Source organism: Tasmannia lanceolata, unplaced genomic scaffold (assembly GCF_043159265.1).
Source record: "Tasmannia lanceolata isolate RefF3 unplaced genomic scaffold, GAP_Taslan_0.1 ptg000006l, whole genome shotgun sequence".
Lineage (NCBI taxonomy): Eukaryota > Viridiplantae > Streptophyta > Magnoliopsida > Canellales > Winteraceae > Tasmannia > Tasmannia lanceolata.
The window spans coordinates 33990124-34051844 of record NW_027518683.1 but is presented as its reverse complement, the minus strand read 5'-3'; the positions used below and the strand labels follow the sequence as shown (position 1 = coordinate 34051844).

The following is a 61721-nucleotide window of genomic DNA, read 5'->3' as shown; positions in this document are numbered from 1 at the left end:
ATGCATGGTATTAGAGAAGGGATTATGGGCACTCAAATGGGGTAGAAGAAGTACCCTTGGAGGGTCCATCAAATCCATAAGATAGTCCTGAAGTTGAAAGTCATGGGTTTTCAGCTACAAAAAAGGGGTTATTAGTACGTAAGGGGGGCTTCTCAAGGGCAATAGAGGGGAGCTATGCATGGTATTAGAGAAGGGATTATGGGCCCTCAAATGGGGTAGAAGAAGTACCCTCGGAGGGTCCATCAAATCCAGAAGAAGGTCCTGAAGTTCAAAGGCATGGGTTTTCAGCTACAAAGAAGGGGTTATTAGTACCTAAGGGGAGCTTCTCAAGGGCAATAGAGGGGACCTATGGATGGTATTAGAGAAGGGATTATGCGCCCTCAAATGGGGTAGAAGAAGTACCCTTGGAGGGTCCATCAAATCCAGAAGATGGTCCTGAAGTTCAAAGTCATGGGTTTTCAGCTACAAAGAAGGGGTTATTAGTACCTAAGGGGAGCTTCTCAAGGACAACCGAGGGGAGCTATGCATGGTATTAGAGAAGGGATTATGGGCCCTCAAATGGGGTAGAAGAAGTACCCTTGGAGGGTCCATTAAAGTCATGGGTTTTCAGCTACAAAAAAGGGGTTATTAGTACGTAAGATGGGCTTCTCAGGGGCAATAGAGGGGACTTTTGGATGGTATTAGAGAAGGGATTATGGGCACTCAAATGGGGTAGGAGAAGTACCCTCAGAGGGTCCATCAAATCCAGAAGAAGGTCCTCAAGGTGAAAGGCATGGGTTTTCAGCTACAAAGAATGGGTTATTAGTACCTAAGGGGGGCTTCTCAAGGGCAACCGAGGGGAGCTATGCATGGTATTAGAGAAGGGATTATGGGCACTCAAATGGGGTAGAAGAAGTACCCTTGGAGGGTCCATCAAATCCATAAGATAGTCCTGAAGTTGAAAGTCATGGGTTTTCAGCTACAAAAAGGGGTTATTAGTACGTAAGGGGGGCTTCTCAAGGGCAATAGAGGGGAGCTATGCATGGTATTAGAGAAGGGATTATGGGCCCTCAAATGGGGTAGAAGAAGTACCCTCGGAGGGTCCATCAAATCCAGAAGAAGGTCCTGAAGTTCAAAGGCATGGGTTTTCAGCTACAAAGAAGGGGTTATTAGTACCTAAGGGGGGCTTCTCAAGGGCAATAGAGGGGACCTATGGATGGTATTAGAGAAGGGATTATGCGCCCTCAAATGGGGTAGAAGAAGTACCCTTGGAGGGTCCATCAAATCCAGAAGATGGTCCTGAAGTTCAAAGTCATGGGTTTTCAGCTACAAAGAAGGGGTTATTAGTACCTAAGGGGAGCTTCTCAAGGGCAATCGAGGGGAGCTATGCATGGTATTAGAGAAGGGATTATGGGCCCTCAAATGGGGTAGAAGAAGTACCCTTGGAGGGTCCATTAAAGTCATGGGTTTTCAGCTACAAAAAAGAGGTTATTAGTACGTAAGGGGGGCTTCTCAAGGGCAATAGAGGGGACTTTTGGATGGTATTAGAGAAGGGATTATGGGCACTCAAATGGGGTAGGAGAAGTACCCTCAGAGGGTCCATCAAATCCAGAAGAAGGTCCTCAAGGTGAAAGGCATGGGTTTTCAGCTACAAAGAATGGGTTATTAGTACCTAAGGGGGGCTTCTCAAGGGCAACCGAGGGGAGCTATGCATGGTATTAGAGAAGGGATTATGGGCACTCAAATGGGGTAGAAGAAGTACCCTTGGAGGGTCCATCAAATCCATAAGATAGTCCTGAAGTTGAAAGTCATGGGTTTTCAGCTACAAAAAAGGGGTTATTAGTACGTAAGGGGGGCTTCTCAAGGGCAATAGAGGGGAGCTATGCATGGTATTAGAGAAGGGATTATGGGCCCTCAAATGGGGTAGAAGAAGTACCCTCGGAGGGTCCATCAAATCCAGAAGAAGGTCCTGAAGTTCAAAGGCATGGGTTTTCAGCTACAAAGAAGGGGTTATTAGTACCTAAGGGGAGCTTCTCAAGGGCAATAGAGGGGACCTATGGATGGTATTAGAGAAGGGATTATGCGCCCTCAAATGGGGTAGAAGAAGTACCCTTGGAGGGTCCATCAAATCCAGAAGATGGTCCTGAAGTTCAAAGTCATGGGTTTTCAGCTACAAAGAAGGGGTTATTAGTACCTAAGGGGAGCTTCTCAAAGGCAACCGAGGGGAGCTATGCATGGTATTAGAGAAGGGATTATGGGCCCTCAAATGGGGTAGAAGAAGTACCCTTGGAGGGTCCATTAAAGTCATGGGTTTTCAGCTACAAAAAAGGGGTTATTAGTACGTAAGGGGGGCTTCTCAAGGGCAATAGAGGGGACTTTTGGATGGTATTAGAGAAGGGATTATGGGCACTCAAATGGGGTAGGAGAAGTACCCTCAGAGGGTCCATCAAATCCAGAAGAAGGTCCTCAAGGTGAAAGGCATGGGTTTTCAGCTACAAAGAATGGGTTATTAGTACCTAAGGGGGGCTTCTCAAGGGCAACCGAGGGGAGCTATGCATGGTATTAGAGAAGGGATTATGGGCACTCAAATGGGGTAGAAGAAGTACCCTTGGAGGGTCCATCAAATCCATAAGATAGTCCTGAAGTTGAAAGTCATGGGTTTTCAGCTACAAAAAAGGGGTTATTAGTACGTAAGGGGGGCTTCTCAAGGGCAATAGAAGGGAGCTATACATGGTATTAGAGAAGGGATTATGGGCCCTCAAATGGGGTAGAAGAAGTACCCTCGGAGGGTCCATCAAATCCAGAAGAAGGTCCTAAAGTTCAAAGGCATGGGTTTTCAGCTACAAAGAAGGGGTTATTAGTACCTAAGGGGGGCTTCTCAAGGGCAATAGAGGGGACCTATGGATGGTATTAGAGAATGGATTATGCGCCCTCAAATGGGGTAGAAGAAGTACCCTTGGAGGGTCCATCAAATCCAGAAGATGGTCCTGAAGTTCAAAGTCATGGGTTTTCAGCTACAAAGAAGGGGTTATTAGTACCTAAGGGGAGCTTCTCAAGGGCAACCGAGGGGAGCTATGCATGGTATTAGAGAAGGGATTATGGGCCCTCAAATGGGGTAGAAGAAGTACCCTTGGAGGGTCCATTAAAGTCATGGGTTTTCAGCTACAAAAAAGGGGCTATTAGTACGTAAGATGGGCTTCTCAGGGGCAATAGAGGGGACTTTTGGATGGTATTAGAGAAGGGATTATGGGCACTCAAATGGGGTAGGAGAAGTACCCTCAGAGGGTCCATCAAATCCAGAAGAAGGTCCTCAAGGTGAAAGGCATGGGTTTTCAGCTACAAAGAATGGGTTATTAGTACCTAAGGGGGGCTTCTCAAGGGCAACCGAGGGGAGCTATGCATGGTATTAGAGAAGGGATTATGGGCACTCAAATGGGGTAGAAGAAGTACCCTTGGAGGGTCCATCAAATCCATAAGATAGTCCTGAAGTTGAAAGTCATGGGTTTTCAGCTACAAAAAGGGGTTATTAGTACGTAAGGGGGGCTTCTCAAGGGCAATAGAGGGGAGCTATGCATGGTATTAGAGAAGGGATTATGGGCCCTCAAATGGGGTAGAAGAAGTACCCTCGGAGGGTCCATCAAATCCAGAAGAAGGTCCTGAAGTTCAAAGGCATGGGTTTTCAGCTACAAAGAAGGGGTTATTAGTACCTAAGGGGGGCTTCTCAAGGGCAATAGAGGGGACCTATGGATGGTATTAGAGAAGGGATTATGCGCCCTCAAATGGGGTAGAAGAAGTACCCTTGGAGGGTCCATCAAATCCAGAAGATGGTCCTGAAGTTCAAAGTCATGGGTTTTCAGCTACAAAGAAGGGGTTATTAGTACCTAAGGGGAGCTTCTCAAGGGCAACCGAGGGGAGCTATGCATGGTATTAGAGAAGGGATTATGGGCCCTCAAATGGGGTAGAAGAAGTACCCTTGGAGGGTCCATTAAAGTCATGGGTTTTCAGCTACAAAAAAGGGGTTATTAGTACGTAAGGGGGGCTTCTCAAGGGCAATAGAGGGGACTTTTGGATGGTATTAGAGAAGGGATTATGGGCACTCAAATGGGGTAGGAGAAGTACCCTCAGAGGGTCCATCAAATCCAGAAGAAGGTCCTCAAGGTGAAAGGCATGGGTTTTCAGCTACAAAGAATGGGTTATTAGTACCTAAGGGGGGCTTCTCAAGGGCAACCGAGGGGAGCTATGCATGGTATTAGAGAAGGGATTATGGGCACTCAAATGGGGTAGAAGAAGTACCCTTAGAGGGTCCATCAAATCCAGAAGAAAGTCCTGAAGTTGAAAGTCATGGGTTTTCAGCTACAAAAAAGGGGTTATTAGTACCTAGAAGAAGTCGCCATAGAGGGGCCATCAACTGCCTAACATGGTCCCCAAGTACACAGAAAAGGGTTTCCAGCTACTAGTACCAAAAGAGGGTTTTCAAGGCCAATATAGGGGAGCTCCACATGGTTTTCAAGAAGGTGATTTTGAAATCCCATTTCTCCACTCCACAAATTGTAAAATTAAAAGCCTAGCATTAACATATGTAAATGAAACAAAATCGCATTTCTCCATTCCACAAATTAACGTCAAAAATTAAACCCTAGCATCAACAAATACCGTAGCATGCAACTCTATTTTACTCTGTAGGTGGATACGCATGTATGAAATGAAATCCCATCTCTCCATTTCACAAATTAATGTACAAAATAAAACCCTACAATAAATAAACAGCAGAACGTTTCTCCATTTCACAAATTAATGTAAAACATAAAACCCTAGCAGCAACAAACAACATTTAAAAGCATTTACAACTATTTTACTCTGTAGGAGGAAATGCAGTAACTGACATGTATATGAACTGAAAAAAATCAAAAACATATAGCATGAAAAAGGATTTCCACCCCCCCTTTTGCATCTCTCTCAACCTAATTTTCCTCTTCAAAAATAAATAAAAATGAGATTGAATAAAGGAAGGGAAGGAAACGACGTACCAGGTAGGGTTTCCTTCAAATGCGAGGTTTGATACGTACTTCACCTTGGTCGAGATCGCCGTCGAGATCGCCGGAGTGATTGCCGTAGAGATCGCCGGAGGGAGGAGAGGACGAAATAAATTTAACAGAGACGAGAGGAGAGAAGAGGAAAGAGAGAGGAGGGAAAACGTAAATGTTTTTTATTTTATTTTTTCTAAGTCATTTCACTGTTTCTGCCAGAGGGGCATTCTCGTCATTCGAAATTTCGAAATCCAAATTTTGACCCCCTTCTGTCATTTCCAACAAACCCTTGACCCCTCTGATATTATGCCTTTTATTTGGCTCCCTTATGTCTAATTTCCTTTTTTAACTAAATGAGGATATCAGCTTCAGAGGGATGGGAAAGATGATGCGATTTTCCAATTAAAGAAGGAGTTGCCGCAATTGAGATATGGTCGATATCTTCTACATCTCAAGGAATGAGAGAGGTCGGTGGAAAGTGAGATATGAGAGAGAGTTTCTAATATGAAGAGAGAGGGAGAGAGTGTTACACCAAAAAGTAAAAAAGTGAGGTCCTCCATCAAAAGTGCCGAGTGTGCCTTTCGATAAATTTGCATGTTTTGTTTCATTTAAACACCAACTCCTTCTTTGACAAAGTTACAATGAAGGAATGACACTTCTTGACCTTTGATCTTAGAGCTATTGGTTTACAAAAGAATCCTCTTTTATAAAATTAGATCCATTAAAATGGGCCCCACCATAGTGTTTAATTGCAACTTGAATTAGATCACCTCAGTCCCCTATTTTGAATCAAAATCTACTTGACCGAACCACTTTTTAAGTTGGACTCGAAATCTTTTATATAAAACGGCGGTCCTCAATCCAATTTGGCTGAATATCCCATGGATTAAAATTCTACAATTTTAGAAATACAAATTGTGGGCCCCGCTTTAAGTTACTGAAGTTCCAACTATTGTTTGATTAAAATTTTCTGAAAAATGGTAGGCCCCACCCACCTCTTGACCAAAATTTATTAGTAATAAAATAATATTATCTTGAAAAAATATGTCGGACCCCATCAATGTTGTTGAAATTCCTTGGAAACTCCCATTCTAAAAATATTAATATGGTGGGCCCCGTTCCAAATGGGTCGAATGTCCACTTGAAGTAATAAAAAATAAACTTTATGATAATATGCCCCACTTTAAGATTGGCGGAACTCCTCCTCCCTGCTAAATTTTCCATTGAAAATACACCCATGGGAAAATAAGAGAGTGATGAAAAAGCCACAGGAAATTGTGAAAACAGAGGAACGTAGCGGAAACATCAAAGGAAGCATAGTGGAATGACTGAAGAATGACTCGGGAATAGAGGAAAAGTATGGAATTGGCGATGAAAATTGAGAAACTATAGGAAACTGACACGGAAATGGAAAACACTAGGAAATTTTATAGGAAAACACTAACTTCTTTATTGATTAGAGCGGGGCAAAATGAGGTCTACAGGAACTAATGCTTCAAATGTTGGTTTAATAATGGTCTTTAGAGGTAGAAATCAAGCCATTGAAGCTTGGAGCTTGAAGCCATGGAGAGATGACCCAAAGGGGGAGACTAAATAACCTAAGGATGATCCATGCAGATGTGCTCAATCTTATGATCATAGCCTTAGAGAAATTGAAGATTTGTGTCAAGTCTTAGAGTATGAAATTAATCCCTCATAGTAACTTGTGGATAATGGCACTAGGAAAGTTTCTAAACTTTTTAAACTTATTTTTATCAGAAAATAGACTCTTTAAAGTTTCTGGAATGCACAAAAAGGTCAAAATCCGATAAGAAATGAGAGAGATATGACTTTTCAAAATTTTCTGTGTAAACTAGATGGAGCATTGCATGGACTTCCGTGGAACCTAACCATGCATGGAAGTGTCTGAGCTACCGTTAGAAGCCCTATAACAACTAGTTTTGGTTTCAAAGTTCTTTGGTTCTCAAACTAAAATCTAAGACACTTAGGATCACCTTGGACCATCATTGAAGTGTTAGACACCCTAGAGCCATTATTTATTTATCTTTGAGGGATTAGACTTAAGTTTTCATTTATATATTATCTTGAGAGGAAATTGTAGTCTGCTCATTAGTAAATATTTACTGAGAGGATAAGCGTATCAGCCCTGGGTTATGAGTTTGGGGACAAAACTTGGGTTGGTGAAGAGGCACTAGATCAACCTCGGACGAAGCTTGGGGATAAAGAATAGGAAAGTGGTGGGAAGGCACCGGATCATCCTTCATGTAATGGTAGGGCTGCAACTCGGGTCGGGCGGGTCGGGTTTTGGAGAACCCAACCCTACCTGAGAAATATCTCGGGTCGGGTCAGGTCGGGTTTTTTTTTCCGGAAAAGCCACGATTCCCAAACCCGGCCCTACCCATGATAAATCTCGGGTCGGGTCGGGTTTTTTCACGTTGATGCAATTTTTTAAGGAAAATTCTTGTTTGGCAAGGCAACTCAACTCATAGAAGCAGAAATTACACTCACATTACACTTGAATCAAACAATGATGTAATTACACTCACATTACACTTGAATCAAACAATGCTGTAATCAAACAATGTTGTAATTACAATCAATGTTGAATCAAACACTTGAATCAACTCAACTCATAGAAGCATAAATTACACTCATACACAATAACAGTGGGTGCGTGGGTTTTCACTTTTAACTTTTAACTAACAATAGAAAAAAATGTACATACTATAACTTATGTAACTCGGGTCGGGTCGGGTCGGGTCGGGCCCCTTCAAACCCGGCTCGACCTAAGATTCATGCAGGCTTTTGAATGCTCAACCCGGTTCGACCCGAAACCCATGAAACCTGAACCCAACCCAGGCTATTTTCGGGTCGGGTCGATGTGGGTCGGGTAAAACCCGGCTCGAGTTGCAGCCCTATGCAATGGTTTGGTCTTTACCCGTAAGAAGACCAATTTTTGTGAAGGTCTCAAGGAGTGTGACTGCCTTGAGAGAGTAGATGTAGGCTGGATTTGGTCGAACCACGATAAACACTAGTGCATTTCTTCTTTTCCTATCTCTTATCTCTTTTTATGCATGGTTGATCTTCTTTGTTTGTAATTTTAGTTTTTTCTTGCTTTAATTTGTTGAATTTCTGTAGGAGAATAAAAAGTTTTTTAAAACTCAATTCAGTCCCTCCCCTCATGGGTTGCCTTTAGACCTGGCAAACGCGACCCATGCCTGTGGGTCGACCCAACCCACCTGCAAATTTGCGTACTTGATGCCAACATCTATCACGTACTATGCAGCAAATTTAGTACAAACATCCTATTCTTGAATAGTTCTGCTTATGAGAGATGAAAACTGAGAACTGAGCTTACATGACAAAGTTCGTGAGTTTGTTAGCATCTAGGGCAACATTACCCGAATAAATACAAAAACTCCCCCTTTCGAATAAGAATGTGTGTATTTGTTGGAGGGAGAATCAGTCACTCTGAGACAATGAGCAGTAGCACAGTCGAGAAGGACGAAACCCATTCCCCTTCCTGATTCGAAACTTTCTTCTATTCAGTTCATCTAACCCATCATCATTATCATGGTTGAGGAGAAGAGCCCTCCACGTTCCAAACCTGAGTTCTTCGTGTACAAGAACCCCACCTTTTCTGCCGCTCTCACTGCCAAGAGCCTCCAGCCTTCAAAATACACCTTCCTCTCCATCTTCTCCTTCTCCACCGCTTCTCTCTTCGCTCTTCTCGCCATTATTTACAGGTAATTTCTATTCTTTGTTATCTTTCTCGCTTCCTTTTCCTTAGCTAGGGTTTTGGCGATTTTCAAGGCGGTGAGAAAACAAAAGTGTGATTTTTTATGAGGTTGAATTTGATTTTAAATGTAAAAGGAAGCTGTTATCTTTAATTTCCTTACAGGCCGTTTGGATACAAAGATTTTATAATCCAATATTGTAAACTCCTGGATTTCGCAAGCTAAAATCTAGGTCTTAGTTTATAAAAAACTAAAACCTAGATTTTATAAGCAAAAACCTAGATTGTACATTTTCAGGATTGTAAGATTCAGCTTTTAATTTTGTTACAGGAGACAACGATTTTATAATCCAAGATTGTAAAAGTCCTGGATTTCACAGACCACCCCCCCACGCGCCAAAAAAAAAAAAAAAACCTAAAAACCTAGATTTATAAGCAAACACCTACATTGTACATTTTCAGGATTTTAGCTTATAAAATGTAGGTTTTAGGTTCTAAAATCTAGGTAAAATTCAGGATTTCACAATCCTGGATTCTAAAATCCGTGTATCCAAACGGCAAACACGGATTTTAGAATCCAGGTTTTAGTTTGAAAACAGTGTAAAAGAGGGTCATGATCAAGCTGCTGGTATGCTGTCCTGGCAGCGTTTCTTGGATTTTAAGTAAGAAAACCAGGTTTTAGAAATCTCTCCTGCATCCTGTGATTTCTAAAACCTGGAAACATGGGACAATCGCCAGCTCTCTTGCTGTCGGAAAGAAGGGCTATAAATCAGAAAACGATGGCTGCTTTCTTTCTTCTCTTGTCTCCCAACTACACTTTTGAGGAAATCCAGGATTCTAAAATCCGCGTATCCAAACGGCCCCTTAGGATTGTTGGTACAGCAAAATCCTAGATTTTACATTTTTAGGATTCTAAAATCCAGCTTTCAGCTTATAAAATCCAGGTTTTAGCTTCTAAAATATCGGTAAAATCCAGGATTTTACAATCCTGGATTATAAAATCCATGTATCCAAACAGTCCCTTAGGATTGTTGGCATTGTCTGTGATTTTCCATTGTCTGCTTTTCCAGCTTTAACTATTAACAGGGTGACTGAAAACAGGGAAGATGGTTTCATCAAAAATTTGACGCACTTTCATGTTTCCCAGGCCTCAGCACGTAAGCTATTCAGTCACTCTCTTCTTAATTGTAGATGATGTCTCTCTTTACCTCTCATTGTTGTTTGTCCTTAGCAGGTTTTCTTACCAAGTGTTTGCAATGGGTGATGGGTTTGGTTTTCTTGGGCACTCTGTCTGCTCTATTCCGCGCATTGTCATTGCACAAAGCAATGAATGCATTGGGCATCTCCACATCGGCCACAAATTCAAAGCTTATTACAAAGGAACAAGGTAGTCTCACAGCTCATCAGAAAGGGCTTTTAGGATTACAGACGAAACCAGCTGAGCGGATCGAATTGGAGTCTATGAAGAAACCACCCAAGTCAAGGTCAATTTCAGCATCTTCACCGTCGGGCGTGCTTGTCCCAATTCATCATTCGGCCTCTAGTTCTAGTCGTTCATTGCGAATTGGATCCGAGAAGCACAATACGAACGGGGGGAAGAGAGTTTCTCCTTACAACCCATCAATGTCCCCAATCTCTCCATCTTCTCTGTTACTCGTCCCTTCTCCTCCTTTACAGGCATCATTGGAACGACAAATGTCTACTCCTTGGTCGAAGCAACGATGGACCGTTGCAAAGGAAATCCCAACAGAGGCAATGCTCGAACAGTTCTTGGCAGATTCCGACAAGAAAATCGTGGAATCGACACCGAAAGTGGCTACTCCCAATCAAAGTCAGATGACCCCTCCAGCCACCCTTCATGGTTTTGGAATGCTTAGCCCTGGAACTGTTGGCAATTCTGCTACTAGTACTGGAACTACAAGGAGTACCCCATTGAGGCCCGTGAGGATGTCTCCTGGTTCCCAGAAGTACAACACTCCCCCGAAGAAGGGTGAAGGGGACCTTCCTCCACCCATGTCAATGGAACAGACAATTGAAGCTTTTGAGAGTTTGGGCATCTACCCTCATATTGAGCAATGGCGAGACCGTCTCAGGCAATGGTTTTCTTCTGTCTTGCTAAATCCACTTCTCAAAAAGATTGAAACAAGTCATATTCAGGTTTAGTTATTGTTCTGACTGTTTGGGTTTTCGAGAAAACTATAGATGCGGATATATGGGGTTCCTTATAGCGGCTGATTTTTAAGGATTTTGCAGGTTATTCAAGCAGCTGACAAAGTTGGCATTTCAGTAACTGTCAGTCAAGTGGGAAGTCATTCACTGAATACTGGAGTTCCCTCTAGTGCGTGTCTGATTGATGGGACAAAAGATTGGCAACCAGCATTTACGTTGGATGAAGATGGGCTTCTACATCAGCTACGTGCTGCTCTTGTGCAAGCTCGTGATTCATCTGCATGTAAATTGCTCGTATAATTCTACTGTACATATTTTGAGCTTTGAGAGTGTGTTAATTATGGATCTAAAATGCCCAAGAGTTTGATGATAATAGCTTCGTACCTAAGGACAGAGTTTCATCTGTTTTCCCATTAAGCCAAATATCTGGTCTGAGATTTCTCTTCATTGTGCTATTATTAGCAAGGGCTTTTCTACATGTTTCTAACTTTAATGTGGATCTTATTATTGCTTGCAGCACAGTTTCCCCTATCCAACCTCCTACGTCCACAGCAAATCCCTCTAATCCCTGTTATACAGGAATGTGTGGATGCCATCACTGAGCACCAGAGGCTTCATGCACTGATGAAAGGAGATTGGGTTAAGGGTTTGCTACCCCAAAGCAGTGTTCGTGCTGACTACACAGTACAAAGGGTCCGAGGTAAATTTTTGTCTCATCAATTTGTGGGGTGAATCTCTAGTCGTCCATGATGGTTTTTTATGATAAAATAAATTACCAGTTGTAGAAGTTCTACTGAAAGTAAGAGCATGGTGGTTTCTGATAAATGAAAGGCACTAAGTGTATTGAAGTGTTGGTATGTCACAGAACTTGCTGAAGGTACCTGCTTGAAGAATTATGAATATCTGGGGACTGGCGAGGTTTATGACAAAGTAAACAAAAAATGGACACTTGAGCTTCCTACCGATTCCCACCTTCTAGTGTATCTCTTCTGTGCTTTCTTGGAGCACCCGAAATGGATGTTGCATGTGGACCCTACATCCTATGCCAGTGCCCAATCTAGCAAGAACCCCTTATTTTTAGGATTCTTGCCTCCAAAAGAAAGGTTTCCTGAGAAATATGTGGCTATTATATCCAGCGTCCCATCTATTCTTCATCCGGGAGCTTGCATATTGGTTGTTGGAAAGCAAAGCCCACCAATTTTTGCCCTTTATTGGGATAAAAAGATGCAGTTTTCTCTTCAGGTAATGACTCCAATGTGATGGGGTGGGACAGCTTCTCTCATATGATTACCTTTTTTATGTCGATGACTTCTGACTTTTCTGTTTAAATACTTGCGTAACTGTCTATCTCTTAGCATATGTTGCTGATTCTGATGTTTACATTTTAGTATAAAGAATTTAAGTTCACCCATGCTGTCTTTAATGTTCTATGTTGCAGCCATGAAGTCATCAATCTTGGTATGCACAAGATGTATGTACAAGATGTTTACAAATGATACATTTTAGGTTAAATTTCTTGTATTTTTTTAAATGAAGAATACACTTCATCCTCATTATTATGTTTTATGATAAATTTTGTACAAGCGTGTGGTGTTTTGGGGAGGGGATGTTATTGGGAACCTTATGCTCTTTAATTTGTAAAACTGGCAGTGTTTAAATTTTAACTGAATAATCTTGGACGGAATTGATTGAATCATACATCTACTAAGAACTATCATATCTGGGTCCTTCAGAGGCCTAGAGCATCTGAATATTAAATGAAAGATACTCAGGTTAGGGTGAGGGGTAGGCCATTGATTCTCCTAACATGTATCCTGCTTTATGTTCCTTTAGTTTTCTCATGATTCAGATTAGGCTCAATTCATAGAATATATCAAGTATGAAATCCTTTTATTCAGGCATAGGGTACGCATAGAGTGGCATACATCATATCTTCTACCTTTACAAGGAAAGAGCTCAAGGGATTGCGTATTTCTTTAAACCATAATTGTTTTTTTTTTTTTGAAAATTTAAACCATACTTGTTTGGACTAAGCATCATTCCTACCTAAAGGAATTATGATTAGGGTCTGAAAGCAACAATGTGCCACAGATAACTAAGTCAATCTTAATGGGTATCTACAGCCTCACTTTTGGTTCACGTAAAGACTATTATCTTGATTAAAATAAATTAAAATAAGGTAATTTAGACCATAGTTATCGGAAACTTCCTAGTTAGATGAGAAGCTCGCTTCGGAAGCTAAGTTCTTCTCGGTTCCAAATTTATGGGAAGCACGCTTCTCACATGCTGCCCAGATATTTTCTCATAATCAAGAATATGCTTCCTATTTTGGTGATTATTTTTTCCTAAAAGAGTATTTTCTCTTTTTGATAATGCCGAAAGTGCATGTTTAAAAACAGCGTGTATTTAAAACTTTAAAAACTCATCTGAACTTTCAAATGAAACTTATGTGGATCTTTTTTCCAAAAAAACTTAACATTAAAGGTACATGAATAAAACATGTTATACTATAAATCCCTAAAACATGTAATTTTAATCAGCTACGAAGTCTTCTTTACCAGTAATCCTTACCTACATTAACCCTTCCCCTGTAACCTACTATAACTTTACTCTTTCTCTATACTTCCTGTTCTCTTCCAATGAGGCTTATTACATGCTTCAGGTTGACATTCAATTAAGCTTCGTACATGTATCCTCTTTATTTTAGAGCTTTTTGCTTCTCGCATTTTCTCTTTTCTAAACCCCTTGCTTCCCGCATCCTTACTTGCACTTAGTTTTCACTCCGGCAACTATGATGTGGACCACATCTTGATTTATGTCTTTTTATTCAGATCGTAGAATGTTATGGTTCTAACTTTTTATAGGTAATGTTATAGGATTGCATCGAATAACCTTGGTAGGAAATACTAAGAAGAAAAAAGGTTGCTAGGAGATTTTCTTAGTGAACTAGATGTAATCCAAGTGAAAATTCCAAAAGAAGACGGACTAAAAAATTTTGAATGGGAGAGCCAATATCAATTTTAGGTACTGCCCAGGTGATTGAAAGAAATCTAACCTTTGTATCATATTAGAATTAGGAAATATGGTATTAGCAAGGTTTTAAATGTCGGTTTCGGTTTCCGTCGGCACGAAAACGGAAACATTTCTGTTTCGGTGGAAATCTTGTAAAATCACGGAAACATATGGAAACATATGCAAATGATGAAAGTTTAAAACGAAGCTTTGGGACATGCTAGACTAAGCACAGATACTTAGAAACCATCACATAAGCAAGTACAATGACCAACCTCCCCTTTAAGGACCCCAACTCTATGTCAATACCACATAGAGTAACGAGGTGTTATTGGTCCCATGCCGACCTGACATCCTGTGCATAAGATACGATTACTTTGTTGTGCAGTTCAATGATGTTGCCTACCAAATATCATTTTCTACATTAATAAAATGAAATGGGATGAAATGCAAATCATGACATCTTTCCATTTTTCTCGTTTCTCCCATTTCAGTCAAATTTTGGGAATTTTAGTCGAAATTCAGGAATTTCAATCGAATTTTTAGAATTTCTGTCGAAATTTCGGAAAATAATGGCATGGAAGGAATTCATGCAGATTTCGTTTCGGTGGGGATGGAAATGGAAACATTTTGGTTGTTTCGACGAAATTTGGGAAACCATGGGTAATAGATGGGCATCCAAGGTGATTATTAAATCTGAGATCCACTCTGATTGTTGTATGACCTCGATATGATTAGATTACAGATCTGCAGGTTTCCCTTAAATTTTTTGAAAATCAATGGTCTAGAACTGAAAATACACTTTTCAATCTTTTCGAAGCTAAGATCAATTCGGGATTTCAACTAAGAAGAAATCAAGAACCAATCTTGACAATTAGGGTTTACAATAGAATTGATTCCAGATCTAGGGTTCATCCAATCCACACAAAAATGAAGAAAAGATGAATTAGGGTTTGGAAGTTGAGAAGATGAAGAAACAGAAGGAAGAAGATAAAACTAGAAAAGGATAGAAAATAGATAGTTGGAGTCTCACCAACTTACCCAAAAGCCTCACATCTTTGGTCCCTTGAGCCCTCACACAATATGGTTTCTGTTAGAGTTAACATGGCATCCAAGAGAAGATGATGAAGTAGAAGTGAGGGAGAAAAAGAGAATCCCCTTAGGGGGAGCTCCCATGTAATATATTGTTAGAGATCTACATGATGATGGTTGAGAGATAGAAAGAGGGGAGAAGAAGTATGAGAGAGAGAGAGAGAGAGAGAGAGAGAGAGAGAGAGAGAGAGAAATTATGGAGGGAGAAAAAAGAGACGTCAATGAGACAGAGAGAGAATACGTTCTCAAAAGCTCTCTCTCCCTAATACACTTATTATTTTAATATGTATATGGAAAAGACTAAGATGCCCTTGCTTGGGCGTCAGTACATTTAACACTCCCCCTCAAGCTGGAATGTAAATATCATACATTCCAAGCTTGTTACAAAAATCTTTCAATTTGTCACATCCCAATAGCTTGGTAAACATATCTACAAGTTGATCTGCGGATCGGGTAAACTCTGTGCAAATCTCACCACTCTGAATTCGATGACGAATGAAGTGACAATCAACTTCAATATGCTTGGTTCTTTCTTGAAACACTGGATTCGTTGCAATATGAATTGCCGCTCTATTGTCACAATACAACTTCGCTGGAGATGTCGATGCGAACCCAATCTCTGATAAGAATGAGCGAAGCCATATTAGCTCCCCACTCGTATATGACATAGCTCTATACTCAGCTTCTGCACTTGACTTGGATACAACATCTTGCTTTTTACTTCTCCACGACACCAGATTACCTCCGACAAATTAGCAATATCTTGTCGTTGATCTCCTGTCAGCAGGAGATCCTGCCCAATCTGCATCACTGAATCCTTCTACCTTTTCATGTCCATACTTTCTTAAGCACAGACCCTTGCCTGGCGTACTCTTTAAATATTTGATGATCTGAATGACAGCGGCCCAGTGGGAGGTACGTGGAGCACTCATAAAGCGACTAACCATACCAACTGCAAATGATATGTTTGGACGTGTGACAGTCAAATAGATTAGTTTCCCAACCAATCTCCTATATCGACCAGGATCATTCAGCAACTCTCCTTGATTAGGAAGAAGTTTAACATTTGGATCCATACCCATTGAGCCTGTCTCCTCTAAAATGTCCAATACATATTTCTTTTGTGACAATGAGAGACCACGACGAGAGTGAGCAACCTCAATACCAAGAAAATATCTGAGCTGACCCAAATCTTTAGTAGAAAATTCACCCTGGAGGAAGGACTTTAGATTGTGTATGCCAGACTTGTCATCTCCTGTAATTACAATGTCATCAATATAGACTATTATGAGGATATATCCAGAACTAGATTTGTAACTGAACACAGAATGATAAAAAACACACTGCTTCAACCCAAATGCAAAACCGCAACACTAAATCGTCCAAACCAAGCCCTAGGCGACTGCTCGAGTCTATAAATCGCCTTATGAAGACGGCATACTGATGAGAACATCTCCCCCTGAGCAACATACCCAGGAGGTTGCTCCATATAAACTTCTTCAGACAAATCGCTGTGAAGAAATGCAATTTTTACATCAAGTTGATACAGTGGCCAACCACGATTTACTGCCAGAGAGATCAATACACGAACCGATGGAATCTTAGCCCCTGAGGAAAACGTCTCCTGATAATCGACACCGAACGTTTGAGTGTATCCTTTAGCGACAAGGCGGGCTTTGAGACGCTCAATAGACCCATCTGGAAGGTACTTAATGGCAAATACCCAGCGACACCCAACAGTCTGTGCACCAGGAGGAAGGGGAACTAGCCGCCACGTTTTATTTGAGTGAAGGGCACACATCTCAGCATCCATAGCAGCCCTCCATCCCGGATGATTCAAGGCATCTGTGACGGACTTAGGCAAACTAATCGAAGGCATGCTAGACACAAAGGACTGAAAGGAAGGTGAGAGATGAGCATAAGAAACAAAATTAGATATAGGATGAGCAACACTACGAGGAAGTGGATCCGACTGAGGAAGTGGTGAATCAGACGGTGGAGAACAAGTACCTGAAGGCTGACAATCCGACTGAAGAAGAGGATCAGTAGGCGGAGATGGCGCTTCTTCAATCGTAGAATGAACAACTTGGCGAGGTCCCCGAGTATAAGTTTGCAGTTCAGAACCCTTAGAAGCCACAGGAGGACCCGTTGGCATATCAGGAACAGCCACAGGGGCTGGTAGGGGAGGACCCATCAGAATAGGAACATGCAGGTTAGTGATGTCAGTAGGTAATGGAGAGCCTGTGGAAGACAAATAAGGCTGGTCCTCAAAGAATGTAACATCCGCAGAGACATATGTCTTCATAAGGCGAGGACTATAACATTTATAGCCTTTTTGGGTACGAGAGTAACCTAAGAAGAGGCACTTTTCAGCTCTGGGTTCCAACTTGTGAAGTCCTGGAGCCAGATTATGAACAAAGCATGTACATCCAAAGACACGGGACACTAATGGAAATGGGTCACCGAGAGGATACAAGACTGAGAAAGGCGTGTTCCTAGATAAAGTTGAAGAAGAAAGACGATTACCTAGGAAGCATGCCGTGAGGACTGCATCACCCCAATGAATTTTAGGGACTTTCATCTGAAACATAAGTGTACGAGTCATATCTAGTAAATAACGAAGTTTTCTTTCAGCCACACCATTTTGTTGTCATGTGTGAGCACAGGATGACTGATGAATAATACCACGGGAGGAAAGAAAATAATGAAAGCCATTAGATACAGAGAAATATTCCTTAGCTTATCAGTACGCAAACAATTAATAGAACATTTAAACTGGTTGATTACTTCAAAATAAAAGTGACGAAATGCATTAAACACTTGAGATCTATCTTTAAGTAAAAACAACCATGTGGCTCTCGAATAATCATCAACAAAGATAATAAAATATTTGTGTCCATTTAATGACGTAGTTCTAGCTGGACCCCAAACATCAGAATGAATAAGTTCAAATGGACGAGACACTCTACTACTAAGACGAGAAGGGAAGGACACACGATGGTGTTTCCCTAACTCACACGGCTCGCAATGAAAAGATGGAACAGGCTCCGAAACAAAAGAAGATTTCCTAAGCGTATCCGCAGGAGGATGTCCCAGACGACAATGCGATTGATAGGCATCCACAGAGGAACGAAGAGCTACACCAGCACCGGCCTGGTCAAGGTAGTAAAGACCGTCAATCTCATGGCCCACCCCAATCCTCGTCCCAGTCTTCATGTCCTGAAAAACGCAATAAGAAGGAAAAAAAGAAACAGTACAATTCAGTGATTTTGTTAATTGGCGAACAGATAACAAATTAACAGGAAGGACGGAACATAAAGAACGGAAGACAATTGAAGACTTGTCGAGATGGAGACTGCACCCATCCCAGAAACAGGGGATGTAGTCCCTTCTGCCAATGTTACAGTACGAGGACCCATAGAAGGGAGAGGTTGGAGAGAAGAAAGAATTGTAGGTTTACCAGTCATATGGTGGGATGCTCCTGAATCAATGAGCCATGTCCCAGAAGAAGAACTAGATAGAAAACAGGAGGGACTACCTTTATGGGCAAACGTGGCTACTGGCTCTTTTCCTTTGTCCCGAAGACGAAGAAGCTCCTCATATTCCGCACGAGGGATCACAAGGGACTCAGATGTAGATGGAGCCACAGAAGAAGAAATACCATCAGAAGCAGCAGCAGAGGCATTCGCAGGCCAGTATGGACGAAGCTCAGGATGTAAATCGTAGCAATAATCAACAGTATGGTCATCCAACCGACAGTGAGTGCAATGACGACCCCCATGACCACAGCCGCCACCATCTCTGCCTCCCCCTGACTCACGACCACCACCACGGCTACGGCCACGACCACGCCAACCACCATCACGGCCGCGCCCAAAGCGACCACCACCACGGCCACGATCACCCCCACCATATGAAACATGAGCAGATCCATCTACTAGAGGTTCACCAGACTGAGGTACCCGCATACGCTGGACACGGGAGAAGGCCTCTGCGAGTGTGGGAAGCGAACCAGAACTAACAAGCTGCTAACGGATCTGGAGATAGTTAGGGCCCAAAGAATCAAGAAATCGAACTACCCGCATCTCTTCCTGACGCTTTTTGAGAACCTCAGGATCAACAGTTAATGGCAACAATAAGTTAAGCTCTTGACAGAGTGCAAAGTAATCACTATAGTGGGATCCTACAGGTTTGTCTCCTCGCTCAAGTCTAAACCAATTTGAAAAACGATCACAGATTCGAGTCAGATTATCCACACCTGAATACATTGTAGCCACATGCTCCCAGATTTCCTTTGAAGATTGCAGATACATCATAGACGAAGCAATATGGGGTTCCATACAACCCCATAAAAAAGAGCGAACCACTGCATCATCCTCACGCCACTGATCATATGTCGAGTCAGTACGAATCGGAGGAGAGCGCTCCAGAAAACTGATTTTTCTACGGCCAAGTAGATAAGTGTAGACTGCCATCTTCCACGGGGGGTAATCTGTCTCATCCAGTTTTATTGAAGTCATCTGAAGGGGAGGCTCAACATGGGAATAGCTAGACTGAGCAATATACGACGAAGAACGACCCTCAGCAACCTTGAGAGTCGTAAGTTGCTGAGCAGAGGGCTCCGCAGGATCCATAACAACAATCGACAAACAGAACAACCAACAAATATACTCCAATCATCACCGAAAAATAAATAAATCGAAAACCTCCACAAGGCACTCAACAACGTATTGCAATGCCACAGTAGCCTTAACAACAGACACAACGAGACAACAATACTTCAGCCAACAAACACAAGAAGGCTACAGACATCAATACTTCACCACAACATCCCCACGACGAAACAACCAAAGAGAGGCTACAACACACGTGGCCAACCATCCACAAGTAAATCACCACAATTGTGCCAACACAACCACTGACAATATAAGCAACAGATGAACCATCTAACCTCATCAAACCACCACCAACAACAACTATGGTGCTGATTTAGATCATGGATAACAGAGCGAGCCACAAATACCACAAATTACAAGTTTCATAATAAAGAGATAAGATATGATTTAGATCATGCGTAAAGGGGATGTAAGGATCGGAATCACCAACGAGAAAGAAAGATAAGAAGGAATTGGTGTAGGGTTTGGAGAAAAAGAACCGAAGGTGCTGATTTTTTAGTGGGACAAAAAAATAAAAAATTTTGGGAAAATGATTGGGCGAAAATGAAGAGGATGGGGTATGGGATTTTTGGTTAAAGTTTGGGTTGGAAACTCCAAACGGTTAGGGCTGAAATAAAAAACCCAATGAAAAATTGGGAAAAAAAGGATGCACAAAGAAGAATAAGGATCTTTATTGTTCATGTGGACCTCTCATACCAATCGCTTTGATACCATGTTAGAGATCTACATGATGATGGTTGAGACTTGAGAGATAGAAAGAGGGGAGAAGAAGTATGAGAGAGAGAGAGAGAGAGAGAGAGAGAGAGAGAGAGAGAGAGAGAGAGAGATTATGGAGGGAGAAAAAAGAGACGTCAATGAGAGATGCCCACTTTGAAGCTTCTCACGAATGAAGCAACAACCAACTTCAATATGCTTCACCGTCTCATGAAACACTGAATTATAATCGAAATGAAGTGCTGCCCTATTGTCACAATGCAAAGATGCTGTGGATGAAGAAGGAATACCAATTTTCGTCAGAAGAGATTCTAACCACGTCAGCTCTCCACATGTATGAGCCATAGATCGATACTCTGCCTTTGCGCTCGATCTTGCCACAACATCGTGTTCCTTTCTACGCTGAGATACAAGATTTCCACCCACAAACGTATAAGAACCTATAGTTGATCTCCTATCTGTTGGAGATCCTTCCCGATCTGCATCCGTGAGCCTTTCCAGCCTCATGATTATATAACCTGAAAAACATACCTTTTCTAGGAACGCTCTTCGAGTACGAGGTGAACTCATAAACTGGGTAACCACTCCCACTGCATAGGATATAGCGGGACGAGTCACAGTCAAGTAAATAAGCTTACTAACTAGTCTCCTATCCCTGCAAGGGTCATCCAATTACTCCCCTTGATATGGAAAAAGCTTCACGCTGGGTCCATAGGAACCTTAGCCAGTTTTGTTCCTAAGGGTCCCATCTCCTCTAAACATATTCCTCAGAGACAAGGAAAGACCACCTCTAGATTATGTCACCTCGATACCCAAAAAATACCGAAGCCGTCCTAGGTCTTTGGTGCAAAACTCTGTCTGAAGGAATGTCTTATGTCTGAATACCTGTGTCATCATTCCCAGTAACACAATATCATCGACATGCACAATCAACAGGATGTAGCCATCACCATAATGAGCACTGAATACAGAGTGGTCAACTGCGCACAGTCTCATACCCATGGTATGAAATTTCGGTTTTGGTTTCGGCTAGCCAAAAACGAAATTTTGGTGGAAATTTCAGTTTCGGTGGGAATTTCGGTGAAAATCTTATAATTTCGGCCGAAATTTTTAGATTTTGGTTTCTGGTTTAAATTTCGGTTCAGCCGAAATCCGAAATTTCAGAATTTGGCAACTGGAGAATATGTCTTCTCGTAATCTATTTCTTCTTGCTGTGTAAATCCTTTTGCTATAAATCTAGCTTTATACTTATCAATTGATCCATTTGGCTTGAGTTTTCGCTTAAATACCCACTTACAACCTATAGCCTTTCTATCTTTGGGTTTATCTACAAGCTCCCACACTTGATTGTTCTCAATAGAGTTTAGCTCGTCTTGAATAGCTTCTCACAATTTGACTGAATCATGGGATTCTAATGCTTCCCCAATAGATGAAGGCTCATCTATTTTGGATTTCGGCCGAAATTTAACACCATGCTCATACTAAATCCCCTAACAACATCACTGAATGTGCCGAATCAAGCACGTGTAGATTGCTTTAGCCTATATAATGAGATACAAAACCAATCTCTTCAGAGAGGTCACCATGGAGGAAGGCGTTTTTCACACCCAATTGATAGAGAGCCCAACCATGATTAACGGCCACAGAGATAAAAACACGAACATATCGTATCTTCGCCACTAGAGAGAAGGTCTCTGTATAATCCACACCAAAAGTCCTGGTATAGGCCTTAGACACCCAGCTGGCCTTCAACCGATCCACAGTACCATCCGACAGATATTTCACGGTAAACACCCAACGACAACCAACGGCTTGGGCACTTTTAGGCAAAGGAACTAACTCACATGAACGGTTAGAGGCAAGTGCTTCCATCTCAGCCTCCATAGCAGAGCACCAACCTGGATGAGCTAAGGCCTCCGTGATAGACTTAGGAAGAGCGTTAGATGATAAGGGTGAAAGAAAGCTCATGTAAGAGGGAGAAACCGGTCATAGGAAATAAAATGGGAGATAGGGTGACTAGTAGACTGTGAACGAGTCCGAAAAGCAGTAGGGAGTCAAGTGGAGCAGAGGGAGGATTAATACCTAAAGGGATCAGCCAGACTGAGGAGGAGGTCGAGCGGGATGAGGAGGCTCCGTGTAGAAGCGGTCTGATCAGTGAACACAATCTGGCGAGGGCCACGAGAATAAACCTGCACCGACTTGGGCGGAGTAGTGACAACAGGACTAGGTAGTGGAAGAGGCAACCCAGATGTAGGGACAATGTCAATAGCACATGGAGTGAAATAGGCGGTATCCTCAAAGAATGAAACATCAGCAGATACAAAGGTCCCCCGCAGGGTAGGAGTGTAGCACTTGTACCCTTTATGACTGTGAGAATAGCCTAGGAAGATGCACCTCTTAGAATGGGGATCAGGCTTATCCAACCTAGGATACAACCTATGAACGAAGCACACATCCAAAAACATGGGGAGTCGGTTACTGGATGAAGGGGAATGAGAATACGAGAGAATGGTAATGGATGAAGGGGAATGAGAGAGGGTTTGAGTGGGTTACTAGAATGTGAATGGGTGGGAGTGGAAGGGGAATGTGATTTGAGTGGGTTACTGGAGTGGGAATGGGCATGGTATTTACCGAAAAATGAGGGATTGGGTTATTGGGAATGGTATTTATGGGAAAATGAGGGTTATCTGGAATGGGATTTACAGGAATAATGAGGGATAGGGTTTACGGGGAAAATGAGGGATAGGGGTGGTGGAGAAGAGGGAGTTGCAGAGGTTGGTGGGGAAGCGGAAGGTGATGGTGAGGGCGGCGACGGTGGACGTGGTGGCCGAGGTGCAGATCGGGGGGGGGGGGGGGGGTTAAGGATTACGACTATGGTGGGTGACTTACAATGGTGGCGGGTGAATTATGACCTGGGTGAGGGTTCCCGGAGAATGGGTAGGGTTGCAGAGGCGTATGTGAAAGAGGTTACAGAAATTTGGGTGGGGTTATTGATGCTGGTGCTTAGGAGGGAAGAAGAAGAGAAATAAGAACACAAGAAATTTGGGTAGGGTTATTCATAGCCAAATTTGAATTAATTGATCTTCCTCTAGCTTGTGCTTCTTTTACTTGGTTTAGAGGTCAAAGTCGGAGTTGGCTTGATAGATTTCTTGTTTGTTCTGGGTGGCTGGATATGGTCCCTGATAGCACTCAGAAAGCTCTGGTGCACTTGTTGTCGAATCTAGGAAATTGGTGGGCATCTTGTAGGGTGGAAGGTCCTGCTGATGTGGTGATAGGGCACAAGCTTAGATTTGTCAAGAATAAGCTAAGAGAATGGTCTAAGGACCAAAACCTTCAGTCTCTTGGCAAAAAGTCGGTTGGAAAATAGACTAAAGGAATTGATAGCCTTGGAGGAGAGTGGATTAAGCTCAGAGGAGGGTTGGGAGGAGTTGGGAAAAGTAAAACAAGAACATAAACGGTTGCTGTTGCATGAGGAAATTTCTCGGCGGCAAAAGTCAAGGGTGAAATTGTTGGAGGAAGGAGATAAGAAGGAGGACGAATAGGATCGAATCTCTCTCTGTGAATGGTCTCTTTGTGAATAGTAAGGAAGAGGCAAATCTTGGATTGTTCCCTTATAGCGAATGAAGCTATTGAATCGTATTCGAGAAGTGGGGCTGGAGGTGTGTTGTGTAAGCTAGATATTGAGAAAGCCTATGACGGAGTGGACTGGGATTGTCTGGATTTCCTTCTTGGGAGAATGGGCTTCGGTAATCGATGGAGAGGATGGATGAGGAAATGTGTCTCTTCGGCTTGGTTTTCCGTCCTGGTTAATGGGTCTCCAAAAGGCTTTTTCAAGTCTTCCAGGAGTTTAAGGTAAGGGGATCCTCTTTCTCCGTTTCTCTTTGTTATTATTGCGGAAACTCTTAGTAGATTGATGCTAAAAGGAAGTAGTAGGGGGCTGTTTGAGGGTTTCATCATTGGAAGAGATAGGGTGGAAGTCTCGCTTCTTCAATTTGCAGACGATACTCTCCTATTCTGTGCTCCTGATATGAGTAAGATTTTAAACCTAAAGGGTACTCTAAGATGTTATGAAATGATCACTTGCCAACAATCAAATTTTCAGAAATCAAGTATGTTTGCTATAAACTTATCCCCTGGTGAAGCTTCAAGTTTTGCAAGAATCTTGGGTTGTAAATTGGAGTCTCTTCCTTCATCATATCTTGGGTTTCCTCTGAGGGTGGGAAGACCGAGTAAAGATTTATGGACTCCTATTGTAGAAAGAATTGAAAGAAGACTGGAAACTTGGAAAAGAAATCTTGTTTCTAAGGGAGGGAGATTGACTTTGGTCAAGGCGGTGTTGGCTAATATTCCTGTGTATTTCTTATCTTTGTTTAACTGCCTGGTCAGTGTGGTTTTGAGAATTGAACAAATCCAAAGAAGATTTTTGTGGGGAGGCTCAAATAATAACAATGGTATTTCTTTAGTGAAGTGGGATAAGGTTTGTATTCCGATTAAGAATGGTGGTTTGGAGATTCGCAGATTGAAAGAGTTTAATCGTGCTCTTTTGGGTAAGTGGCTTTGGCGCTTTGTGGGTAAAAGTGATTGGGAGTAAGTAAGGGTTCTTGCATAGGAATTGGGGTTCGAATGATATATATAATAAGAAAGGAGGGACTATATGGCGGAATATTCTTAGGTTTAGGCAAAGCTTTGAGACGGGTGTTCGGTTTGAAGTTTATTCAGGGGATCCCATAAGGTTTTGGTTGGATGCTTGGTGTTCCGCCGATCCTTTGGCGGTTCTATTCCCTGATTTGTTTTTGGTGGCACTGAACAAGGAAGCACTGGTGAGTGGTTGTTTTCCGTGAAATCTTTCTACTTCCAGTTGGTGCCCACTTCAGGGACCCCTCTATCAGCTGGTATTTGGAAGTTCCACTGTCCTCCTTCGGTTACGTTCTTCAGCTGGGCTGTGTGTTCTGGGAGGATTCAGACTATTGAATTCCTAAGAAGGAGGGGTATGTGGCTTGTTGATCATTGCTCTCTTTGTTTGGAAGATGGGGAATCTATCGATCATCTTTTTATTCATTGCAAGGTAGCGAGAGAGATTTGGGGGCTCATTTTGACAAGGTTTGATATTAGTTGGGTTTTCCCAAATTTAGTTTCTGAGTTATTGAAGGGTTGGGATTTTGTTCCTTGGAAAAAGAAAGGGAAGGTGCTATGGAAGTTTTGCCTTTTAGCTATGTGGTGGGTTATTTGGAAAGAAAGAAATTCGAGAGTCTTTGAGGAAGTGGCTAAGTCCTCTTACTGGCTCTTCATCAAAATTATCGCCTTGGCTATTTTTTGGGCGAAATCCTCCCGATATTCAGATTTGTTTCAGCCTTTGATCTTTGGGAGGGGTGGCGCATTGTTTGTTTTGAAGGTGTTAGAAGAGAAAAGATTGCTCTGAAATGGGAAGCCACTCCTAAAGGCTTTTTTAAGATCAATTTCGACGGATCCAGCTTGGGTAACCCGGGTCCAGCTGGGGTAGGAGGTCTTTGTAGAGACTCGCTAGGATTGGTTTCTTGGGCTTTTTCGGTCCAATTGGTAGAAGTGATTCTTCTGAAGTGGAAGTCTGAGCAGCATATCATGGGATAAAGCATCTGAATAGAGAGATTTATGACAGAGTGATAGTGGAAGGTGATTCCTCCAATGCTATATAGTGGAAGGTGATTCCTCCAATGTTATTAGTTGGCTCTCGGGGAGAGTGGTTCCACCATGGAGATTTCTTAGCTACTTTGAGGAACTATCTGATCTTATCTCGGATTCGTCTATTGTATTTAAGCATGTTAGGAGGTCAGCAAATGGTGAAGCTGACTCCCTTGCTAGATCGGGGGTTCTAGAGTGGGGTTGGAGTGGTTTGACTATCTTCCTCCGTGAGATGTTTGTTTTATTGTTTTCTTTGTATCCCTTTGTATTTCTTTGTGCTCCTTGAGGACCATCTTGGTTCTCTTTTCAATATATTGATATTTCACAAAAAGAAGAAAAGAACACAAGAACACATCCAAGAGAAGAAGAAAATGGGAGCAAAGCTCAACCCAATTGATATTCCATCAATTACTTAAGTTAATCAAAATCCAAAATCTCTCTAAAGATGGCTTCTAACCCTTTAAATAAAAGACAACCAAAGAAAATTCGTCCAACTTCCTCCACAAGCTAACTTAGCGACTAACGTAACATTAATTGCATAGGAACTCACTTTGACTGGTTTGGGAACCCACGAACACAGTCCACTACAACTTCCATAACTTTCTAACCACTTGTCCAATTTTCGAGCACAAGTACTTGTGGAAACAACTCAAAAATACCTACAACTTTGCTGTTTACCACTTTCCATGATTATGCCATTTAGAAGTCCAAAAATCAGGTTAAAAAACGAGCAATAACATTATTGCGGAAATCCACCTTGAACTCCACCAAAACCACCTAGGCATGACATGGTTGCCATGTTGGCACTGCATCATCATCTCCGCGTGAGAAAGAACTCGCTCACGAGTACTCATCAAGCTCTCCATGATAAGTTGACTAGTCTTTAACATTGAAAGTTGGGTGAGTATTGATATTTTGAGGGAGCTCAATCTTGTATGCATTGTTGTTGATTTTCTTGAGAATTCGATATGGACCAATCTTCTTCTCCTTAAGCTTGTTATAGGAACCGGATGGAAATCATTCATTCTTCAAATAAACCCACACAAGATCACTTTCATTAAAGATTTTTATTCACCGATGAGTATTGACCGCTTGCTTGTACTTTTTTGGGTATTTTTTAAAGATTCTTCTTCACTTCATGAATCATAGTAGTAGCAAAATGTTCCGCCTTCTTGTTCGACAATGATGTATCGAGAATGGATGCAAGATCAAGATAGTGTTTTGGAGAACGATTTACAACATAATTACAAGGGAACTCCGCTTGAGGAAGCACCATATCCCATTTCTTGGGCCTCTTTGCTGCTAAACTCCTAAGAAAGTTTTCCATAGTTCTATTGACTACCTCGGTTTGTCCATATGTTTGAGGGTGATAGGTGCTACTATAGAGCAAAATAGTACCAAGCATCTCCAAAAATGACTAAGGAATTTAGTATATCTATCCAAAACACTAGACTTGGGAACACCATGATGCTTAACTACCTCATTAAAATAAAGATTAGCAACATAAGAAGCATCCATAGTCTTCTTGCAAGGAATGAAATGGGCCATTTTAGAGAAGCGATCGACAACTACGAAGATGGAATCATTACCTCTTTGAGTTCTCGGCAAGCCAACCACAAAATCCATACTAACATCTTCCCATGGAGCATTAGGAAGTGGAAGTGGACTGAAGGTACCGGTGGCTTCAGTATGTCTCTTGCATGTTTGGCATATTCAGCACCACTTCACATAGCACATTACATCTCGGTAAATGGTCGGCTAAAAATACTTCTCTTTCACTAGAAAAACAGTCGTCTCTTCCAAAATGTCCTCCCTAACCTCCTGAATCTAGGTCTTTAATAACATATTCTCTAAGGGAGCATTTTGGAATGCATAAGCGACTCCTCTTAAAGACAAAATCATCTTGAAGAAGATAATCTTCATGCTTCCCTTCTTTGCAAAGCTTCCTAATTTCACCAATATCTTCATTCTTATTGTACATGTATCTAATGCCATTAAACCCTTAAAGTTGCACACTCACGGAAATAAGAAGAGCTACTCTTTTACTTAGAGCATCCACCACTTGATTGCACTTTCCACTCTTGTGCTTTAACACAAAGTATATTCCTGTAAGAAAGAAACTCACTTTGCAGGTCTTCGATTTAGGCTTCCTTGATTGTTGAATTGCTTGAGAGCTTCATGATCGAAATTCAAAATAAACTCCCTTTGAATAAGATAAAATTGCCAATGCCGAAGTGCTTGAACAATGGCATAAAATTCCACATCATAGGTAGAATACTTATTTGCTTCATTGAGTTTTTCACTAAAAAAGGCAATGAGATGACCTTCTTGGCTAAGTACTCCGCCAATGCCCACATGAGAGGCATCACAATCAACCTCAAACATCTTCTCAAAGTCCAAAATAACAAGCACAAGAGCACTAGATAAGTTGAAAACTCTTTTTGGCCTCCATTGTCCACTTGAACCCATCTTTCTTCATGTAATCCGTCAAGGGGGCTGATATAGTGCTGAAATTTCTTATGAATCGGCGATAAAATGAAGCCAATCCATGAAAACTCCTTACTTCTTGCAAGCTCTTTGGAGTAGACTATTCTTGGACAACTTTGATCTTCTCATCATCCACTTTAATCCTTGTTGAAATTAAAACAAAGCCTAGAAAAGCTAGGCTAGTTATCACGAAAGAACACTTTTGAGGTTTACATAGAGTTTTTCACCTCTCAAAGTGGTTAGAACAACCCTCAAATGCTCTACATGCTCATTTTTATCATGATTCTAAATAAGAATGTCATCAAAATAAACAACAACAAACTTTCCAATGAAAGGGCGAAGGACTTGATTCATTACCCGCATGAACGTACTTGGAGCATTGGAGAGACCAAATGGCATAACAAGCCACTTATATAAAACCTTCGCATGTCTTGAAAGCAGTCTTCCATTCATCATCCGGCTTGATTCGAATTTGATGGTAGGTACTTCTAAGATCAATCTTGGAAAATATCTTTGCACCGACAAGCATGTCAAACATATCATCAATTCTTGGAATGAGAAACCGGTATTTGACAGTGATTCGGTTTATGGCATGACTATCCATACACATACGCCATGTTCCATCTTTCGTTGGAATTAGTGAGGCCGGCACCGCACAAGGGCTCATACTTTCTTTGATGTAACCTTTCTTCAACAACTCCATAACTTGTCTTTTCAACTCTTCGTGCTCTTAAGGACTCATGCGGTAGTGACTATTTTTAGGAAGATTAGAACCGGGAATCAAATCAATTTGATGTTGAATATCTCTTAAAGGAGGGAGTCCATTGGGTAACTCATTGGGTGTGGCATCCTTGAATTCCTCCAAGAGAGGTTCTAACTCACTAGACATATTGAAAGACCATTCCAATTCTTTCGCCATTAGCATGTACACAATACCACTACTCCCACTTTCTTTTACAAACGCTGATGAAGTTAGAAAATTGCTACCCCCTCTTGTAAAGATTTGGTTACTTTTCCTCCTTACTAGGGAAAAGAACATTCTTAACTTTTCCCATCCGAAAGGTGTATGCATTTTTACGACCATCATGGGTGACATTTCTATCATATTGCCATGGCCTTCCTAAGAGTATGTGACACATCCATAGGATCTACATCACACGAAACTTGATCATGGTAATTCTTGCCCATAGAAAATGAAACTAAATATCGTTTAATAACTTTTACCTCGTTAACTTTCTTGAACCATGTAATCCGATAGGGCTTTGGATGGGGTTCGGTTTTGAGCTTGAGCTTGTTCACCATTTCATGAGATACGATATTTTCACAACTCCTGCCATCAATCACAATGATGCAAACTTTGCTATGAGATTTGCATCGAGTCTTGAAAATATTGGAACGAAGCCAATCATCATCGGATTCAACCTTTGGTGTAGCAAGTGCTCTTTGGATCACCAACTTTCTCTTTCTTCGAGTTCGATTTCCTCATGTTTTATGCTATCTTCCTCATCATATATGGGGGGCTGATTTGAATCATCAACAAGATCCTCGTCATTTTCTTCTTCACCAAAGGCTACCACTTGGCTCTTTGGACAATCTTTGAAACGATGGCCAACTTGATCACATTTGAAACAAGTATTTGGATTGTTGGGACAATTGGGCTGATTTCCAACTTGATGTGTAGGGGCAGATTTTGTAGAATTTTTGTTGAAATACTCGAACCTTGACTTTGTACCTCCACCATGTGAAGATTCACCTTTAGAAGAAGGATAGAGACTACAAGCATCCACATACTTCTTAGCATCACGACGGCCCATCTTAGCCTCCACCTTCAAGGCTAGTTGATATGCATCAGTGACACTCAATGATCGGTGCATTTCCACTTCATCACGAATAGAAAACTTCAAACCATCAGCATACCATGCCACAAGTTGATCTTCACCCTCTGAATATCATTACGAGCCATGAGTTTGTAGAACTCTTCGGCAATGAAGCATGGATACGGGGTGCGGGTACGACACGATACAGGTACGTGGATACGTGATTAAAAAAAAGGATATGGGTACGTTGGGGGTACGCTGAATATAATATATTTTTATATTTTATTATATATTTATAAAAATAAAAAAAATAAATATTTTGTTAAAAAATTCAAACAATTTAATTGGAGAACAATCAAATAACAATAACATCACCAAAATCTAATATTACGTCACCAAAATCTAATATTACTTCTAAGTTGTTAGGTTTTTATTTATGGGATATATATATTATAGATATTTTGATATATTCAACCCCCTTTTGTTAATTGGGACAACCCCTCTGTTGTAAATCTGTAATTTTTGATTTAATTTGAACTGGATGCGCACCGAATACGTACACAAACCCATGTGCGTATCCTGTACACACCCCTCCTCATGAGTATTGGCGAAGGGATTCACATTGGACTCATCACTAGAACCTCCACGGCTTGATCCACCACGCTCACTATGAGCCTCTTGGCGTTCAAGTCGCATGGTAAGTTTTGCTCAACTTGTCTTCAAAGCGCTTGAAGTTCATTATCTCTTTCATCTCTCAAATCTTCCATCATTTGGTTACCAAGCCTTCCTCTACTCCTTCGTGCTGCCACGAAAATCAAATTGAAGCTAGCCCATGAGAGTAACATTGGCTCAGATACCAGATGATGCGGGTGCTTAAGAGGGAAGAAGAAGAGAAATAAGAACACAAGAACACATCCAAGAGAAGAAGTAGAAAATGGGAGCAAAGCTCAACCCAATTGATATTTCATCAATTCATAAGTTAATCAAAATCCAAAATCCTCTCTGAATGGCTTCTAACGCTTTAAATAAATGACAACCAAAGAAAATTCGTCCAGCTTCTTCCACAAACTAACTTAGGGACTATCGTAACATTAATTGCATAGGAACTCACTAACTTTGACAGGTTTGGGAACCCACAAACACAGTCCACTAAAACTGCCATAACTTTCTAACCACTTGTCCAATTTTCAAGCACAAATACTTGTTGGAAACAACTCAAAAATACCTACAACTTTGTAGTTTACCACTTTCCATGATTCTGCCATTTAGAAGTCCAAAAATCTGGTTAAAAAACTGGTAACCTCCCATTGCGTCTCCACCTTGCATGAGGACCCTGCTAGCTTGTTTCTCCGATTCGAAGCAAAAAAGGATCTTCGATGAGTTGATAACATATGGTTTGGAAAGTTGGGGGATATCCCATGCTTGGTCTTGCCCAATGCTAGGCCTCTTTAAGCTTCCATGAAGATCCTTTCATACTTCCCACTAAACATTTTTTAAGAATCTTGCTACGTTCTTCAACCTCTTTTCCAGGTATGATAATTTCCGGATATCGCTCAATAGATCCCAGTTTTGGACCACTCCCCTCCACACCCTTCCCCCTCCATCCATAGTTGATCTCTCCTCCTGCTATTCCATCCTCAATAGTTGCCATAAATAATATAGCGTCCTTACAGACCTAGAATCCAACTCTTCTCAATGGAGAAAAAACGATCTGCCTAAGATTCTACGATATTCCCCTCCATGCGTGGACTATATCTACAGTAGAAGCTTTAGGGAATATCTATGGGGAGGTTCTTCAAGTTCAGCTGTCAAGGAATCATGATAACTGCTTATAATTTGCCTCTGCTAAGTTACTTACCTTAGATTGGAAATGTGTGTTACCATTTATTAAGTTGAAGTTGGAGAATAAAAGCTATTTAATTCGTGTTAGAAGCATGCCTTTTGTAGAAGTCATTAATGGAGGACATGAGTATGAAAATGATGAGATTCAACAGGGGGTCGATCTTAATATAGGTGGAAAGTTATTGCCTAATACTGGCACTCCGGTACCGGAGGAGAGGGCTGCCATTAATGAGGTCATCAAAGGTAAAAAAAAAAACCTCACCCTCAGGTGGATGACAAAGGAATCGTTGGAACCCAATTTCAAATTTGAATTAGGTTCTCACGAGGCTGAATCCTCATTGGCCGGTTTGCTAAGAGCAAGGCAGCCTGTTGCAAAAGAAGGTTGACTACCTGAGATGACTTAGCAAAGGGCATTAAATGACTACTCAGGGCACTGCAAGAATGGAAACCCAAAGTAGAGGGGAGATGAAACAAGGTAGAAAAATCGACGGTATCCCTCTCCAGGTCCCGAGGCAAGATAAGGCTGCCAATTCCCCTGCCATTGAAAAGGATGACCATCATGTGGCTATTCGAAAAGGAAGCCACAAATCTTTTGCTGTCAATTCCCCTGCCATTGAAAAGGATGACCATCATGTGGATATTCGAAAAGGAAGCCATAGATCTTTTGCTTCGTGTCCCACTCCTGGAAGACGTGGCAACTACATTAAGAAGTATAAGAAAAGGTTTCGTACCAACTTTGCCTTCAACATGCATCGCGGTTATGGAATCGAGAATATTAATTACTCAAAGCACTCAGAAATCGGTCCATTCTCATATAAAAAGAGGGAGAGTAAGCGTTATAACAGACCCAAAATAGAATAAAAAAGGAAATTTGTTTCTTCCCTTCTTGATCTTTTAGAAAACTTTAATATGGATGGGGATTCCACTTCCTCTGCTGAAGGAACGGTGCTTGCGAGGGAGGAAGGATTAGGAGTGGAGGAAAATATGTCCTTTAAAAGACATGGACAGGGCATAAGAAGGAAACATCAACAAGCAGCCTCAAGAGGGGAAGTCGCGCATGCTTTTTAGAGGAAGAGACTCCAAGGAGAAGCAAAAGGCAAGGAAAAGGAGCTAGAAGCCCTCTCTGGCAAGAAATCTCTGGAGGAAATCTACGTCCCTCTTTATGAGCTCCCCCACTTTTAAAAAGCTCTGGCGAAAGAGAAGAAAGACTTGGATGAGGGGTCGGAATTAGAAGAGGTTTGGGAGGATGAGGCCAATGAGGGGCAATCACGAGAGACCGACCGCTCTAGAGATTTTGTAGAAGTTGATCTCAGGCTCTGTTCACTTGTTTTCCAGGGAAAGGAAAAGAAAAGGTTTCCCGGGAATCTGACGTGGCATTAGGAAAAGAAATCCAGGGAAACTGTGTAGGAAAAGGTTTCCCGAGAAACTGCTTGCCCACCTTTTTTCACTAGTTTTCCCGGGAAAGCAAATTCGACCAAAATAGTGGGATTTGGTTTCCCACACTTAAGAGAAAAGAGAAATTTCCACATCATTTTTGGCAATTTCCATGTCATTATTTGACATTTTCCACCTAGGCTTGTTACTTTCTCAGGAAAGCCAGTGAACACCAGAATTCTGTCTTATCAAGGTCTTGTCAAGAAAAAAGAGGCTGTTTTCCAGGGATTTGCTTTCCCGGGAACGCAAGTGAACAGAGCCTCAGTGGAAAGATTAAAGGGTGTCTTGAAAGGGCTGAGCAAGCCTCGGTGGGGGAAAATGTGGAATTGTTTGAAAAGGAGAAGCAGGCATTCTCGTTATTGTGGGAATGCACCTTGGAACTCCACCATAACCACCTAGGCGTGACATGGCTGCCATTTTGGCATTGCATCAGTTATGAATAGGGTTAGGAGGAAGAAGATGAGGAAGGGTTTATGGCAGTGATGTGGGGTTACAACAGAGATGGGTGTAGGGTTGAGGAAGATGGTGGTGGTGGCAGTGTTTAAAAACTCCTTGACTCGACAAGGAACTTGCCCGAGTCGACTCATTTTTACTTCGGCCGCGTTCCGCGTTGCACCACATCCGCATTCCGCGTTTTGCCCTACAGAATCAATAAACTCCTTTGACTCTCCCGACTTATAACTGCGTCAACCGTGCCAACCGCGTTCTTGTCCGTGTCCGCGCTGAGTCGACAAGGATTTTTCTTGGCCGCGTTCCTCGTCAAATCCACATTTTTAAACACTGGGTGGTGGTGGTAGGGATGAAGAAGATAGTGGTGTTTGTGGTGGTGGTGGTAGAGGTCATCCAAAGACGGTGTTTTTTTATTGTTGTTTCTCTCTTCCCTTTTTTTATTTCTGCTTTAGTCCAAAATCAGCTCTGATATCATGTTGGATCTAACATGGTATCCAAGAGGAGAAGGAGAAGGAGAAGGAGTGAGGGAGAAGAACCCTTTAGGGAGCTCCCATGTAATATTATATACATATACAATGGTACATGTACAAAGTCCAAAATACCTTTCGAACTGCTTCCAAGCATCGCACAAGATAAGAGAAGACTCAATTTCATTCATAATCTTTGCTCAAGCAACTCAATTACATTCATTCGTCAATAATTCTCAAAATCCCATACGCATTACAATTTATATAGGTGGGAAACCCCATGAAAATCCATAGTAGTTCATCCTTTCATCTTTTGCCAAGTCTGTTTCATTGGTTCTACCTATTTCTCACTTAAACTCATAGAAGGATCAACTAAAGAAAAAAAAAATTCTCAGGAATACCAAAAAAGAGCGAATGTTATTACTGAGGATAGTGATGAGATCTTGAAATGGGTTAGCTAAGGTTCAAAGATATGAACTATATTTAGGCTTTGCAAGAAGTTGAGAACCTCATTGAGAAGCTTGGCAAGACAAAGGACAGACCACATTGGTGGAGGAAGAGAGTAGCAGAATAACTAGCCACCTGTGAGTCTGTGACCACTTCTAAGGTTACTAATGTCAGACAAAACTCACTGTAGAGTCCGATAATTAAACTGGTTCGTGAGACATTTGAATGGGACATATTGGAATGTGTGGAATCCAGAGAAGGTATCATTAAAGTGAAGGTGCATACTATGGAACTCAATGACGACTTGTGAAGAGAAACTGCATGTTTGAGGATACAAAAAGCTTTGCAAATGTATGTTGCCGAGAAAAATTGCAAAGAATTGTTTTCTTTGGCTACTATTAATCAATCAAGTTTGTGTGGGATGATCAACTATAAAAGGCTCAGTTTCATGTTATAGACAAAAGCTGCACCATTAATACTTTTATGGATCAAGAGGTGGCAATTACTACTCAATATATCCAGAGGAAGGATTGCTAGACAAGAGCTATAGAAACTTCAGATCACGACAAAAGAAATTAGTTCTCTATAAGTTGCCAAAATAAAATTAGAAAAACAAGTTGAAGAACAAACTTGGCAACTACAAGTGAAAAATTGCACGATGATTGAAATTGAGGAATCCTTAACGTAAGAAAATGCAAGACTGAAATCTGCTTTACCGGAGATGCAACTTCAGTACAAAGAGCGAGAGGCTACATAAGGGGAGCAAAAGAGGTCTGAGATCTGGGTGTCCGTTTCTTACCATCTCCTGTATTTATAATTATACGTTCTCCGCGCGTTGCTTCTCTTAATGGGTGTATGACATAGGTGCCTCCCTTCTTACTGGCGACGAACACTACAAAAGTGGACTGTTGTTGGGTCAAATTTCAAGGGCGACACCCTGATTACGCGCAACAGCACACGAATGCCATATAAAAACTCTGTAAGCATAATGTCATCCACATACATAGTCAACACTGTATAACATTCTCTCCATTTTCAAACAAAGTTTGATCTGCACAACATGGCTTAGACCTTGTATGTACTAGAGCACTACTAAACTTCTCAATCTAGGCCCTGATGCGGGTTCTGCCAAAAAAGAGAGGTTGTTGCTGTATTTTTTTGTAGGGGCCATATACTTTTTGTTCTCCTCTCTCAAAAATCTTGTCAATGATCTTTGTCAATAGTAAGATCGCCTTTTTTTCTTCATTGAAACAAAGGTACGAACCCCAAGACCCATTGACTCTGCGATAACGGGCCTACCCCCCCCTCGCCGGGTGCGTGGCCTGGTTGTGGAGTTGGAAGGTGTTAAGAACCACCCGCACTCTGAATTGAGTAAAACATGGACTCCTAATTGTATAAAAGGTGGGCTCTTAAAAGAGACTCTCAGCTTAAAATTTTCATAAGACTTCATGGGCCCCTCTTTTATGAGGAATTCACTCAAGTGACTTACGCAATTTGATAACAAAGCGACTATGGTATCCTCCTATGACTTAAACGACTTAAATAATACTCTAAGACTAAATAATACTCTTTTTTTTTTAAAAATTAAATGATGAACTCTTTTAATATCAATGTTGGCCCCATCTTCTGATATAACTCCTTGATTCTCATGAAGAATGGCTCCCATTAGTTTGTACCTATTTATGAAAATTTTTGATAATGCTTGGTACCTCTGATTGATTTTTCGTTACATTAATCCATGTCATTTTAGTTTCATCATCGATTACAAACACACAATATCGAAAGCTAGAGTATGAAATAATGAGAGCAGGTCCTCAAATATCAAAATGTATCAACTGAAATGGTAACGAACAACAATACTAAAAAACTCTCGGGATAACTAAAATGGTGATGTTTAGAAATTTCACATGCTTGACACTTAAAATTATTACAATCATTTGGACAGAGACTAGGAATTAAAGACTTAAGACTTAATAATGGCAGATGGCCAATCCAACGATGCTATCTATGGAGATCATCCTTTTTCCTACGTAGCATAGCAACTGAATATATTAAGAATGTTAGAATCAAGGAGTTACAACATACTAGATTCACGCTCTCTACCAATCGTCTACTTCATCCGCAAGTTTCGGGATACACAAACAGAATGGAAGGTTACTCTGCAATTCAAGCTTTTGATTAAGGAACTAAGAGAAAAAAGATCAATGGATAAATTATAGCATGAAGAATAGACCGAATATTTAATGAAGAAGCATGAATGCTTCCCTTACCAATTTTTTTAGTAAAGTTTCCATCAGCTAATCTAACATTAATCACAGGTAGTGTTTTCAAAGGCATTGGAGGTGCTTGCCTGGTGAAGCACACAAAATACCACAAGGCGTTACGGAAAAGGTGAAACTGAAATCCCAGGGGTGATGGCAACCCGAGGGGGGGGGGGGGGTGAATTGGGTTTTAAAAACTTTTGCCAAATAAGAGTGCGGAAGCTAAAAACAATGGCAAATTAAAACCTTAAGCACACAAGAAGTAAAAATCAAAATGCACACCACAAAATAAAGAGCAAGGGTAAAGAGACAGTGCACCGAGATTTTTAAGTGGTTCGGTCCCAACCTTGGACCTACTCCACTCCACCAACACAATCCGTTGATGGCTTTACTATGGATTCCCTTAATGGCGGGGATTCAATTCAATTACAACTTGATTCGGCTACGCCTCGCAAGACTCGCCACGAACCGGAGAAAGCTCCGCGTCTCCAACACTCGCCTTTCGCACTCGCCAAATTTACAATGATCTTGAAGAAAGAAAACTAAAATCTCTTCAAGAGGGTTACAAAAGATGGATAAAAGATGTACAAATATAAGCCTAATCCACTTCCTTGCTTAGAGATAATAAATGCACTAAAACACTTTTATTTTCTCTTTTAGATCTTCAAAATATGTTCAAGAGATGCTTTAGAAAGGTTTAGATAGTGTATATATAACCCATTTGAAAATATGACCGTTTGGGGATAAAACTGTAATAGTCTGGGTTGAAAAAGTCAAGCCCCGCAAGCCCCAACGGCTTTTTTGCCAGACCAGCGTGGTCGACCAAGCCACAACAGTCGTCCGCCCCTATCGGGCAAACCTTTTTTATTTTAAAATTTCAAACCGTCGCGGTCGACCGGACCAAGGACGCCCCTGTATAAAATTCAATTTTTACTTATAAAAAATCAGGGTCTTGGGCCATGGTCTTTGGGCTTTAATCCTAAGTTTTCAAATACATTTTTCTAAGATTTCAAATAGATTTTCAAGTTCATTTTAAAATATTGTTAAGTGCCTTTGTCATCTCTAAAAACAAGGGAGAGGAAAACACATACTAAATTGACTTGACAAGCACTTCAATCTTCTCTTGAACTTCGAGGCTTCAAGTCAATCACGGATCATCTCTTCCTTTCTTTTGGCTTCACAAGGTCTTCATGAAATGCTCCAAACCTTCATCTTCCTTGGCTTCAAATGATCTCCATTTGATTCATACCACGATCCATGCAATGTCCTTGACTTTTGTGTTTGATTACTTGAATCTCCAACACATGCACTTCAACATCAAACACATTAGAAATACAACACAAATCAACTTGTGTTTGGAATCATCAAAACATAGAAGATTGCCAAGGTGGGAACCATTGGGCTTATAGAAACCCTACTAGTTGTACAAGTTTATGGAAAAGGCATTCAAAGACACATTCAAAGGCATCCACCTTTCACTAAAGGCGCACACCTTTGATGAATGGTGTTTGCTTTTTAGTTGTTTTGCAATTGGGCTTCGTTTTGCCACTTGAAACTCCATTTTTTTTGTTTCTGGTTTTTTTGTTTTTTAACTTAAACCATCATTGGTGTTTAAATTAAGTGGAGGTGGTCTTATATGAACCTTTTCATTTTCTAAGATCATCTATTTGATGATTTTAGAGATTTTTGAGTTTTTATGGTGTTTTTATGAGGATTTTATTTTGGTGATATTGACTATAGCTGGATGGATGACAACGACATAATATTTGGCGTGGCTGTCATTGAGTTGGCCGTTCTTGTTTTTTTATAGTTGGTTGGATGACATTGACATAATATTTGATGACATTGCTTTTCAAACCATTTGGGTCGGTTCAACTGATGTTCCACTTGCACCATCACGATCGGTTGGGATTGGGAGCGCGGTCAATTGGGATTGGGAGTAGTTCTGAATTGGTTCTTAGGCTTAAGTGTGCCTAAGAGGTGAGAGAGTGGTCCTCAAAGTGAATATACTTTCTAAATTTGTTGTGTATATACAGTCTTATATTTTATATTCTTGGTGGCATCTTTTTATCTAAAATGGAAGAGAATATTAAGTATTAGAAAATAAGTCAATCACCACTCCACCTTTTTTTTTGGTTTGGAAAACACTTAATTTCCCTTTTGGTTACATATAAATGAATATTTTCTTTTGATTGTTTCTAACAAAAGCATTTTATATGTGTTTTGAGCATGGTTTTAAATTTCAGTCGAAATTCGATTTCGGTTGGGTCCGGTTTGGATGGGGAGGGAGTGCTAAAGACAACCTTGGGTAACCTTAACATAACGCATTTTAGAAAAGTGATTCCAATAAACCAGATAATAATAATTTATAATCTAGGATTTTTTCAATGGTAACAGCTTGAAATTCCCATGTTTGGGAATCCACTAGAGATATTAGAGGTACTCAGCCATTGTAGGCCACAATATGCTGCCGTCACCTTTAAAAAAACAACCAATAGGTAGAATCAAGAAAGGTTAGTGCTCTACAACACAGAGCATGATGTTTTTGAAAAATACTCAACCACACATCTTTCAATTCAATGTGGGGTGATAGCTTTGAAGGGAGAGAATAAAAATATTTCTCTCAAATCTGATCCAAAATTCATGTGAACACAAACCATATTTCCTCGATATGAAGCGGCCCTTCCTAGGAGGATTATACTGAATACTTAATGTCCAAAATCTCCTACCCATTCTGCTATACGATTCCAACTTCATGTCTCCCCTCTAAATATTCCATAGGGAAGTCCATAATCAATGGTGCCCCTCACATATCTCAAGATTCTTTTGGCTGCTTACATGCATTCTTTACCGGATCATGAAGCTCCTGTCATAACTGATATACTTTATAACTGAATCAGGCCTGGTAAATGTGAGACACTACAATGTACCTGCCATTCTATAAGCTGTTGGATCCTTAACCTTGTCGCCTTGTTTATCACTCATCTTTTTGTCGAAGACTCCTAAGGTGCTAACTTCCTTGCAATTCATCGTCCTGAACCTATTCAGAATATCTGTATTGTATTTCATTGAGTTAAAGTCACTCCCTGCGCTTGTGAAATTTTTCTAGGACTAAGTAAAGAATGTTGTTTGTTGCAAGTGGGTTTTTAAACTGAAACAAATACTAGATTGAACAGTTGACAGGTTCAATGCTCACATAGTTGCCAAGGGATACAATCAACAACGTGGGCTGGATTATGATTAGATATTTTGTCAAATTGTGTAGAGTACCACAGTAAGACTGATTCTAGCATTTACTAACAGCTTCAGATAGGCTATAAGCCAAATGAATGTCAAAAATGGTTTCCTACATGGGTGGTTGAAAGTGTACATGGAGCATCCTGAAAGATTCAAAATTATGATAGGGATTCTTACGCATGCAAACTGAAGAAGGCAATATATGGTCTTAAGCCAGTTCCTCAGGTGTTCCATCCGGCTCTCCAAAGAAACGGTTACCAGTGAAGCTATTTTGGGAAGATCTCTTTTATCAGACACGTTCAGATAGGTATGGTGCTTACAGTTGTAGGAAATTGATGATTCCATTTTGAGAGGGTGCGCGGGGGCAAGAGAATTGTTGTCAAATGCCATGGGAGTGGCAGCAATCCCTAAAGGTCTTGGATGTGTACTCACCTTTGCTACCACTTCTAAGGTGTTTTATGCAGGACTGCCATAGTACTCATTAACATAAGGATTAAAATATGAGATGACTGAGAGAATGCTAGATTTATGTTCTAAAAAGAAAATCTAAGTATAACAAGAAATCATCTATGAAGAAGCATAAAAGCATGAGCCATTAAGAGAGGAGGAGCAAGTCCCACAGGTCAGAATGATCAAGCTCGAAAGGGAAAGGTGTGTAGATTTTATTTTATGATGCGAGGGAAATGGATGTTATGATGCTTCCCGAGTATGCAACTGTGGCATAAATGATACTCAAGAAGTATCATTTATGGATACTCAAGAAGCTTATTACAAGAAGCATGAATTAGGGATGGAAAACTAAAAGTTGTAAAGTGCAACTATTTCTATGACCCGAATGATGACGCCACATAGTGGAGTGGACCAACCAAAAACAAACACAGTCGAGTGGATTTGGATGAGCTTCAACATAGTATCTGCTGATGTGGAACTTGTTAACTTACCAACTTCTCCAAAAGCTTAAGCCGTTGGAGAAAGGTGTTATTTACCTTTTACACTTTAACACTCCCCTGCACGTGTGGCCCACTTGGCAAACACTTGGCACATGTGGTCCCACTTTGGGTCGACCATCGCATGTGAATTTTTTTGCTATCCGGGAGGTTTGAACTCGAGACCTTTGGCTCTGATACCATGTTAACTTACCAACTTCTCCAGAGTGAGTTGAGGATAGCTCCCCCTCACTTGTGTATTTATATAAAGAGAGAAGAGTACAATGACCACTATGCCCTTAGGCATCAACACACACATACACATACTTTTAACTCTCCCCCTCAAGCTTGAATGTAGATATTATGCATTCCTAGCTTGTTACAAATATCACTTAATTTAGGTTTGCTCAAGGTTTTGGTGAAGGTATCAACTAGGGATGCAACTCGGGTCGGGCGGGTCGGGTTTTGAAGAACCCAACCCTACCCGAGAAATATCTCAGGTCGGGTCGGGTCGGGTTTTTTTTTGGAAAACCCACGATTCTCAAACCCGGCCCTACCCATGATAAATCTCGGGTCGGGTTTTTTTACGCTGACGCAATTTTTTAAGGAAAACTCTTCTTTGGCAAGGCAACTCAACTGATAGAAGTAGAAAAACTCAAGCATGGCAAACTCTTTAGTGCATTAACTAATAACTAGTCCAAAGAGAATAAATTGATGCATTACCAAATGAAAATGATTATACTCATATGAGATAAACAACAAACTATTTAGTGCATTAACTGTTAATTGAAAGGGAAACGAACAGAAGATGGAAAGAGTCCCTGTGATTGAGTGCGTGCGTGAGTTTAACTTTTAAGTTTTCACTTTTAAAGTAACAAAGTTTTAGAAAAAAAAAATACATACTATAACTTAAGTAACTCGGGTCGGGTTGAGCCCCTTCAAACCCGGCTTGACCCGAGATTCATGCGGGCTTTTGGATCTCGTTGACCCGGCTCGACCCGAAACCCGAGAAACATGAACCCAAGCCAAGTTATTTTCGGGTCGGGTAAAACCCGACCCAAGTTGCAGCCCTAGTATCAACCTACTGACCGAGTGAAAGTAGTGCATATCTCGCCCTGCTGGATCCTGTGACGCATGAAATGGCCGTCCACCACTATGTGTTTGGTACACTCATGAAACATTGGGTTGTTAGCAATGTGGATAGCAGCTTTATTCTCACAATACGGCTCAGCTGGGGAAGATGATGAGAATCCGTTCTCAGATAGAAGGGAGCTCAGATAAGCTCACTACCAGTTGCTTTGTATTCTGTTCAGCACTCGACTTGGATTCAACATTTTGTTTCTTGCTTCGCCTGGACACTAAATTACATCCAACAAAGGTGCAATATCAAGTAGTGGATCGTCTGTCAGCCGGTGACGCTGACCAGTCAGCATCACAAAAACCTTCTAACTTCATATGGCCATGTCTTTTGAAAAGCAGTCATCTCCTTGGAGCGCTTTTCAAATATCTAAGGATCTGAATCACAGCTGCCCAGTGGGACGTACGAGGAGTACTCATGAACTGGGTGACAACCCCCACAGCATATGCAATATCTGGGCGAGTGACTGTGAGGTATATGAGCTTCCCAACTAGCCGCATGTACCTGCCTGGGTCTTCTAACAAGTCGCCCTCTTCTGGAAGCAGCTTAGTATTGGGGTCCATGGGAATAGCTGCTGGTTTCATACCCAAGGATCCAATCTCATCAAGTAAATTTAGAACATACTTCTGCTGTGAGAGAGAGGCTATTTCCAGAATAAGCTACATCAATCCGCAAAAAATATCTAAGGCGACCAAGGTCTTTTGTGGAGAACTCTTTTTGCAGAAATACCTTTAACTTTTGTATGCCCCATGTGTCACTCCTTGTAATGATAATATCATCAACATAGACGATGAGAAGAACATGGCCAACACTCGACTGATGACTAAACATTGAGTGGTCAACTCTACATTGCTTCATGGCATATCTCATGAGGGCATCACTGGACTTCCCAAACCAGGTTCGAGGAGATTGTTTGAGACCATACAATGATTTGCGAAGCCGGCATACTGAGGACATCTCTCCCTGAGCAACATTCCTAGGAGGTTGCTCCATATTCACCTCCTCAGCCAAGTCGCCATGGAGGAAGGCATTTCTAACATCCAACTGATATAAGGGCATCCATGATTGACGGTAAAAGAGATAAGAACATGCACTGAGGGAATTTTAGCAACGTGAGAGAATGTCTCGGTGTAGTCAACTCCATAAGTCTGAGTGTACCGTTTGGCAACCAAGCGCGCCTTAAGGCACTCAATTGCCCCATCTGGAAAATATTTGATGGCATAGACCCATCGACAACAAACAGGCTGTGCACCAGGAGGTGAAATGACATCCCAGGTCTGATTGGCCTGAAGGGCGGCCATCTCACTGTCCATATCAGTATGCCAGCCAGGGTGAGCAAGAGCTTCCTGCACAGACTTAGGTAGGGAAATAGAAGACAAAGAGGAGACAAAAGTGCGAAAAGTAGGAGTGAGATGATCATAAAAGATAAAGTGTGAAATAGGATGGGCAATAGAATGTGAACGAGTCCGTGAAGCAATAGGGGAGTCGCTGGCCACATCAGGAGAGGGAACAAGAGACATCTGAGATAAATGAGCTGGGATCGCCGGCTGAGAGGATGATGGCTCGGGAGGAGGGTTGGGGGCATCTGGCCGCTGCCGGCGCTGATAAACCTGTAGAGGAGATGGAGGAGGAGCTGAGGAAGGAGGAGTAGGAACTGAAGGCAGCGGTAATGGTAAAGAGGGTAAACTTACAGGATCAGGTAGAACAGGAACATGAAGAGGAATTTGATGTTCGGATACAAAGGGACTGCTCTCAGCAGGAGCAGTAAAGGAGATAAACTCAAAGAAAGTGACGTCGGCGGAAACAAATAGCCGAAAGATGCAACGCTCCGCCCGAGGATCCAATTTATCTAGCCCTGGGGTAAGGGTGTGAACAAAGCAAACACAACCAAAGACCCGTGGGATAAGAGGAGATAAACTCAAAGAAAGTGACGTCGGCGGAAACAAATAGCCGCCGAAGTCGAGGACTGTAACACCGATAACCTTTCTGGGTACGAGAGTAGCCCAGAAAGACACAACGCTCCGCCCAAGGACCCAATTTATCTAGCCATGGGGTAAGGGTGTGAACAAAGCAAACACAACCAAAGACCCGTGGGGTAAGAGGAAAGGGATCCCGGTGAGGAAATATGATCGAAAAGGGGGATTTTCCATCAAGTACTTAGGAGAGAAGCCGATTAGCCAAAAAATTGGCGGTAAGGATGGCATCGCTCCAATAAGCTTTAGGAACCCGCATTTTGAGGAGAAGAGTCCGGGCAATATCAAGCAAGGATTGGATTTTGCGTTAAGCTCCACCATTCTGCTTGGATGTGTAGGGACAAAAGGATTGATGGATAATACCATGAGAGGATAAGAACTCTGAAAGCCTTTAGAGGCAGAAAAGTACTCTCGAGCATTATCGGTACGCAAAGAATTAAGACGGAAATCATACTAGGGAGTAATCTCGGAATGGAAAGTACGAAAAGCAGTAAGCACTTGAGATCGATCCTTAAGGGGAAAGAGCCAAGTCATACCGGAGAAATCATCAACAAAAATGAGGAAGTATCGATAACCTAGAAGATACATATTTCGGGAAGGACGCCAGACATCAGAGTGAACTAGCATCCAATGGATGTGAGATGCAGCTAACCTGCCCAAGCTCATAGGCTTCGCACTGAAAGGACTGAAGAGGGCCAGAGATAACAAAGGACTGTTGAAGTTGCTAAAGAGAAGGATGGCCGAGACGGCAATGCCATTGATAGGCATCAACGGAGTTATGCAACACATCACGAGGATCACAGTCAAGGTAATAGAGACTATTGGCCGTACGGCCCGACACAATCGTCTTCTCAATGGAAAGGTCCTGAAAGAGACAATGAGAGGGGAAGAAAGAGACCGAACAATGATGAGTTATGGTAATTTGGGTCACAGACAGTAAATTAAAGGGTGACTTGGGAACACAAAGGACCGATGACAAGGTAAGACCAGGGTAAGGGAAACAGTGCCAGTACTAGATATGGGTGTAGTGGTCCATCGGCTAAAGTAACAGTAGAAGTGAGCTGAAGGGGCTGAAACGAGCGAAGGGAAGTATGGTTACCCGTTATATGGTTGGACGCCCCGGAATCAATAATCCAAGGACCAGAGGTAGTAAGAAGCGAAGCAGGGGGACTATTGGGTTGTGCAAAAGGGGCAATATGGGCTTGACGATGCGCACGTAGGCGCAAAAGCTCATCATAGTCAGCGCGAGAGATACAGACTGATCCAGTGAAGGGGGAAGGACAACCACCGCCACGGCCAGAAGATCCATCACCAATATACGCATCAAGAATAGAAGCTCCAACCAAAGGGGCAGGAGTCGGTAGTGGAAAGGGAGCCGAAGGCGGAGAAGTCGATCCGGTAGTACGAGGGGATCTAAGATGAGGATCCATGATGATAGAAATATAGAGACACCCTCAAGCACACTACGGTAGAGGATAAACAAGAGAGAAGTGGAGAATCACACGACGAGCCTGGCCATAATAGTGTAGCTCCGAGGAAGAGACAAAGCATAAGAAGACATAGGATCACTAGCCATGAGGAGAGGAGATGAGAGGTTAGGAGATGAAGGCGGACGCACAATAGCTCACTCAGACATTTAAGCAAACACATGGTGTGCACCTTTTATAGGAAGTGAAAGGGTAGGAAAAACAAGGAAAGGGAAAGTAAACAACGAGAGGAAAAGGAACTTAGAAGGGCCCAAAAGACATACCGTGACTCTGGAGAAGAGAGATAGTGGAGGGAGGCATAAGACTACACGTCAAAATAGAATGGCAGTCTAGTTCATTAGGGCACTAGGAAAAATAGAAAAGGCTGCGAAGGAATAGAAAATAGATGATTTAAATGATTGTTAGGGTTTAGGGTTTTAAGAACAAGGAAATAGAATAAGGTGGGGTGGGGTTTTAGAACATATGTTGGGGTAGGATAGAGGGTGCGGTATTGATTTGGGTAAGGGAGAGGGGATCCAGCACTGATTTGGGGTTAGAGGGGGCGGCACTATTCACGGTACTGTTCACTGGTACTATTTATGGTATTGTTCAAGACACTATTCACGGTACTGTTCATGGGTTAGGGTTAGGGTTTGGAAAGGATGGATTTGGGGTTAGGTTTGTCCGAGAGAGAGGGAGGAGAGTCGGAGGCGAGGCTAGGCGAGGCGAAGCGGACGTGGTCCCTAGGGCATCGTAACCCTAGGGCTCTGATACCACATTATAAGAGGAAGAGATGAGAATGAGAGAAAGAAAGAGTGAGTTGAGGATAACTCCCCCTCACTTATTATTTATATAAAGAGTGAAGAGTACAATGACAACTATGCCCTTAGGCATCAGCACACATACACATACTTTCTAACAATAACATTTTTTCTTTGAATGTTGTGACTAGATAAATGCCAGAAAAATGAAAAGTATTCAAATGTCGATAAGATGGTAGCAAAAATGACATGATTGATGGGTGGAATGACCCTAAAACTCAGAATAAAGAACTAAGAAATACAAGGTACCTATGTTGTCAAATGGACGGTGTGTAGCACCTGTATATACTACTCAAGAATATCACAAGTGGTGAGGGACATATCTCCCATCTAATGTGCATGGGAAGTCTGAAGGAACTGCTTGTACTTACGATTGTACCAACAATAGCATTCAACAATTGTATGCTTCCAGACGTTGACTGATCTGACTGCTCTCTAGAGATGGATGTTAAGTACGATATTGATTATTAGATCTAGAACCTTGAGTAGCATATTCAGGAATAAGTGGATTCGGTAACAGACCATGTTGAGCCTTGGTATAGTTGGGGCTGGGGTTTATCCTCCAGGTCAGGGCGAGGAACCCCTTGGTTCTAATACTATGCAGAAAATCTACCTTTTCCACGACCATGGCCTCCCCCATGACCAAGAGGATTGGGAGAGCTAACATAGTACAGAGCATCGAAAGTGTCTTTGGGATATACCTGAGTGGATGACTTGGCAAATGCCTTTGGTGATGTGAGGAGGCCACAATACATATTTGTTGAGGAAGAAAATGAGAGAAAGAAATTGTGAGTTTGGAAGTCTCCCCCTCACTTGTGTATTTATATATAATGAAAAATGTACAAAAGACGGATATGCCCATAGGCATATACATACACTAACACTCCCCCTCTAGCTGGAATGTATATGTCAAACATTCCTAGCTTGCCACAATTATCATTCAATATAGCTTTGTTCAATGGCTTGGTAAACATATCCGCTGATTGGTCCACCGATCTAGTGAACCCTGTGCATATTTCTCCTTTTTGAATCCGGTGCCGAATGAAGTGGCAATCAACCTCGATATGTTTAGTTATCTCATGAAAGACTGGATTTGTGGCAATGTGAATCACTGCCTTGTTGTCTCAATATAACTGAGAAGGAGATGAGGGGGAGAAACCGATCTCTGACAAGAGAGAACGTAACCAAATGAGCTCTCCCCTTGTGTGTGCCATAGCTCTATACTCCGCCTCTGCACTAGATTTGGAGATAACATCCTGTTTCTTACTCCGCCATGATACAAGGTTACCTTCCACAGATGTGCAGTATCTTGTGGTAGATCTCCTATCTGCTGAAGATCCTGCCTAATCTGCATCTGTGTACCCTTTTATCTTCTGATGTCCATGTTTCTTGAATAGCAACCCTCTACGTGGAGCACTTTTTAAATGCCGAAGAATCTGAAGAACTGCTGCCCAGTGTGAAGTACGATGTGAACTCATATGTTGGCTGGCAGCACTAACAACAAAGGAGATATCTAGGCGTGTGACTGTAAGGTAGATAAGTTTACCAACTAGCCTCCTGTATCTGCCTGGGTCATCTAACAAGTCTCCCTCTTCAGGTAGTAACTTCACATTTGCATCCATGGGAACTGAGGGAGGTTTCACTCCAAGACAACCTGTCTCCTCAAGCAGGTCTAAGACATATTTCCTCTGCGAGAGAGAAATCCTCTTTATCGAATATGCAACTTTAATACCCAAGAAGTATCTAAGACGACCCAAATCCTTGGTAGAGAAATCATTTTGCAAGAATGTCTTCAATTTCTGGATCCCAGCTGTATCACTATCAGTGATGATGTCATCGACATAGACTATCAAGAGTACACACCCTACTGTAGACTGACAACTGAAGACAGAATGATCAGCTGCACACTGCTTCATATCAAAGCGCATAATGGCATCACTGAACCTTCCAAACCATGCTCTAGGAGATTGCTTAAGACCGTAAATGTCTTTCTTTAATCGACACACAGAGGATGACATCTCCCCGTGAGCAACATACCCAGGAGGTTGCTCCATGTAAACTTCCTCTGTGAGCTCACCATGAAGAAAATCATTTTTGACACCCAACTGATGTAGAGGCCAGCCCTGATTAACAGCAAGAGAAAGTAGAACACGCACTGAAGGAATCTTCGCCACAAGAGAAAATGTCTCGCTATAGTCCACCCAAACGTCTGAGTGTATCCTATGGCAACCAAGCACGCCTTAAGGCACTCAACAGAGCCATCAGGCAAATATTTCACAGTATAGACCCAACGACACCCAACGGGGCGTGCACCAGGAGGCAGTGGAACTAAATCCCAAGTTTGATTTGCCTAAAGGGCATCCATCTCAAGGTCCATAGTAGCGCGCTACCCCGGGTGATCAAGTGCTGTAGCCAAGGACTCTGGCAAAGAAACAGAAGATAGAGAGGACACAAAACTGTGGAAAGCAGGCGTGAGCATCATATGAAACAAAAGACGAAATAGGATGAGCAGTACTATGAGACTGAGTGCGGGAGGCAATAGGAGAGTCGATATATACCTCAGATGTGGAAGGAGGGAGCTTCTGATGGGCTGGCGATGGTGCTGCCGGAGATGGATGAGCTGCAGACGTATGGCGGCACTGATAGGTCTTCTTAATTAATGGAGCCGGGGGCCGAGAAGGTACCTGTAAGGGAGGAGAGGTATCTGGAACAGGAACCACAGAAGGAGAAGGTAAGAAAGACGATGGAGATGGATAGGCTACCGGGTCAAGAAGAACGAGAATCAGTATAGGAAGATCTGAAGAATGAGTGAGAGGGGTCGTATCCGAAGGGCTCAGAAAGAAGGGCTCAGTCTCGAAGAATGAAACATCCGTCGAGACATAGGATCGACTCAACTGAGGGCTATAACAGTGATAACCTTTCTAGGTGCGTGAGTAGCCGAGGAAAATGCATCTTTCAGATTTAGGATCTAATTTATCCAAACCAGGTCCAAGATTGTGGACAAAACAAAAACACTCGAATACACGAGGAGGAAGAGGAAATGGCTCATGATGATGACGTAAAATTGAGAAAGGGGATGAGCCACCTAGAACCGAGGATGGAGCCGATTGGCCAGATAGTTAGCAGTGAGAACTGCATCGCCCCAATAAGATTTGGGAACTCGCTTCTGAAAGAGAAGAGTGCAAATTCCATCCAATAATGATCGCATTTTCCGTTCAGCGACACCATTTTGTTGAGAGGTGTGAGCATAGGAAGATTGATGTATACCACTAGTGGAAAGAAATTCCTCAAAACCATTGGACTTCAAGAAATATTCCCCGGCATTATCAGTGCGAAGGCATTTGAGAGTGCATTAAATTGGTTAGTAATTTCTGAATGAAAAGTACGAAAAACAGAGAATACTTCTGAGCGATCTTTCAGTAAATAAAGCCAACACATACTTGAATAATCGTCAATAAAAATGACAAAATAATGATATCCAAAAACAGAGGTAGTCCGCGCAGGACCCCATACATCGGAATGCACTAAATCAAAAGGGTGTGAGGCCCGACTAAAGGACACCCTATGGTGTTTCCCAAGTTCACAGGCCTTGCACGTAAAGGGGGTAACAGAAGAAGAATTATAGATGTCCATCGCAAACGATCAAGGATGGGATGTCCAAGACGACAGTGCTACTGATATGCGTCGCTGGAGTTGTGTAAAATGGTACGAGAAGGGCTACAATCCAGACGATAAAGCCCATCTACTTCACGGCCCGAGCCAATCGTCCTTCCAGTCAAGAGATCCTAAAAGAAGCACTAAGAGGGATAAAATGAGACAGAACAGTTGAGATTTTTAGTAAGCTGACTAACTGAGAGTAAATTAAATGGTGACTTGGGTACACTTAGAACAAATGACATTGTAAGTCCAACACGAGGAGAAATATCACCAACACCAGAGATAGGAGTGGAGCTCCCATCAGCCAGTGTGATGGACTGATAAAAAAGTGGACGAAATGAACGAAGTTTGGAGGAAGTGCCTATCACATGATTGGAGGCTCCAGAATCAATGATCCAGGAGCTCGAGCTAGTAAGAAGAGATGCAGGGGAGCTACCTAGTTGAGCAAAAGTCGCAGTTGGGGGATGGCTGATAGACCTGAGACGCTGTAACTCATCATAGTCAGCACGAGACATAAAAACACCATCAGCCTGAGGCCCAGTGCTGGGCGGAACGGAAGCAGAGGAGGGCTCAGAAGAATCTGGTGCAACGAGGTGTGCCGAGCGGCCAAAACGAGCCTCAGAGGAAAAACAAAGTTCAGGGTGCAAAACATAGCAAGTCTGCATATAGTGTCCCTCACGACGACAATGCGAGCAATATGGACGCGGTTGGCCACCACGCCCTGCAGGAAGATCACATCCACCGCCACGACGACCACCACGGCCAGAGTCACGGCCACGGCCACGACCGAAGGTGCCTCCACCCCGAGTAGCACGGTCACCTACGCCATATGCAGCAGTGACAGTAATATCAACCGAAGGAGCCGACACAGTCACCAAGAGTACACTGTTGGGCACGCAAGTAAACCTCCTGAAGAGAGGGCATCATGTCAGATCCAAATATCTGCCAACGGAGATGCATGTACTCAGGACCCAAAGTCTTGAGAAACTGAACGACACGTATATGATCATGCTGCTGTGCGGCCGTAGTCAAATCAGTGGTAAGAGGCATAAGAACATCTAACTGCTGGTAATGGGAAACAAACTGACTGTAGTAGGTCGAGAGAGGAGTGTTTCCGCGGCGAAAGTTCATCCACTGAGAATATGTGGAACAGATTCGAGAGAGGTTGCCTTTTCCGGAGAAGGTAGTAGCAGTATGATCCCAAACTTGGCGAGCAGTGGGAAGGTGTATCATGGTCCCGGAAATCTCAGAGGACATACTCTGCCAGAGGAGAGTACTGATAAGGGCATCATCTTGCTCCCACTTATCATAAGTGGGATCACTAGAAGGAGGGGGGTTACGACGAAGAATAGAAATCTCTCCCTAGTAATGAGATAGGTCTCCACAACCACTTTCCAATTCAGGTAATTGGAACCATCAAGCCTGACTGTGGTCATGGGAGGAAAAGAACCATCCATCGAAGAAGACAGAGGGTTATAAGAGGAGGAGGATGGGCAAGCCGTAGGAACAGTAGCCACAGGGGGGCCACCCGAGAGAGGGATCCTCAATAACGGGGCTATCCATGAGGAAATAATCAACGAGAGAATCAACTGACGAGAAGAAAGATGCCGAGGCGGAGAGCTGAGAAATCAATAATGGAGATCGCGGCTCCGAAGAGAGACAAATTATAAATAGGGCATGAAAGAAACCCTCGCTGACATGATGAAGACACATAGATCTAGGGATATAAGATCGGAGCCGCGAAAAGAAGATGAAAATAGGTAAAAGATATTTAAGCCATTAGGAGCAGAAAGACGGAGAAAGTGAGGCTGCGGGAGCAGATTTCTACGGTATAGAAATGGTTTTTTTTTTTTTTAGGGTACTGTAGCGGTTACTATAGTTGGGTGGGGAGGTGGTGGGGCAGGTTGCTGTAGCAGGGAGTAGAGGAGTTAGGGGAAAGGGAAGGGGCAATGGGAGGAGGAGGAGAAGGGAAGGGAAAGGAAGAGGGTGGGGGGCGGGGATGTTGGGTTAGGGTTAGAGGAGAAGGGAGAAAAGAAGAGGGAGGATGAGGGGCTGCTATGGGGGTCCCTAGGGACTCAAAACCTTAGGGCTCTGATACCATGTTGAGGAAGAGAATGAGAGAAAGAAATTGTGACTTTGGGAGTCTCCCCCTCACTTATGTATTTATATATAATGAGAAATGTACAAAAGACGAATATGCCCATAGGCATATACATACACTAACAATATTGAAGGAGGAGGGCATGTAAATCTGTAAAGGATGGGAAAACTTTCCTCATCAATAGTGATGGGCTGATGATATGGTACTAATGTCTATTTCGCTCGTAGCAAATCTTATCGTGCTCATCAAGTAATTTCTTGATCGTTACAAATAGATCAAATAGATTCTTCATCTTTGGAAGGTACTCATGAAAAGAGAGCATCTTCTACATGTTTGAATCTCTGTCTGAAGTTGCATGATATGTTCTGTGTATTTTTAAACAGAAGACTCCTTGAGTGATTTCTAGAGAGCACAGGCAAATGTAATGTCAAGTGTTTGGGCAATTTATTTTAATGATAAAGGGCAATGTTTTTATTTTTTCAGTGGTGCTCTCACTACTTTCTTTACATATTCTATGCTAGAATCGATCAAAATTCATTGTAGGGGTATTTTGCTAATTTTTAATACCACATAAATATCAGTTGCAACCAAGGTTTTAAATCTCGGTTTCGGTTTCGGTCATCAGCGAAGCCGAAACTTTTCGGTTTCGGTACAAAATTTCGGACGAAATCTTGTAAAAATTTCACCAAAATTTTGGTGAAATTTCGGAAACGTTTCACCGAAATTTCCGAAACTTCGGGTGAAATTTTGTACTTCACCGAAACGTTTCACCGAAATTTCTGAAACGTTTCGACGAAGTTTGGTTCTTTTCCCACTCAATGTGAACTTCGTTTCCTTTTCCACCGAACCGAAACGAAACGTTTCGGTTGAAATTTAAAACCATGGTTGCAACTTGTATTTTATCATTGTTGAATGAAAGGAATTGAGTTTTGATTCCATTATTTGTCTCTTGTACTGCTACACTTTTTTCTAATCTATCATATCAAGTGAGTTTTTGCATGATATTAGAGCCTTGACATCAAGAAGATGAATATCTAAGTACCTATGATGTCATAATCAAGGTCTTTATTATCCCATCCACTTTTCTTGTCTTTGTAGTGTTTCTTTCTAATCTTTCTCCGTATTCTATTTCATCCCCTAGAACCAGCCTATATATGTCCATTTTCATTTTTTATTCTTGTTTTCAAGTCCCATGTTCCATATTTTCTCCAAAAATCTTCGAAATCTTTGACTTTCTTTCTCCAACACGAAAAATATTAGGGTTTCCTCTCTGTTCTTTGTAATATCTCAACTTTTGGTTCTAACTTAAGCCCAACTTAAGTGCAATGCAAGTTGGTGACTTGTATAAACTTCTTTTTAAAATATAAAAGGATGGCCCAACATTTCCCTTAATTTGGTGCATTATAGCACAACATAACTTGAAATTAGGTGCATGTTAGTATCCTTCCATTTTAAATGTCAAAATCCACAAATATCCTCCCATATCCTACAAAACATTCACAGCTCAAATCTTATCTTGTGATCAACTCACTCCATTCCAACCCTGCATCCCATTTCTTTGGATTCCTCATAATGTCCTCTTTCTTCTAAGGCCATCTGTGCACTATTTCCTAAACTGTTATCTCGACCCTATTTTTCCCTTTCATTTTCTATATTTCTAGCTTCTTCTTTATCTGATCTTCGTTATTAATCCTCTTCAATGTATTTCCTCTCCTTTCTCGTCATTTTTGTTTCCAATGTTTTCTCAACATTTCACCATTAAAATTTCCCATGAAAACTTCTTGTGGAAGGGGTCAAATCCTTTCCGTCCTTTTTGCATAGGGACTTTCTTTGTCTCCCATGTTTTCTCAACATTTCACCATTAAACTTTCCCATGAAAACTTCTTGTGGAAGGGGTCAAATCCTTTCCGTCAATGTAGGGACTCCTTGATCATCTGGAAGGTTTGGATTTTCCTCCCGATGAACTCAAAAGTAGATCCAATAGAAGGAAAGACCAAAGGTGTCTCCAGTTAATGATTTTTTTGATGAATTCGCTGATGGTATTCCAACTTGCTGGATGCGTAAACTGGCCATATGAGTCATGGTTTGCTAAGGATTATTTTTTGATAGCATGGCTTAACTCCACCCTTTCAGTAGAAGCTCTTGGTGAAGTGTTGGGCATCACTTATGGAAGGAAATTGTGGAAGACATTACATTTCTTCTACGTTGAACAATCCGAGTCTTGGATCACACGACTCTAGGTTGCCCTTCCGAATAGCAAGAAAGAAAAATCATTCATTCAAGAATACCTTGGGCCAATGATGATTTTTTTTATTAGTTCGTGTCTATGCAACATTTGATCGACGACTCAATGTTCACTATCTTCAAAACTTGATGATGACTATGGTTTTACAATTTTCCTTGTGACCATGAGTTCCTTTTGGACATTTCTTGAGCGTTGGGTTTTACTATTTCAAGCATAGTTTTAAAACCCCCAGCATCATTTTGGACTCCCCCGAGTCGACTCCCTTTTCCCTTTGCCGCATTCCACGTTTTGCCCTATAGAGTCAATAAAAACTGCTTTCATTCTCCCGAGTTGTGACTGCGTCAACCGAGTACTCAACGTTGTCAACCACGTTCTTGGCAGTGTCCGCGCCGAGTCGACAAGGATTTTTCTTGGCCGCATTTAGACCTGCATCTGCGTTTTTAAACACTGGTTTCAACACCATGGCATGGTATTCGTGACCAAATCGGTTGAGAGATCATCTAAGCCTTCTTTTTAAACATCTACATCTGTTTGGAAGGCTTTGAAATTTTTGTTCATCTTATCCTAATTCTCTTGGACAGGATGAGGTCGAGGCCGTGGGAGTGGCAATGGCAGAGGATGGGGTTATCTCCTTATGAGCACAAGCAATTGCAATTTCATAATCCACGGACATCTTGTGTCGACAATTATAATCGTCAGCTTGGACATGGTGGACAATTGCGAGCTAAGGGTGGTCTTCTCCTGACACATCAACCATTTATTGTGTTTGCTCCACCATAGCATTGTCTTTGTACTCCTGGGTCCATTGGCTCCTTCAACCCTGCTCCACCTTCACTGTCACCTTATGATTTCCAGATATATGCCACACGCATCCATGTAGTTCTGGAGTCTGGACTGCCTACTACCACTACAATCCACACTTTGATGCCTTGACACATCACATGGAAGACTTAATGCTCATTGTGCCTTCCGAAGCTTTGTGGGTTGTAGATAAGGGCACCACTCACCATATTACAGATGGTACAAGTAACAGTGTTCTTCTTTCATATTCTCGTTCTTCTCGCGTTATCATGGGCTATGTATCCTTCTCATCGCTCATGTTGTTAGTGTGTCTCTTTTCTGTGTCTTCGTTTAATATTCCTGCTATCGATGTCATACCTAGTATTCGACATAAATTGTTGTTTGTTTAAAAATTTACTCACAGTTTATGTATTATTTTATCCATTGTTTAAAAACCCCCGCACCAGTCATTGACTTGCCCAAGTCGAATAGCTTGTAACGTAGCTGAGCCAGAGTTTTGCCCTTCCAAAATCAATCAAAAACTCCTTTTACTCACCCAAGTTAGTGAAAAGGTGACTGCCTCAATCATAAACTTGCCCAAGTCAACTCTCTTTTTACCTTTGTCGAGTTCTCACCCGATTTCAAGCATGTAATCATTGATTTTATCTTTACACCTATGCTTGTTCTTGGGAACTAGCCTATGAAGGCGGCGAAGTGGAGGTTGATCACACGAAGTCACTGTTTTAATCAGGTTTCATAGGCTTTTTAATTTCATCTTGTAATAAAAAATACTATCTTCATCTTGGTTGTAAACTCGATGAACACAATAAACTTCCATTGCCCTTTCATAATAATATTGACCTTTTTTTGTTTCAGTTTATGTATTCTAAAGTTTGGCGTCCAACCCTTGTTGCTTCTTGATCCGCTTCTCATTTTTATGTAATTTTTTTGGATGATTTCTCTCACTTTACTTAGATTTATTTTTCAAGAATAAATTTGATGTTGCTTCTATGTTTACTTGCTTCCATGCTGTTGTTACTCAACATTGGTGTATCTCCTTTTTGCGAAGCGACGGAGGTGGTGATTACACATCACAGGCAGTCAGAGACTTCTTCTTAGAGCACGGTATACACCAGTAGTTTTATTGCCTACTTACTCCACCGCAAAGCGGAGAAGTAGAAGGGATGCATTATCAGGTAGCTTTCATGCTACTACCTGACTTCACGTAAGGTTCTAATCTCACGTCATGTTTTGTTTGATGGGTCTCACTTTTATGATTCGCTGACCATTAGATACGAGATTAAGGGGGAGAGTAAGTTGTCTAATTGCATGACTGCCACATCGATGTCCACATTGCCATTAGCACATCTTGTACATGCCACAAACGACATCAATATCCACATTGCCATTAGCACATCTTATACATGCCACAAACCCAGGCATATGAGTACTATGTTTGTCAAAATAAGGACAAGCATTGGTTCTCAGATAGGTTGATGAATGGGATTCATAGAGGCTATATCTGTCATGACAGGTGGATATAAGCTATAGTGGAATTGTGAGCCTTTCACTTAATGATTTGTAGAAAATAGTGAAGAGACTTGCAGACAGGAATGTTGTTGGATTGAACCATTGACACAGAGTCAAGGTTTTAAATTTCGACTGAAATCCGAAATTTCAGGTTTCTGTGGAGAACGAAAACGAAATCGTGTAAACCCGAAACCATACAAAATTTCTTCAAAAATTTTGATCAAAATTTCGTTTTTCCGAAATGAATCGGTCCGAAATTTAAGGAAAATCCCCAAAATTTTGGAATTTAGATGTTATTTAATATTCTACCGAAATTTCGGGCGAAATTACCTAAATTTTTGAAATTTAGTCCGAAAATTTTATGACAAGATAAAATACTACTTTATTGGTTTTGTCTGATTTCTGTTCGAAATTTTGGTTTCGGTGAGGACCGAATCGCATTCCGAAACCGAAATTTAAAACCTTGCACAGAGTGCGGTAGCGGCCAAAGGTTACAGTCAAAGGTATGTTCTTGACTATAATGAGACATTAAGTCCTATAACCAGAGCACGACAGTAAATTCATCCCAGCAGTGGCCAACATCTTTGGATGAACTCTTCGTCAAATGGATGTGAAGAATGCATTTCTACAAGGTCTATATGGAACATCCAGAAAGCTTTGAATTTGCCGACAGGAGCAACTGTAATGAAGGATCCTTTGACACGAAGGATCTGGTACTTCACTACTATTTCCTTGGGGTTTGAAGTGGATAGAACCAATGATGTAATGCGCCTATCTCAAAGGACGTATGCACTTGACTTACTAGACAAGTTTTGTGAAGTTAATTGTCTATAGATACTCATTTTTTTTATAACAGCAACTTCAGTGCTAGAGAAAGCAAGCAAGTCAAGTATCTACGTATTGATCCAACTGTGGAATTGTCATATAGTATCTTATGCAAATGTCTTTACCTAGGGGCTTACAGTTGATCACCATCACCAGTCAGTAAATAAGCTTAACATGTCCAGTGGACCGTGTTTGATTGAGGGGCTCATGATAGGGGTCTTTTGGTCATTTGAGCATCCCCATATAAATTTGAGTTGTCACCTGTTAAATGAAAGGAACCGAATTTTGAGACCATGATTTATCATTTCTGCCTCTTCACTGTCTTGGACTTTGAGCACGAGCAATGGGAAGGATCAACAGAGTTGGTTGTCATTTCTGAGTTTAATGGTGTAATCTTGAGTTTTTGGAAGAAGAAACAAAGATTAACAAAATGTAGGAACATAGAGGAGACTATAGGCAGATTTGCGATGAAGAAAGAAGGATGCCTTGATGAGTGGGAAGAGAGAAGGAATTTGTGTCTTGACAAGATTTCATGAGGTTAGAGAGGTTTAGGGCTGAATTTCAGAAAGGTGGTGCTGTCTTGCACACTTCTTGTAAGTTGAATGCTAAAATCCCTTTAAGTGAATGGAGTCTATCTTATTTTATGGACTTCTCACTTAAATGAAATGCTAATGTGATCCTTACCTTACGTGAGGTGCACGTGAGTAAAATGAAGAACAGCAGGAGGACTGGAGGAGAAAAGGAAAACCCTCGAGGGATTTTGAAGGGTGGAAGGAGAGGTAGATTAATACAAGATTCTAGTGGAAAGAGAATAACGGGTGCATCTAGTTTTGAAAGACAAAGAACAGGGAGGGCTAATAGATCTAGGGTTTTGCAAGTACGGATGATGGATATGATGGAAGATTTGTGGAAAGGATTAACTAGCTCCTTTGAGAAGTCTGGTCCTGATCCTTTGTGTGAGATCTTTATTCTTCACCTATCTTTGATACCATGTAAAACTGAACAATACTATGATGATTAGAAGGGAGACGAGTGAGACAAACGAGAGGGGGAATGCATTGTATACTAAGATACCCTTAATGACGGTAATTCAACCTGTTCTGACACCCTTCCTCCTTTACTAGCTTACATGGTTTATTTTGCGAGTTACTAGCTTCAGTTAGCATATTTTTTAATCATGGTTTTGATCTTGAACCTGTTCCTGATTGCATATTAAGAATGTTTCTCAACGATTTCAACTCATTATTTGGTCGGTCATGGAACTGGATTGGACCCATAACTTACCTTAACCAGAGTTGGTTGGGACTCGATGAAGCCTCTGAAGCCTGGCCTAATAATTTTTTTGTAGTTTATTTTCTTCCTTTCCAGCCTATTTAGGTTGGTTCATACTTCAATGCTTGGATCTTTGAAACTCAATTTTCCATTATGCCCCTCGTTTGACTGGGCTTCCTGGCGGTGTGAAGCCAGCTGCTTCTGGGATGCTCGGAATGTTTCGAATGCCAGCTTCCATGCAAAGCCGGGTTTCGCAGGAATCCTAGAAGCCGGAATTTTGGAAGCTAGGTGACCTGCAGAAGACGCACCGGGAGACTGGAGCTTTGGCGGGAATCCCGGGAACAGGCTTACCATTCTTTTGTTCCCCAAACGAGCTCCTTGAAGTCTGAAGCCTCTAATCTAGAAGCTAGAAGCCCCAGCTTCCCATCAAAAGCTCCAGCAAACACGGCCTTGAGAGTCATCCAAGACTCAACCAGAATCAAGATTTTCTTAGTTGTTTTACTTTTCCAACAATTCCTGGGACTTGATTTTCTGGATTGATTCCACTCTACAACTCAATGTATTTCTTTCAGTCATTATTTGCATCTTATTTTCATCATATTTGTGTTGTTAGTTTTGATGCGCCAAATTTTAAAGTTGCTGCATTAACTCAAACACTAACTCTGATTTTCCATAGCGATGAAATATTATCCACTTTCTACTCGTCTTGTTTTGAAATGAAGAGGAACTTGGTGGCTTTGCAGGGAAGGACAGCACTTTGGGATGCTGTTTTACTTGTGTGTGACAGAATCAAGCTGGATTATGGAGGGTTTGTGCACGGCATGCATCTCGGCTCATCGGCTTTAAGTCTTCTCGCAGTTCTGGATACTGACACTAAAGATTGAAGACATACAAGGCTTTTTATGTCTATTTTCTGTATCAACTTTTGATTTCACTAACCACAACTCTAATGCATGTGATCCCTCACTTGACAAAGAAAACAGGAGAGAATGATGTGACACTGTTGTATCATTTACTCAATTTTTTTTTCCAAATATGATCTGGGCTTATTAATGACAGCATGTTTTAGCCTTTCAACATTGTTTTTGTTGAGAAAATCCGTCGGGCAATCTGATCCGTGCACAAATTAAACGGAAAAGATAAAAGTAATCCACAAGCCACAAGATGAACACCAAGATTTTACATAATTTGGCCAAGCCTACTCCACGGGCAAGAAACACGATCTTCCACTATGAGAAAACAAAATACAAGAATTACAATGAATTAATCACAAATCGACAAACCCGCAACCCTTTCATTGCTTCTCAACTCAAGACCGTACATGAGTAACCTGAGAGAAACCCACAAGAGAAAACCCAAGAAAAAACCTCAAGAGAAAGCTACAAGAGGAACCCAAGAAAAACCCACTTTCTTCTTCTCCTCTCCCCTCTCTCCCTCTTTCTCTGTCTTTCTTTCTCTCTCTTCTCTCTCTTGTTTTGCTACACCCCTCTTTGCAGCCCACTCTCGTTTGTGCCAAAGAGAAAATAATGATCTCTTTTATATCATAGGTTTTTGCCAAAACTTAAAAAGACTTGCTATATTTGCTTCTTACTGTTTTGCTTTCCCACACTACACGACATTTAAGTCGGTGGCGTGGAAACAAGGCAATTTTCCAACAATCTCCACCTTGACTTGTTTCACAACCACCTGAAGATTTTCTGTTAATGTCGGCACCGATATGCTGTCTCCGCAAACCACCATTGGCCTTCTGAAGTACCAGCTACACCCTTGAATCATCTTGGTTCAGTCTCCTCCTGATTCGATCAATAAGGCCAATGCACATGTGTAGCTGCCAACACGTTGACTCACCCAGTCAACTTGGAGAGGCATCTCGATCCATCCTTCCCAACGCAGGTATTGTCATCCTCTCACCATCGTCTACAACCTGGAAACCTAGCTCTAATGCCACTTGTTGAGAAAATTCCTCGGGCAATCTGATCCGTGCACAAATTAAGCAGGAAAAGATAAAAGTAATAAACAAGCCATAAGATGAACACCAAGATTTTACGTGGTTCCGCCAAGCCTACTCCACGAGCAAGAAACATGATCTGCCACTATGAGAAAAAAACAAAATACAAGGATTACAATGGATTAATAACAAACCCGCAACCCTTTTCTTGCTTCTCAACCAAAGGCCGTACACAAGTAACCCGAGAGAAACCCACAAGAGAAAATCCAAGAAAAAACCCCAAGAGAAAGCTCCAAGAGGAACCCAAGAAAAACTCACTGTCTTCTCTCTCTCTCTTATTTTGCTACACCCCTCTTTGCAGCCCACTCTCGTTTGTGCCAAAGAGAAAATAACAATCTCTTTTATATCATAGGTTTTTGCCAAAACCTAAAAAGACTTGCTATATTTGCTTCTTATTGTTTTGGCTTCCCACACCACACGACACTTGAGTCGGTGGCATGGAAACAAGGCAACTTTCCAACAATTTTCAATTAG

General features: G+C 41.6%; 1 protein-coding gene across 5 annotated transcripts; it reads left to right on the top strand.

The window, feature by feature from the left end:
- Window positions 1–8290: 8290 nt before the first annotated feature.
- LOC143880248 (cytochrome B561, amino-terminal protein) lies at window positions 8291–60300 on the top strand. 5 transcript variants are annotated; one of them, XR_013251600.1, is made up of 8 exons: window positions 8291–8752; window positions 9829–9899; window positions 9974–10899; window positions 10996–11194; window positions 11429–11611; window positions 11777–12153; window positions 56682–56837; window positions 59983–60121. XR_013251600.1 is itself a non-coding variant. In XM_077383078.1 (7 exons), the coding sequence occupies exons 1-7, from the start codon at window positions 8580–8582 to the stop codon at window positions 60121–60123; spliced, it is 2070 nt and encodes a 689-aa protein (XP_077239193.1). In that variant the 5' UTR covers window positions 8293–8579; the 3' UTR covers window positions 60124–60300. The 5 variants fall into 5 exon arrangements, 4 of the variants coding, with proteins under 4 accessions (XP_077239193.1, XP_077239195.1, XP_077239194.1 ...); XM_077383078.1 differs by lacking the exon at window positions 56682–56837 and having other exon boundaries at window positions 8293–8752; window positions 59983–60300; XM_077383080.1 differs by lacking the exon at window positions 56682–56837 and having other exon boundaries at window positions 8294–8752; window positions 9844–9899; window positions 59983–60300.
- The last annotated feature ends 1421 nt before the right edge of the window (window positions 60301–61721 follow it).

Coding starts and splice junctions, on each gene's coding strand:
- LOC143880248 (XM_077383078.1), top strand. CDS start 8,580: ATGGTTGAGGAGAAGAGCCCTCCACGTTCCAAACCTGAGTTCTTCGTG. Junction 8,753..9,828: donor CTTCTCGCCATTATTTACAG/GTAATTTCTATT, acceptor AACTATTAACAG/GGTGACTGAAAACAGGGAAG. Junction 11,195..11,428: donor AGCTCGTGATTCATCTGCAT/GTAAATTGCTCG, acceptor TATTGCTTGCAG/CACAGTTTCCCCTATCCAAC.